This window comes from Amblyraja radiata, chromosome 19, assembly GCF_010909765.2.
Source record: "Amblyraja radiata isolate CabotCenter1 chromosome 19, sAmbRad1.1.pri, whole genome shotgun sequence".
Lineage (NCBI taxonomy): Eukaryota > Metazoa > Chordata > Chondrichthyes > Rajiformes > Rajidae > Amblyraja > Amblyraja radiata.
The window spans coordinates 38712927-38765109 of NC_045974.1; the positions used below are offsets into that span (position 1 = coordinate 38712927).

The 52183-nt window shown below is 41.7% G+C and overlaps 1 protein-coding gene across 7 annotated transcripts; it reads left to right on the forward strand.

Moving 5' to 3' along the window:
* Window positions 1–4245: 4245 nt before the first annotated feature.
* Window positions 4246–50170, forward strand: tspan12 (tetraspanin 12). Of its 7 annotated transcripts, XM_033038295.1 has the most exons (9): window positions 4246–4382; window positions 4802–4977; window positions 5799–5916; window positions 8676–8758; window positions 11315–11450; window positions 12471–12545; window positions 25184–25291; window positions 31333–31476; window positions 49622–50170. In XM_033038295.1, the coding sequence occupies exons 3-9, from the start codon at window positions 5851–5853 to the stop codon at window positions 49934–49936; spliced, it is 927 nt and encodes a 308-aa protein (XP_032894186.1). In that variant the 5' UTR covers window positions 4246–4382; window positions 4802–4977; window positions 5799–5850; the 3' UTR covers window positions 49937–50170. The 7 variants fall into 7 exon arrangements, with proteins under 7 accessions (XP_032894186.1, XP_032894187.1, XP_032894185.1 ...); XM_033038296.1 differs by lacking the exon at window positions 4802–4977 and having other exon boundaries at window positions 4254–4382; XM_033038294.1 differs by lacking the exons at window positions 4246–4382; window positions 4802–4977 and adding an exon at window positions 5100–5220.
* Window positions 50171–52183: the final 2013 nt, after the last annotated feature.

Here is a 52183-nt window from a genome sequence, read left to right on the forward strand (position 1 = left end):
TAAACGCCTATCTCACCAGGGACTAACTCCACTGAACGTTTTTCCTTCCATTATTTATTATGTAAAAGAATATGTGTGTTATGATTGTGTTTATAGTTTGTTTGGTTGTCTTTTGCACAAAAGTCCGCGAGCATTCCCACTTTCATTTCACTGCACATCTCGTATGTGTATGTGACAAATAAACTTGACTTGACTTGACTTGACTGATCTTGAGTTTCTTTTCCCTGCAATTAGTCGGGTAAGAGTCCAAGCAGAAAAATAAAAGCTTACAAAGCCAGCACTGGTAGAGCTACTGCCTCATAGCATTAGAAACCCTGGATTCGATACTGACCTCAGGTGCTTCTGTGTGGAGTTTGCACGTTCTCCCTGTGACCATGTGGGCTTCCTCCAGGTGCTCCAGTTTCCTCCCACATCCCAGAGACATGCGGGTTTGTAGGTTAATTGGATCCTGGTTTGTTGGCAATGGATTAGAAAGTGGAATAATATAGAACTAGTGTGAATGGGTCGGTGTGGACTTGGTGGGCCAAAGGGCTGGTTTCCATGCTGTATCTCTAAACTAAGCAGAAAGCAAAATAATTATTTTGTTGAGAATCATTTTGTAGAAATTATCCAAACCTGCAAGTATAAAATAAATACTTTGTCAATCATTTTTTCTTATTGAAGCTAAACTGATCCCATTATCCAAAACAATGACTAATGCTTCCAAATTAGTTATCAGGTTCTTGTCTGTCTGATTTTATTGGCTTTTACATATTGCATTATCGCAGTAATGTATTTGAATTGCTTTCTGACCTTTATAAAAATTTGTTGAAACATATACAACCATGTATTTTACTTATTTTTATGATTAGTTGTTTATATCAACAGCTAGAGTTCCCTGCTTGTTAGTAAATTGTAAATTTGTCTAATAATTTCTTGTCGGAGTTCTGTTTTTATTTATTTTTACATAAATAAGTCGTGTTTAGAAACTAACTATGTTGTTGTTGAGTTTTCATAGAAATTTGCAGTAAACACATTTAATTGTAAAACATTTATATAACTTTTGGTTTTCTTCTCAAAACTACAGCAGAAATTATATGCTCAAGTGCTCCCTCTACCAGTCTTCTGGCTTACTAGACCGTTGCTCCTTTATTACAACTGCAGTATTAGCATGTAAAACCAAGCAAACTGCTACAGCAATGACCTACATTTATACATAAAATATTTTATATTTCTTGAGTCCCTATGGCTTTTCAGTAAATAACACATAAAATATTCTTGGTGTACATTAACTGAAGATTTTCAGTCATTGAATTCACATTGAAGAATTTACATTAAAATGCAAAGGAGCCATTGCCCTTGCTACTTTAGATATTTGAAATCCTTTGGTGCTGCCAAAAATGGAGTCATAACTGAAAACTATGCAAGTCAGTGTGCTAGGTATGGCTGTTCTGAATATTGTTAAATATTTTTTAAACTACCCACTGGTGCTCATTAAGAAGGCATTTGATGGTTAGTACCCTCTAAAATGATCGACTAGACATAAATGCTGGAGAAACTAAGACGGAAGAAGGGTCTCAACCCGAAATGTCACCTATTCCTTTGCTCCATAGATGCTGCCTCACCCGCTGAGTTTCTCCATTTTTGTCTACCTTTAAAGATTTAAATAATACCCACAGAAAAAGAAATTTGCAAGAGAAATTTAATTTTTTTTACTAAAATAAACATAAATGTTTTTTTGCACTTACATTAGGAAAAAGTGAAGGGAAAGGATCACATGGATCATATGACACAGTTTCGGGAACAGACCACTTGGCCCTTTGAGCCCACACTGCTCTTCAACAAGAACATGGATGAACATCAAATTCCAACTGCTCAATATATCCCATTTTCCACAGGAACAAGCAAGAATATGAATGTTTTTTCACCCCCAAGTATTGCCATGTGCATACTAATTCTTGTAGATTTGAATAGATCAGTTTATTATCATATACTTCGGGGTACAATTAAATTCCTTGCTCATAGGGTAAACAGTATACATAAAGTAATGACAATTACAACAAATATTTAGGTTCAAAACTGCAGAATGGAGCAAGATTCTAGTGCAATACAAAATATGGCAAAATAAATTAAAGTACAATAACCAAATGAGGTAGGGTAAGGGTACGTGGCAGCTCACCCAGGAAGGGTGTGTGAAAGAGTTGATTGGTTCAGGAGCTTGATAGCAGTGGGGAAGAAGTTGTCCTTAAGTCTGGGGATCTGGGCTTTCAAACTCCTGTGTTCTCTCCCAGTGGATAGAGAGAAAAGGGATTGGCCAGGATGGCAGGCATACATGACAATACTTCCAGTCCGCCCTGATGCACAGTACCGTGAAGATGAACGGGATGGAAGGAAGTGACGAGCCTGTGATCACCACTCTCTGCAGGTTCAGGTGATCAAGAGCAGTGCATTTGCCATATCCAGCTGAGCTGTGCATCCTGTCAGAAGGCTTTTATTTGCATATCTCTAGAGGTTTGAGAGAACTTGTGGAATCGTCTCTGATGCTAAAGAGAGCAAATATGCTGATGTTCTTTCTTGATTACCACGTTACTGTGAAGAACCAAGTTGGGTTGTTAATGGTATGGATGTCTTGGAAAACTGAACAACCCATAAGATTGATTTTGTGATGGAAAATAAAGAAATAGCAACAAATATTGAATAATTATTTTGCATCAGTATTTAGAGTAAGAAGTCAGCATGGTGAAGGTCCAAGGGAAGTACATAGAATCACCAGCTTTTGATTGTAAGTCAAACGATGGCAATGAAAGATATGATTGCACTAAAGAGTGACAAATCCCCAGGCCAAGATGGTTTCCATTGCAACATTTTAAAGGAAGAAGGTGAAAATATTACAGATGTTCCAAATACATTTTCCAAAGTTCTTTACATTTAGGAATTGTTCTTCTGAATTTTAAATTTTGTACTGCACTCTGTTTTTAGGAATTGTGAGAGATGGAAACCATAGACTTGTAGGCTAATTATTGCTGTAATTAAAGACAAAAACTGACTTATTTACTGTCTCTTGATACGAAGGAGCGGAAGCGAATTGAAACATTGCTCTTATCACTGTTCCAACTGGACTCATCTAGCACAGACCAGCACCTTTGAGTCTCCACTGCCATTCAGCAAGATTGTTATGGGTTTGGACATGCTAGAGGCAGGAAACATGTTCCCAATGTTGAGGGAGTCCAGAACCAGGGGGCCACAGTTTAAGAATAAGGGGTAAGCCATTTAGAACGGAGACGAGGAAACACTTTCTCTCACAGAGAGTGGTGAGTCTGTGGAATTTTCTGCCTCAGAGGGTGGTGGAGGCAGGTCTCTGGATGCTTTCAAGAGAGAGCTAGATAGGGCATTAAATCACTCATTGCACATCAGGGCATACAATAGGAGTTCAAAACAACAGATATTGATAAATCATCCTTTACTGGCTGAAACAAGCAATGTCTATATTGAATCAAAGTGGTAATTGAGACATTGGAAGAAATATAGAACAGGTGATCAAAAGACTACTTGAGGGGTAGGTTTTTAAAGATATCTTATAGAAGGTAAAGAAAGATTTAGGAAAGGAATGGAGGGTTATGGTCTGAGTGCAGGTTGATGGGACTAGGGGAGAATAAGTGTTCGGCACGGACTAGAAGGGCCGAGTTGGCCTGTTTCCGTGCTGTAATTGTTATATGGTTATATAAAGGTATTTTAAACCACAAAGGCCTGAATGAATGGAGCAAGAGACACCAAAAGTAGCAAATATGGGATGAATAAGAGGCCAGAATTGGAAGAATGCACCATTCTCAGATGGTTAAAATGAAAAATGATAGGTGGTGGGTTTAGAAGCATTTGAAAATGTCAAAATTATGGGCTTTGATATCTTGGAGAAGTATGCAATTCCAACAGGGAAGGTTTGGTTGGAAACACTCCTTATGAGCCATTTATGCGTCCAGTTTTCATAATAGAACAAAAAGAGTACTGATATTCTGACATTTTTAAGGTAACAGGTTTAGTCACGAAGGTCTTTTCCTTGGATTTGCAAGGGGTTTGGTTGGAATGTCTCGCATGGTTGAATCTCTCCATTGGCATCAGCGGCTGGAAATCATGGGACCTCGGCGAGAACTCTCGGGTACTTGGAGAAGTGTTGACGAAGACGCAAGCGCACAGCGTGTGGTCGATTGTGCTGTCAAAGTCCTCCGGAATCACAGAAAGGGCGTGGGCATGGCGCCGTTCCAGCAGCATTTATCCAGGAAGCAAGAAAGGTGCAATCGAAAGGGACAAGTGCTGCTGGAATCTCCAAAGGTAAACCACACTCACCGAAGCAATCTTGTTGCTTGGACGGAGGAGACGCCGCTCAACACGCGTTTCCCACACAACCAGTGAGTTGTAACTTCGCCCAGTTTTATTTAGTTTAGTGTAAGAGTCAATTGGAAGAAAATCGTCTCTGGCATCGATCATGCAGCTTTAAAAAAACGGTTTGCTGTGCTGCGAGTTTCTAGTGGTGGTATTGTGAGTTGAAATGTGAATTTTCTTACCTATTGGTGACTTGGGTATTAATTAAAAGTATTTAAGAAGGAACTGCGGATGCTGGAAAATCGAAGGTACACAAAAAAGCTGGAGAAACTCAGCGGGTGCAGCAGCATCTATGGAGCGAAGGAAATGGGTAACGTTTCGGGCCCGAAACGTTACCCATTTCCTTCGCTCCATAGATGCTGCTGCACCCACTGAGTTTCTCCAGCTTTTTTGTGTACCTATTTATTAAAAGTAACAAGCCAAACGGTTTTGTATTTCCCTATAGAGTAGACGCAAGGAACTACAGATGCTGGAATCTTGCGTGGAAGATAAAACGCTCAACGGGACAAGCAGCATCTCTGGAGGACATGGATGAGCGACGTTTCGGGTCGGGGCCCTTCGTCGGGCATTCCTCTCTTTCTGCATCTCAGTAGCAGTGTTCGTACGCGATGTTTGGCCCAGGTAAATAAGCAATAGAGCTGTCCGAGAGGACAGTGGCAGAGGTTATTTATTACCGTGCTCTCTGGGTTACGGGTTAATCATCCTGGTGAGATTGCCGGGCAATTGGGCGAATCGACCAATGCTAACATTTCATTTTATCAGGAAAGTTAGCAAAGAATGAAAACATTTGGAATTAGGCAAGAGTGACCGAATGATTCCGCAGAGTGAAATGGATTGGTGAAAGATGTGAACACAGAAAGAATGGTCAGTTCTTAAACTTTTACATTTTAATTTTCAATGCATTGATTTCCAATTGACTGATAAACGCTTTTGGTGCATTCTCACAAATTTATATTCTACTAGTAATTTATATCCTTGTGTATATAAAATAGTGTAAAGGCATGTTTTATTTAAAATGAAGGTAATTCCAGACCTGTAACTCAGTTGTGTTCATTTAGAACTTTCTGCACAGTGGAAGTTGTGTTGAATTAAATTGACAGCTCGCTGTTAACTCGGTCTCGACCAATACAACGAGGCCTAATGTTGTTTCATCTTTCAAACAGTTCACATAGCTGTAACCAATTGTAAAACTCCCATCACTTTGAAACAGCATAGCGTTCCTAACTGGCCAGTCATGGTTGTTCTGCAAGCGAACTGGAGCGTGCGAATCCGTTTACATTCATATAAATTATTCTCACTTCCACGCTTCGAAAGTACAAGAACCCGCAAACAACCCAGCGCAATGATAATAGAATTGGATTTACAACCAGAACAATTCTGAAATTAGAATTGAAGCACTATCGACGATTTCACGCAGTCATGGTTTTGCTTTTTATTTTAAGATGACGGGGTGTGAAACAGGATGATGGGGTCAACCTTTGAGGTTCAGTTAGAATGGCAAGGGAAGATTCCGTGAAATGTCTACGCTGCTCGCTTTATGCTTTGAATTTTCTCTTTTGGGTGAGTACGATTAAGTAAACTAGATACGCGTTTGCTTCCGCACACGGTTCATAGACTACAGTTGTCATCGACTCTAATGAATTGGATTCCCTCTGTAAAACTGGATAGGTTTTCGTGCTGAACAAAGTTACGAAAGCCTTTTCCACCAATGTTGAAGTAATCGATTTTTACTTGGACTTTGGATGTGGCTGAAAAAGAAGTTTGTTCCTGGTAATTTTTATCTATTGAACGCTCTATGTGCAGTGTCATCATGCTCCTGTTACTTGCTCTCTGGTTAAAATGTATAAAATCTGGATAGTCATAGTCAATTCTTCATTTGGCCATGGGAGAAGTCAGAAGTATGGAGCTTTATGTAAATTGGAATAAAATAATGTGCAATGTTGTTAATCCTCAAATTATAAGAATTGGTTAGATATGAATTTGCAAGGTGTGAGTTTTTGGGGAAAAAAGAGAATAATAAAATTGAGAAAATGTTACAAAGAAAATATTTCCCCAACTATGTAAAGACTTTCAAGTTTCTGAACAAAAGGCAATATAGATTGTGGAATTGAATTTCTCAATGTATATGAATATATATCTTTTGCTTGTTTAAACAGCCTTATTGATGTGGAGTGCGATATTCCCAATTTAGATTTTTCTTTGTTCTCCTCCTCTGTGTCATTTTCCACTACAATACTCGTCATTCGCTTTGTTCTTCTTCACCCCATTTGAGCCAAATGGCAACGTGTGTAACATAAATTGCACTACACTGTGGAAATGTTTTTCCTGGATTTATCTACTTTTCTTCATTTGGCCATGGGAGAAGTCAGAAGTGTGAAAGTGGAAACTAGATCAAAATGCTGAAGAGAACAACATAGTAGATAGCTAAAAGGTTGGGTCAAAGATGTGTGGGTGGATTCTTGTGCGAATCATTAACTCTGGTAGAAACAGTTTGGGTTGAATTGTCTGCTTCTGTGATGCTCGTTCTGTGCAAATCTATGTAGGCAATTGTATGTATACATAGAAATCCCTAAAAATGATTGGGATTGTAATTGTGCATTTAAAATAAAAGGGTAATAGGCACTAGTAGGATCTTTTTTTCAAATACAACTTCAAATGGGTGTTTGCATGTAGAGTCATTGTTCATAGTTGGCATATAAAATGTGTACGATTTATCAAGGGGCTGGACATGCTGATCTACAATGGAATTTATGGAATTCCCTGCCACAGAGGACAGTGGAGGCCAAGTCACTGGATGGATTTAAGAGAGAGTGAGATAGAGCTCTAGGGGCTAGTGGAGTCAAGGGATATGGGGAGAAGGCAGTCACGGTTATTGATAGGGGATGATCAGCCATGAACACAATGAATGGCGGTGCTGGCTCGAAGGGCCGAATGGCCTCTTCCTGCACCTATTTTCTATGTTTCTATTACAACTATTAAAGACTGGATAGACTCGGTTTGTACTCGCTAGAATTTAGAAGATAGAGGGGGGATCTTATAGAAACTTACAAAATTCTTAAGTGGTTGGACAGGCTAGGTGCAGGAAGATTGTTCCCGATGTTGGGGAAGTCCAGAACAAGGGGTCACAGTTTAAGGTTAAGGGGGAAATCTTTTAGGACCGAGATGAGGAAAACATTTTTCACACAGAGAGTGGTGAATCTCTGGAATTCTCTGCCACAGAAGGCAGTTCATTGGCTATATTTAAGAGGGTTAGATGTGGCCCTTGTGGCTAAAGGGATCAGGGGGTATGGAGAGAAGGCAGGTACAGGATACTGAGTTGGATGATCAGCCATGATCATATTGAATGGGCCTCGAAGGGCCGAATGGCCTACTCCTGCACCTATTTTCTATGTTTCTATGTTAACTGATGGTTCAATAAAGAACCCGTGGCTGACTGCAATTTCTAGGACAGCTTGCCTCTTGAATTCTGTGACTGCTTATTGAAATGTAGGAGTCAAATGCTGGTGCACCTGCTGTACAACTTGACGCAGTCCAGGCACCCAACAAACCACTCATTAGCTTTAAGCCATGGACGGCTAGTGCAAAAATGAATAGGTATACCATTCCTTTATTAAACAGGAATGTGCAGGCAAGACGTTCATTTTTCATTATGTTACTTACTTAATTGTTTTTGTAGTTTGTGTAGATTATTTAAGGTATCTTACATTTATAAACTGGTCAAAGAACATTTAAGCAGTAAGCTTAAGGGCAATTTGAGTTGTGGTGCCTCTGGGTTTGAGTTGCCACTGTCTGCTCAACATTGTGGGATGGCCACAGCAGGCAGGACAGGATTGGTAAAAGTGATACTCTCCAGATAGCAGGCTGATGCATGCATAATCCAGTCCGATGTCTATAATTAGTTTTGTTACAAATATGATGCATGTTTATTTGTGCCTTTTTAAAATTTTGGTAACTAAGTCCATGCAGAGTTGCATCGGTGTCAGAAAAAGATACATTAAAATGGGTCTTATGTGGTCAGCCTTTTTCGGATAATGTTGAGAGAAGCATAAAATATTTTGCAGTTGTAGGCAGATGTTACACAATAATTAAAAAATAAAAAAACAAATGGTCTTGATGAAACGTTGAATTTCACTATTTAGCAAACACATTAATTCACAAATACATGTGCTCACACCTACATTTTAGTAAATTAGAGCCATTTGTTCTGATAAAAATATTAACGGGAAACCTGTTCAGCAAAAGGAAATTTACAAAAGAAAATATGCAGTTTTAAATATTTGCTTACAGGCCAGTAAATAAAAGGTGTGCATATTTTACAGCTGATGTCACTCTGTGTTCTGGGTGTGTCTGCATGGATGAGAGATTACCTGAATAATGTACTTGTGTTAACAACAGAAACCAGGTATGTATGAAGCAGTTACTGGATGAAAACTGTTTTAAAAAAACCCCCCAAAGAGTTAAAGGTGAATGGCTATAATGTGGTAGACACGTTCAGAACCATCTTTTGACAACAGCGGGCTTTGCTTCTTAACTAACTCCTGTCAATATAGGATTAATAAGATTTTACATAAAATCTGGAGTTTAAATAAAATCTGTCTTGAATGAATTTACGAATACATTTTGTATGAGGTTTTCTCTCATAATGGGTCTACAATGGGATCCCTCTGCCAGTTTGTGCATGATAAAATAACTTGAAGCCCACTTCAATTAGCTTATTTAGACTTCAGTTAAACATGACCACTAGCACAAGGTGTTGGTGTGCACGGAGACTCTTCAGAGTTGTTAAGAGTTTAATTGTCATGCACCAGAAACAGAATAATGATTCCCCCCCCCCCCCACAGCTTTTAGAGTTGTACTAATGCAACAAAATATACAATAAACATTGCAACAAATTATCAGTATACTGTAAAACAGAAATGGATGCCCTTGGAGAAATTTCAGAGAAGGGTGGGAGAGAAAATGAGCAAAAGCATGAAAATAAATATGTTGTGGGATTAATAAAACTAAACCCAATTTAATTTATTAAACTAGAATTGTATAACGCATTGTTATTGGCTACACCAAAGTTAGAGGCATTTTATACTGTGGCTTGACTACATCTAAAATCTTAATTACCTGCATTGATTTAAATTGTAGATGGTTCTCTGAAGGTAATCTTCCGTCTTCTCATCTATAAAATCTTGCATTGATTTCAACACATCTCTGAGAAGAATCCAGAATGTGTAAGAAATCATGTCAACATTGAAGTTAGTTTGCATGTAAAAATTGAGGTCACAAAACATTGTGTAGAAGAAATTATTTTCTTAGACACTAAATGCCCGAGTAACTCAGCGGGACAGGCAACATCTCTGGAGAGAAGGAATGGGTGACTTTTCGGATCGAGACCCTTCTTCAGTCAACTCCAGCATTTTGTGTCTACCATTGGTTAACCTATGATGAGTGTTTGTCAGCACTGGGCCTGTACTCGCTCTGGTTTAGAACAATGAGGGGGGGATCTCATTGAAATATATAAAATAGTGAAAGACTTGGATAGAGTGGATGTGGAGAAGATATTTCCACTAGTGGGAGAGTCTAGGACGAGAGGTCATGGCCTCAGAATTAATGGATGTTCTTTTAGGAAGGAGATGAGGAGAAATTTCTTTAGTCAGAAGGAGATGAATCTGTGGAATTCTTTGCCACAGAAGGCTGTGGAGACCAAGTCAGTGGATATTTTTAAGACCGAGATAGATAGATTCTTGATTAGTACAGGTCTCAGAGGTTATGGGGAGAAGGCAGAAGAATGGGGTTAGGAGAGATAGATCAGCCATGATTGAATGGTGGCGTAGACTTGATGGGCCGAATGGCTCATCAAATTTGCGGATGACACTACGGTGTTGGGACTCATCTCCGGGGGGGACGAGTACGCCTACCGAGATGAGGCGGAGCAGCTGACAGTGTGGTGTGGAGAAAATAACCTGCTCCTCAACACCTTAAAGACAAAGGAAATAATAATAGACTTCAGGAAGAATAAAACGGACATGGTACCATTAATTATCAGAGGGGACTGTGTGGAGAGGGTGGCGGATTTCCGCTTCCTGGGAATCCATATTCAAGAGGACCTGACGTGGAGCGTGAACACCTCTGCGCTGCTGAAAAAAGTCCAGCAGAGACTGCACTTCCTGAGGGTGCTCAGGAAGAATAACATCACTCAGAGACTGCTGCTGTCCTTTTATCGGTGCTCCATTGAGAGCATCCTAACATACTGTGTATGCGTATGGTACACCAGCTGCACAGCAGCTCAGAGGAAAGCGCTCCAGAGGGCCATTGACAACGCCCAGAGGATTGTCGGCTGCCCTCTCCTTACCTTGGAGGACTTACACAGTTCCCGCTGCATCAAAAAATCCCAGAGTATTATAAAGGACATTTCCCACCCCGGACACTCCCTGTTTGAACTGTTGCCATCAGGCAGACGGTACAGATCTACAAGGACAAGGACAAACAGACTTAAAAACAGTTTTTACCCCACTGCTATAAAGGCACTAAATGTAGCTGCCAAGGAACGAAGAGGCGATACATACTAAGGGACTGTGGTACACTGTGAAATCCACAGAAGGATGTAGGGTTGGGTGTTTATGCGTGCTATTTTCATGATATTTATTTTAGTTGTTTATCTTTTTTTAATATTTTACCTTGTATGTATCGTTAGCTTTTAGAAATGTTTGAATGGTGCACTGACTGGCTGACATTTTTAAATTTTGTTGTACATGGTTCATGTTACAATGACAATAAAGAAACTATTCTATATACTACTATTCTATTCTTAATTCTACTCCTATCACTTATAATCATTGAGTCTTCGAAATACAAGGTGCAATGCAGTTGTAGGAAGTTATTGGTGCAAAAGGATTTGTTGCTATTATTATTCACAAGTAACTTTTAGTTTGAATGCTGTTAATGTAAATTTGGTATTCTTCTGCAGGCTGGAAGAAGCATTCATCCTGACGTATTTTCCAGTGATCCATCCCTTAATGGTCACTGTGTGCTGTTTTTTAATAATGGTTGGGATCTTGGGCTGCTGTGGGGCGGTAAAGGGAAATCCATTGCTCCTTGCTTGGGTGAGTATGCTTTCAGCAGAAGATAATCCAATTCAGATGAATGAATGTGCAAATGCCTCTTGCCTGAATGTTAGAATTTTCCATACTTATTCCCCAATTTGGGAAGAGTAACTAACATAGACTTTGCAATATATATTGCACCATATCCTATTAATTAAACTTTTGGTGGATGGTTTGAGTTTACAAATCTTTGCCTAAAGTGTTGCTGGAAGGGCAACTTAATAATTGTGCAGTGATTACTTTGGACATCTTGACAACATGACAAACGAACACAGTATTTCTGTAATTAATGTGACTAAAATAATGAGAAGCAAACAGTGGAAAGGCAAGGGAGTGAGTAATGTAGAGGGAGAAACTGCAGATGCTGGTATTGAAGATAGGCCCAAAATGCTGGAATATATCTGCAGGACAGGCAGCATCTCTGGACAAAAGGAATATGTGACATTTCGGGTTGATACCCTTCTTCATACTGAGAGTCGGGAGAGTGACAAAAGAGTTAATGAGAATCCATGAGGGAAAGCAAAATTACATTGGGAGGGGACAAAGGACAATTAAGGACAACATTAAATTGATGTATTGAAACTCTATAACAACTCACCGCCTGAAGAAATTAGATCAACAAAGGGTCAATTATAGTTCTTAATAATTTTAACACAATTAATTATACAATTGAAATTTATGTTGCTACTTTCTGTGGAGAGCTTGCTTTGCACAATTAGGTTGCCATGCTTCCTAGATTACATTAGTGGCTACACTTGAAGTACTTAATTGCCTTTAAAGTGCATTGCAAGATCCGGAGATTGAGAGAGCCTCTGCAAAAATACAAGGATTTTTGTTTTGTATTAGTTGGACCCAAGCAACAAATTGAATGAAGAAATGTTGAAGATTTTAAAGTGAAATAAGTTGTGTGGAATTTTATTGACTAATTCGCAATGAAAGATGGATGGTCTAAGATATTTAATAAATATAAATTCAGCCACATGAATTGCTTCAAAAATGATCAATGTTGTGCTTTTCTAGTATTTTGCTATCCTGCTGATAATTTTCTGTGTGGAACTTGCCTGTGGAGTATGGAACTATGATCAGGACTATTTGGTGAGTTCCAATTTATTATTTCAAAACTTTATATTAATACTTAGATTCCTGTAGTGCCGTTATGTTTTATATTTAAAAAAAAAAGAAAAATGCTTGTGGTGAATGGTTGACATATCCACCTTGGTACTCCCATATCAGAACACTGAAGATGTGTAGGAAGGAACTGCAGATGCTGATTTACACCAAAGATAGACACAAAAAGCTGGAGTAACTCAGCGGGAAAGGCAGCATCCCTGGATGGAAGGAAAGGGTGACATTATGGGCCGAAACCCTTCTATCACTGAAGACGTGACCTTGCTGTGGTTCCAGTGGTGAATCAGTCAGTTTGTGAAGAGTAGTGAAAATGTTTACATTGAAGATAGGCCCAAAATGCTGGAATATTTCTGCAGGACAGGTGGCATCTCTGGAGGAAAAAAAACGGTTTACGGTTTACCCTGGAAAAATCTGCGCACAGGCCATCTGCTAGATATGACCATTTGACCATCAATGAATATTCATTGATATCATGCAGATGATAAAATCTTAGTTTTATTGAAGATGATAAATTCTTCATTTTATTGAAGATGATAAGATCTTCATTTTATTGGTGATTTTCTAGCTTCACAAAAAGGTAAGAATAGGGTAAATCGCATCTTTCCAATTTGTATTTGATATAATTTTCAAGCAGTTTATTAGCCACAATTTTTTTTAAAAAACACAAATTAAAAATTCTTTTGAATATTAGGAGCAACAAAAAGCACCCCAAAACCTTGAAAGGTTTGAAGGAAGTGGAGCAAAGCTGGGCATGGAATCTGACAGTGTTTCAGAACAAGAGTTTTATGGGTCTCATCACCTGATTCCATGCCCAAGGCTGGGGCTCCACGCAGGGTCATCCAAGTTAGGCCCAGGTTGCATGTAGCTATCAACAATTGATTTGTAGATCTAGACCGGGGAAGTGTGGGTCAGCTGGATATCTGCTCTTGGTGGAGCCTCTATCCCCTGGGATTGTCCTGATCATCCACTGGAGGACCGTTTACTAGATTAACGTGACAACCTGGAACCTTTTTTGAACTCTGCTCTTCACAGCCATGAACTTGCAAGGGCAAAGGCTGAATATGCATCCCTGCCATCTAAACATTCACTACAGCTCAATCCTCCAGGAAGCTAAAGTAAACATTGCCCTTTCTCTTTTTCCTGGTTGGGAGCCATTTGTGCCTGTTCACTTGCCCAGTGTGGATTCCACTTCTCACCTGACCCCAACAATGTGCATAAAGCTATTAATGGAGCTGATGGAGACAGTGGATTGTGTGGTGGTGTTTCTTTATCCTCACTGTTCTTTTATCATCTGGTCAGCTATGGGGTATCTGAAAGGAGAAAGATATGAAGGATAGTTTTGAGATGAGAATAGGTGTGGGTGAAAATAAGAGATGCATACTTGTATACTTGTGCCACATAGCCTGTAATTCTGAAGATATAATGGATTAGCAGTAATTTGGTTGAGAGAAATTGGACAGGGAAGGTGGCTTTGGCTCTGCATTTGGTGCCACTGATGGGATGGAATCTCATGGTGATAAGGCCACCTGGTCTTGCTTTTCCCCTCGTGGGCTGTTGTTCTGAGACTATACCTGTCATAGTTGTATAATTGTTGACCTGATTAAACAACGCACAAAACAAAGAACAGTACAGCACCCAAATGGCCTTTTTTTGCTGTACTGATCATGATACCAATCTAATTCATTCCATCCATCAGCACATGGCCTGTATCCCTCTATTCCCTTCCTATTTACATGCTTCTCTAAATGCCTGTTAAACATGGTGGGTGATAGGCTTACAGCAGTATGTAGGCATGATAGAGTACATTTATATTTGATTCGGTTGATGAGGATTGTTGGTTATGTAGATATGATAGTTTAAGTGTTATTGTAGGCTTGAGGTGCAGTTGATGGGGTACGTCAGTGCAAATGTAGAATGTAGAAGATAGAAAGGTACAGCACAGGAACATGCCCTTCGGCCTACAATATATGTGCCAAACTTGATGGCAAGAAACTAAGCTAATCGGCCTAGTATAGTATAGTATATCTTTATTGTCATTTTCCTGAGTACTCACATACCCAGAGGAAACAAAAAAACGTTGCTCAATCAGTGTGCAGTAAAAAATAAATAGAAATAAAAATACATATATCATGAACAAATTAAACACTCTACTCTCTACTAAACATCAACAGGCGTTCCGATCGGCAGCGGCACGACAGTGGCTCTGCTGCAGTGTGTCCAGGTTGGTGCGCGACACTTTGGCAGGGGGTAAAGTCCGTTTATCAGTCTTATAGCCTGCGGGAAGAAGCTGAGGAGCATCCTGCTGGTTTTGCAGCTAATGCTCCTGTACCTCTTCCCAGATGGCAGGATGGAGAATATGTGATGCGATGGGTGGTAGGGGTCTTTGATGATGGAGATGGCTCTGCTGATACATCTCTTCCTGTGTATGTCCAGCAGGAAAGGGAGTGGAGCACCAATAATCCTGCTGGCGGTCTTCACAATCCTGTCTAGTTGGTGCCGTTCGTACGCCTTGCAGCTCCCGAACCAGGAAGTGATGCCGTAGGTTAATGTGCTCTCGATAGTCCCCCTATAAAAAGTTCGTAGGTGTGTAATGGGGAGACCTGCTTTCCGTAGTCTTCGGAGAGGGTGTAGTCGCTGCTGGGCTCTCTTGACCAGTGCTGTGGTGTTGGTCGTGGACGTTCGGTCATCTGACAGGTGGAGTCCTAGGAACTTCACGCTGCTGACCCTTTCCACATCAGCTCCATCGATGTGCAGAGGTGTATGGTGTTGTTTTCCCGCCCTCCTGAAGTCAACCACCATCTCCTTAGTTTTTCCCACGTTGAGAATGAGGTTGTGGGATTTGCACCATCCTGTGAGCAGCTCCACCTCCATCCTGTACGCCGACTCATCATTGTCACTGATGAGACCCACCACTGTTGTGTCATCAGCGAACTTATTGATGAAGTTGTTGTTGAGTCTAGCAGTACAGTCGTGTGTAAGCAGACTAAACAGCAGGGGGCTTAGGACACAGCCTTGGGGCGAGCCAGTGCTCACGGCTATGGTTTTTGATGTCCTACTGCCCACCCTGACTATCTGCTGCTGTTGCGATAGAAAGTTCAGGACCCAGTTACATGTGCCAGCATCAACCCCCAATAGCTCCAACTTCTCCACCAGCTGCTGCGGAATGATTGTGTTAAAAGCAGAGCTGAAGTCTATGAAGAGGATCCTGGCATAAGTATTTTTCCGATCAAGGTGTGACAGTACGAGGTTCAGTGTTGTTGAGACTGCGTCCTCTGTGGATCGGTTGGCTCTGTAGGCGAACTGCAGTGGGTCTAGGTCGGCAGGTAGACTATTTTTGATATGCTGCATAACCAGTCGCTCAAAACACTTCATTACTATGGGTGTTAGAGCCACTGGTCGAAAGTCATTATGGCAGGCTGGGTTTGGTTTCTTCGGGACAGGGATGATGGTGGCACTCTTAAGACAGTTGGGCACTACTGCCTGGCTGAGTGAGATGTTAAAAATGTCTGTGAAGACATCTTTCAGTTGCTCGGCGCAGTCTCTTAAAACGCATCCAGGAATGTTGTCTGGCGCTGCAGCTTTGCGTGGATTGATGCTGGCAAAGGCCTTTTTAACTCCGGCTGCGGACAGCCTGAGCGACTGGTCACTGGGAGATGGCAGTAGTGCACGTATCTGGGTGCTGTTTTTAACCTCAAACCGTGCGTAGAACTCGTAGAACTCGTTCAGTTCATCTGGTAGAGAGGGGTCGCACTGGTCTCTCCATCCCCGGAATATCCATGCACCCATCTAAAAGCTTCTGAAATCCCACTAATCTGCCCTGATCACCAGCATTACAGCACATTCCAGGCTCCTACCACATGCCTCGCACATCTATCTATCTATTATTATATAAAACTCTGTGGCTGCCGCCTGCCGACCGGCTGCCTTTCTGCCTTTCGATTTGTTCCATCGTGTGATGTCACAATGGCCAATACTCGCAGATGTCCTATCGGAATGGCCGATGCTCGCAGATGTCCAATCGGAATGGATCCATTTACATGTACGGCTGCCGGCTGCATTTCTTCCTTTGATTCCTTGCCACGCCGAATCCAGACGCACAATCGCCGAGATCTTTTCCATTTCGGTAGAGATTTCACTTTTCTTTCTAAGTATCCGCTCCTCATTACATTTCGTCGTGTTTAAGTACACCTTTTTAATCAAATCCTTCTCCCCACCCCCCAATATTTCAAAAATAAACTGGCTTCTCACCCATAGAAGCAGCCATTTCGGTAGACATTTCACTTTTCATTCCAACTATCCACTCCTCATTAGATTTCGTTATGTTTATGTCCACATTTTTCATTAAATCCTTCTCCCCCCCCCCCCCCCCCCACTCACTCATTTTGTCGCCTCCTGCTGGCCAGCGACCATAACGGCTGCTGGCGCCCGCATCTCGCCTCAAAGATGCCATTTAAAACCAGCCGCACTGCTCATTCCTGAGCCGCTTGAGTTGGAGGACCACGTCTCCCGTGGGGGCTACGGGTAGGGAACGGCTGCGTTGGGGGAGCAGACCCAACGGGTCTGCCCTTGGTCTAGTCTCCTTTAAACTTTGCCCATCTCACCTTAATAAAATGCTCCCTAGTCTGACATTTCTACTCTGGGCAAAACTATACCAACTGTCTACCTTATCTATGCCTCAGAATTTAGCCCTCCTTCGAGCACTTCAATGGCATCCCAGAAAAATGTGTAATCTAAAATAAATCGGTAATAGTTTATTTTAAGATGAGTTATGATGTTCATAATAACTTGACTGACGAATGTGAAAATTCATGCCAGTGCCTGAGGAGGTTGCCAAGGGTGACATTTGACCAAGTTACCAGATGAAATTGTCACTTTGAAAGAACAGTACTTCAAATAAATAATCTGATGAAATATGGATGCAGAATACTTGGCACAAACACTGTTATATTTGATATCGGAGAGTAGTATACTATTTATTGATTTCCAACATTTTGGTGACAGATCAATCAGAATATCAGTTCCATGTGTCAAATTAGAGTCTTCTATTTCAAAACACTTATTTTTGTTCATAGTATTTTGAAAGTAAAAGAATATCACAGCAACAAGATCAGTGGTTTTGCTGATGTGTGGTCATGTCATGGGTTTAATTCTGACTGGGAAAAATTGGATTACATTTCGTAATGATTCAATAAGCTACATTTCTTAATTATTGGTCATTCAATTGCTGGTTATTTGACAACATTTACTGATTACTTCTTGAATGCCAATCTATATTTTATGTATTCCACAGCTCTAGTCTTTTAAAACGTAAGATTGTGATCGGGTGGGTACTGAGAGCTTGTCCCTCGGGTTAAAGGGTAAGAACAAAGGGCATAGCTTCAGGAAAAGGATCAGTCATATTGGGGGAAGAATGGATTTTTCTGTCTCAAGATTATGGATTCTTTGCCTTGGAACAGTTGTAAGATTAAAATCAATAGTTTTTTTGGAGTGTAATATAATTAGATTGTCAAGGGATCCAATAAGAACATGGAGCAGAGAAGCAGGCTTGAGGGGCCATTGTAACCAATCCTGTTCTCTCAGCTTGTGTTCATATCTCACCATCTTGGGGAATTTGTGTACTGTATAAAAAAAGCCCCCAGACAGATATTAAATATAATCATGTGACATTCCATTCAATAGTAATAGAATTTTTGTGTTATTGAATTTTCCAGGCTATGAAGTCAAATCTATTTCTAATTTTTTTGCTTAGTATTAATAACCTATTAGCCTTGTGCTACTGGTAGTCAGTTCCTTCACTTTTGATTAGGTATTTAATTTAGTCGTACATGATTTGTTTAACGAACAGCATCTACTGATCATTTTCAGCATTTGAGAATTTTTTATCTCCTGGTGGGAAATGTTGGAGCAGTTCTTGTTAGTGGAGAAAAAAAACATAATGGGGACTTCAGGAGGTGCCGATGATGGTGGTTTTCAAAACTGCACAGGGCCAATAAAGAGAAAATGTTCAAATTTGAGGAAATTTCAATATACAGCAAACTCAGATTTAGAATCATACAGACATACAACTCAGAAACAGGCCCTTCGGTCCAACGGGTCGATGTCGACCAAGATCCCCCATCGAAGTAATCCAAGTCCTATTAGCCCACGTGTTTAAGAAGGAACTACAGATGCTGGAAAATCGAAGGTACACAAAAAAGCTGGAGAAACTCAGCGGGTGCAGCAGTATCTATGGAGCGAAGGAAATAGGCAATGTTTTGGGCTGAAGAAGGGTTTCGGCCCGAAACGTTGCCTATTTCCTTCGCTCCATAGATGCTGCTGCACCCGCTGAGTTTCTCCAGCTTTTTGTGTACCTCCTATTAGCCCATGTTTGGCCCAAAGCCCTCCCAGCCTTTCCTATCCATGTATCTGGCCAAGTTATTTTTAAATGCTGTTATAGTACCTGCCTCAACTACCTCCTCTGGCAAATAATTTGAAGTGATTAGCAAAAGACCCGGGGTGATATGAGGAAAAATCCTATCGTGCAGTGTGTGGTCGTGCACCAGATTTCACTATGTGAGAGGGTAAAATCAGCAAATGTAATCATTTTTAAAAGGGGCACTAGTGTGAGGAAAAGCTGCAGGATAACATGGAAAGAGCTGCCCTGACAAGAACATCTGATGGTTCTTGTGGAGATGAGGCACAAGTCCAATGAGCCAAGTGCACTTCCATCACGTGATGGCAGAGCTCAATCTGAATCCAGTGTGCTGGGAGCCAAAGCAGGTTTTCGGGACACCTGTTTAACCTGGTGTTTAGAGGCAGGTCAGTAATGATCACATTTCTATGAAGTTCTCTTCCTCGTTGAAACATGATAATGAGGTTTGAAAACTATAATTTTGAAGAAAGGAGCTTCTTTTAGCTGAGCTTCAGGCCTGGTATTCTCGAGATTGGGTACAATTTCTTTTCACTCAGAGAGCTGTGAATCTGTGGAATTCTTTGCCACAGAAGGCAGTGGAGGCCAATTCACTGGAAGTTTTCAAGAGAGTTAGATTTAGCTCTTAGGGCTAATGGAATCAAAGGATATGGGGGAAAAAGCAGGAACGGGCTACTGATTTTGGGTGATCAGCCATGATCGTATTCAATGGTGGCACTGGCTCGAAGGGCCGAATGGCCTACCCCTGCACCTATTTTCTATGTTTCTATTTTTCTAAAAAGAGGCAGGATTTTGTTTAGGTCAAAAAATTGCTTTTAGCCCATCAAGCAGTCTTCCACAAAGACTTGGCTTTCCCAATATTGAGTTGGTGCACCATTCCCTTGTTCCCCATGATCTTAACTCCTGTTTATATCCAAATATGGCCACCTGCTCCCCAAGCTATTTGTCCCATGATCTCTCAGTTTCCATGATGTATCTCTGCCCTTTTTATGCATGGTGGCGCAGCGGTAGAGTTGCTGCCTTACAATGCTTGCAGCGCTGGAGACCCGGTTTTGATTCCAACTATGGGTCCTGTCTGTACGGAGTTTGTACGATCTCCCCGTGATCCCATGAGTTTTCTCCGCGATTCCTCCTACACTCCAAAAATGTACAGGTATGTAGGTTAATTGGCTTGGTGTATGTATAAATTGCCCCTAGCAGTAGGATAGTGTAAATATGCGGTGATCACTGGTCTGTGCGGACTCGATAGGTGAAGGGCCTGTTTTCACGCTCTCTTTCTCTAAACCAAACTAAACTACCTCTTGATCATTATAGCCCAAGATCTCTCCCTCTCCATAATCCTCTGTACTGTACACCATCTATGCAGTGCTTCCTTAACTTTCAACAAAGTCTGTTGCAGACTGTACGGGTTGTAAACTAGCAAAACTGCAAATTCAAAGGGGAATGCAGTCTATTCAATCAGGAAATAACTGAACATTTCTGTAAACATTGTGAAAACCCTGAGGAGATTCGGTCATATGATGTAATTAAAGATATAGCTATCTTAAATGAATAATTAAATTGAACATTTATTGTTTAACTCGTATCACATGTATTAAATGCATTCCATTTTTCTAAAGAGGAAATATAAACGGACATTAGTTTTAATTCTGGCTTTTGCACACTGTGGCAGTACTGGTATTAGTTATTTTGAAGTTGCAGCTACATAAGATGTTGAGTTTTAATCCATCTCTGGACTCTATGGCATTCTGTCATCTTGAATCTCATCAGAAATCTCTGGTGCTGAACAATCCTGGGATTTGTTTAAGGAACATCCTGAATCTTGTCTTCTGTGGGGATCTCAGAGGCATCATGTGCTAGGAGTGTGCTCTGCTTAGACTGCAGAATTTCTCACCAATCCACATAACAATTACTAGAATAATTTATCTTCACTATTTCTATAATGTCCCATCTGTAACCTACCAGCACTTTGCAGCAGATACATTCTGCCACACAGACAATCTCTTCTGCTTGTGTAGTGATGTTTGCATAACATGCACAACTTCACATTTGATATAAATGTGAACAAAATACGCTCCTTGAATTGCTCGCCTTCCTGTGTGTTTATAGGAACTTGCTTTCTGTGCTTTGTGGTCGTTCCTCTTCTGCCCCAACTTTGGATTAAGCTCAATTTAGCCCTGCAAACTGAGACTTTGTTGTTGCATTTTATGACCTGCTAGTCTGAATTGGGCCGCTTGTACTGAATGATTCCCACTGCAATAAAGGCAGAGCTTCTTGACAGAAAAGCAGTTCATGTCTTTGGTACTTGTGAGGGCTCCTATCCATATGCTGTCTTTGCATTGATATTCCATGGCAGCAGAGATTCATTTTAGCATCTTTAGTGCTTTTTCATAGATGCCGTCAATTTGTATCCCCATTTGAAAATGAAATCCAGTGTGTTTCGTAACCTGGCCTGGATATGCTTGTCATTTCATCCACACAATTTGCACTGCAATTTCCAAGAATGCACCAAAGTTGTGATGTATTTTAGTTTCGAGATGCAGCGCGGAAATATGCCCTTTGGCCCACTGAGTACGCACCGACCAGCGATTCCAGCACATTAACACTATCCCACTCATACTAGGGACAATTTACACTTCTACCAATCCAATTAACCTACAAACCTGTATGTCTTTGGAGTAAACCGAAGATCTCAGCCAAAACACACGCGGAACATACCCCCTGACAGCACCCATCGTCAGGATCGAACCCGGGTCTCTGGCACTGTAAGTGCTGTAAAACAGCAACTCTACCACGCCGCCACCGTGCCGTGCTGTCCATCGTGTCGCATCATGTTTTTAGAACTGATTTCTTTTTGTATCTTCTCATTTCTGATTGTAGGTTCCAGACATGTACTATTCTGCAATCCACAAAGGTGCCGGGTTAAAATGGTTTAGTATATTTTTTGAATTCCTTTAACATATGTGACATTACCTATTTTACCATCATTGGAAATTCCTATAAACACAGGTGCAAACTAAATATAATTATGGACTCATAACTTAAAAGGATGGCAGTCTTAAAGTAAATTTGGTTTGCACCCAAAATTGCATTTGCCACCCCACATGTCCTCATTAAAATTTGTCAGTTCATATTTCATCTCTTTAGGAAAATGGAATACAGTTTAGTACATGTGATATGAGTTAAACAATAAATTCTTATACATAATTTAATCCTTGTATGCTTATACCCCACATGCTAACTCCCAACAATTGCCATAACTCAAACTCTCTGTGTCCTGTGATACCTCTGAACCAGAATCTCGCTCTCTCTCTCCATAATTGTTGACATAACCTCTAGTCCATAGACCCGTGTGCAGGAGTCTTTGATGAAACACTGCTGTGGATCTTGCTGCATCCTTCTAACACAGGCATTCTCTCTTCACAGTGGATCATCTGTTAAACCCAACAGTGTGCAAGGTGGCAAGCAGAGATTAAAATAAATACCAATAAACCCTTGCCATACAATTGATCACATGATCCCAGTAGTTCCAGATTTCATCCAGCAAGTCATGCCCAATCTTTTATGTCTGCCTGTAACTGTTGGGCAGTCAAATCAATAATAGTTGGGTGTCATTTATGCGTTAGTATGATGGCTAGCTTGACCCTGCTAATTCTCACGTTTGTAAATTTGAGGCATATGCCTGTCTAAAAGTATCCTAAATGCCACTATTGTATCTGCCTCCACCCCTTGCCGAGCATTCAAAGCGCCTACAATTCTCTGTGTAAAATAACTTGCCGTACACACCTCCTTTAAACCTGCCTCTGGTCTTAAAGCGCCTTGAGTATTAGAAAGGCGCTATATAAATCCCATCCATTATTATTATTATTAAAGCTTTGCCCCAGGGTATTTCATCCTGGGGTGGGGGAAGGTTCTGACTCTAGCTTCTCATAATTTTTTACACTTCTGTCAGGTTTCCCTTCAGCTGCCAATACTCTGGAGTAGTCGATCCAGGTTTGTGCAACCTCTCCTTATTGCTAAAGGGCCTGTCCCACTTGCCGATTATTTTCGGCGACTGCCGGCATCATATTAGTGTTGCCAAATGGTTTTGAACATTTCAAAATCCAGCGGCGACAAAAAGAATGTTGCGACACTTGAAAAAACACCGCGCGTCAAACATTACGCCGCATCACGCCACGACTTTTTTGCTGACCTGATACGTCAGTCAATGATGCCGGCAGTCGCCAAAAGAATCGGCAAGTGGGACAGACCCTTAATACCCTCTAATCCAGGTAGCATCCTCATAGACCTCTTTGGTACCTTCTATAAAACCTCCATATCTTCCTGGAATGAGCCATTTGTTCTAATTATGTTTAGAAGCAATCAGCTAGTAAATATTCCTTTGTCAATATAAACAATACTAGAATTGTCGTAAATTGCTGGCTTTTTAAAATGATGCCTTGCACCAATATTCTTTTAAGCTTCATACAACTGAACAAAAAAATGCAATTTATATTAGAGCTATTTCTCCTCATAGCATTTTGGTTTCTGAAATGTGCTTCAAAAGACCTGATCATGTGTGGAACCAAATTCAGTTGTATGTCTTGAGTTTATCCAATGATGTTTTTTCATTTCTCCTTTCTTGGGGAATTATTGTCTGATGGGTTCTGGAATAGGACAAACTCTGTCTACTCTATGTAATGACCCAGTATTACACTAGGTTCTCCAATACTGCACCACCTTTGTAGGGGATTTTCCAAAGACTAAAGGACTTGGTGAAAACCAAGCAAGTTTCCTCTGTAGGGCAGTAGGTTTTATAGCTAGTACTGCTATCCAACAATTTGGGGGTGGATTGGGAAGTGGGGAAAAGGAGGTCTGTAATCCAAGATCCTGCTGTTACTGCACGCTGAGCAGTTGAGTCCTCCCAAAACACTTGAGTGCATTGAATCAGAAGCCTGTAACTCCAGGCTACAGAGTGCAACTCAAAAAATACATTTATTTTTATGTTATCTCTTATTTTCTTCCTATTACATGCACCATGGCAATCAACCTCTTCTCAAGACTGTACCAGAACTGCATCTGAATTAGTCCCAATGAAACTTGGTTGTACTGCAGTGGTTGGGCTGATGTCCTGTCAATTAACCTTTCTTTGGCACATCTCACTTAAGTCTGACAGAGATTGAATACTTCGTGGGCAGAGAATTGTGCACAGAAACGTACGTGCTGCCAATTCGACCTTTGTTTTTGCTCTATGACCTGAAGAAGTTTATGGGACTGCTTGAATGCCTCATTTGATCATAATCATTTGGAGTATGTACCTCCAGGAGATTTTAACTTTTTTGTTATTAAAAAAAACCCAACAAAATGTTGGGCATGTTCCCAATTTGTTTAATCTTTTTTGTCAAACAATACATGATTATTTTAAAGCTAATCGGCACCAACAAAAATGGATGAAAGGAGCTACTTCTAAAGCACGCACAGTACCGGAGTCACTCTGCGGGTCAGGCAGCATTTCTGGAGAACGAGGTTAGGCAGTGTTTCGTGTTGGGACGCTTCTTCAGTCTGATTGTGTTGACGTTGAGGGGAGGGGAGGGGGGGAGGGGGGGCGGAGAAGACAGCTGGAGAGAGGAGGGACGAAACATGAAAGTGATCGGTGGATGTAGATGAGCCAGACTTTGCGCAAGCAGATAAAGGCCTGAAATGAAAAGCCAAAATATGTGAGATAAGGATTGAAGAGTAGCAAATTGTGAAGCTAGAGGAAGGAATGTAGGTGGAAGGGGTGGGGAGAAATGGGTGCACGCAGGTGGGGAATAGGGAAAGGGGGAGGGAAAGAAAGGGGGAGGGGTTAGTTATCATTGTAGGAACGAACTGCAGATGCGAGTTGAAACTCTTCTACCCAGAGACGCTGCCTGTCCTGCTGAGTTACTCCAGCATTTTGTGTGTTTTCATTGTTAATACCATTTGTAATGCCATTGCCATTCCACTCTATTGCCAGAGTGAGGCCACACACAAACTGGAAGAACAACACTTGATATTCCGTAATGTATGTATATTCTGGTTCGTATACATCATCATTCATTGAGACTGGCAACAGATTATTATTATTATACAGACATTGGTATTTAATATGTGGTTGATATTTTGCATCTTCCATATTGGTCAAAAATGTCACAGTTTAATTATAATGATGTCACTGAGAAGTTACTCTTTGTTTCAGATCTCCATACAAAGGTCCGATATGCTTGGGTTGAAATCAAGAATGTCCCATTTTGGTATGGGTGCATACCAGCGGTTAACCCATGCCTGGAATTTCTTTCAGAGAGAGGTAAATTCAGTGCCGAATCTACTTTTGCTGTAAGGATGCATTATTCTTACTCATGTTGACACTTAGCTATTTAATTCAATTTAGTTTAGTTTGGAGGTACAGCATGGAAATGGGCCCTTTGAGCCACCGAGTCCATGCCAACCATTCACCTTCCGTTCACACTACTTGTGTTATCCCACTTTTGCATCCACTTCTTACACACCATGGGGCAATTTACAACATCAATTAACCTTCAAGCCCACACCACTTTGGGATGTGGGAGGAAACTGGAGCACCTGGAGGAAACCCATGTGTTCGCAGGGACAACGTGTAAACTCCACACAGACAACTTGAAGTCAGGATGGAACCGAGGTCTCTGGTGCAGTGAGGTAGAAGCTGTGCCAGTGTGTGCCCCCATTTCTTGCCTGGATATTGCTGATTGCTAATTTACCCATTAGTATCAAATAAGAAAATATTCAACAAAAATAGTGGCAAAGCGGTTGAGTTGCTGCCTAACAGCGCCAGATACCTGGGTTCAATCCTAACTATCGGTGTGGAGTTTGTATGTTCTCCCCTTGATCTGCGTGGGTTTTCTCTGGTTGCTCCAGTTTCCACCCACACTCCAAAGACGTGCACATTTCTAGGCTAATTGGCTTGGTAAAATAGTAAATTGTCCCCAGTGTGTGTCGGATGGTGCTTGTGTGGGGATCACTGGTCGGTGTGGACTCCGTGGGCCAAAGGGCCTATTTCCGTGCTGCAACTCTAAACTAAACTAAAAAGAAAGATGCATCTGAATTACTTTTATGAAAGTTATATAATTGAAATGTGATTGAACTGTCAATTGAGGGAATAAATGTTTTAAAATTATCGTTGTGTTTGCAATTTTTTTTAGGGAGGTTAAATCTTTTTGCGTTTTCAAGATTTATTTGTTCTCTCTCACACTTGGTTACGGTGCATTGAATGCTCAGTGATTTCAAATTTAATTAACCCATTAGTTTGTAGCTTGGGTGGCAGAAATCAAATTGAATACATTTGTCAGTGTAATTTTGAACTTCCTGTCATTATTAATAGAATGCATTGTAGAAAAATCTGAACAGAGCTTCTTAAAATTGGAATAAATATGAGAGTTTTGGGATCAATAGTGAGGCAGCTTCAGCAGTAAATGGCCTTTACAGGTAGATTGCAAGAAGAAACACAAATTATTGACTGGAAATATACCTTTTTAGGGATTTCTTAAAGCTTATGAGCAAGTCAAAAAAGCAAGAAGGTATTTTGAGAAGGAGGTCCAAATAACTGGAGAAAACATAGATTTGGAATTAAAAATGGAAATTTTGGAAACCTCATTCAATGAACCATAAACCTTTGAACCATTAATCTTGTCTTCCATTCTCTATAAATTCATACGTGATAGGAGCAGGATTAGGCCATCAAATCTACTCCGCCATGGCTGATCCATCTCCCTCCTAACCCCCATTCTCCTTCCTTCTCCCCATAACCCCTGACACCCAAACTAATCAAAAATCTATCGCTCTCTGCCTTAATAATGTCCATTGTCTTGGCATCCACAGCCTTCTGTAGCAATGAATTCCACAGATTTACCACCCTTTGACTATAGAAGAGACATGGCCAAATAAACATCCATAGTGCTTTCTGATTTTATTCCAAACATTCACAAATAGATTTAAAATGTATATTAAAGGGCAAATGGTCATTAAAGAGAGACACATTTCCCCTTTATGGGTGGAGCTGCAGGTGATGGGCAAGGACCTCAATGAATATTTCTCCCCTCCTTTTGCTCTGGTGGAAGACATAAAGACTAGGGCGGTTAATGAAGAGATCTTGAGGGCAATCCATGTGATGCTGGAGGTGCTGGACATCTCGGGCCTGATTAGAATGTACAATGATACTGTGGGAAGCTTGAGAATAGATTGCAGGTGTCCTGTCTGAGCTGCATGAATCATTAGACACGGGTGAGGTGCCTGAATATTGGATGTTGTGCTTCTATTTAAGCTGCAAAGAAAAATCTGGGAACTATAGACCAGCAAGACAAAAATCAGTGGTATGAAAGTTAGTGAAGAGGATTCTGAGGGATAAGATATACCCAGTTTTGGTTAAACAGTGGGTGGATCAGGAATGGTTAGCATGGTTTTGTAAGTGGGAGACCATGAAGCAACTAAGGCGGTTGAGGAGGCCAGGGCTGTTGAAGTAATCTGTATGGACCTCAGCAAGGCCTTTGATCAGATGTTGCGTGGTACATTGCTCTGGAGGTTAGAGAATTGGCTTCATGATGGGAAGCTTAGGGTGTTGGTGAAAGTTGTTTATTGGACTGGAGGTCTGTGACTAGTGGTGTACCTCAGGGGGGTGGATAGCGGGGCCACTGCTGTTTGTCATCTATATCAACAATTTCAATCAGAAGGTACAAGGCGTGATTAGTAAGTTTGCAGATGACAAAAGTAGGCGGTATCGTAGACAGTGAAGGTGGTCATCAAGAATTGCAGTGGGATCTTGATCAGCTGGGTGAGTGGGTCGAGGAATGGCAAATTAAGTTTAATGCAGTTATTTGCGAGGTGTTGCAGTTTGGCCTCTCCAACCTGTGCAGGACCTTTGCAGTGAACAGTAGGGCCCTGGGTGTGTTGTGGAGCAGAGGGATCCGTGTGTATGTATGTGGTTTCCTGTAACTGACATCACAGGTAGATAGGATGGTGAAGAAGGCTTTCGGCCTTCATCAGTTATAGAGTTGAGCCTAGATGTTGGCACATTATGTTACAGTTATACAAGACATTGCAGTCGCATACCTGGTCACCCTGGAAAGAGTGCAGAGAAGATTTATTAGGCTGTTGCCAGGACTTGGGGGTTTAAGCTAGGGCTTTATTGCTTGGAGCGCAAGAGGCTGAGGGGTGATCTTATAGAGTGCATAAAATCATGAGAAAAATAGATAGGGTGAATGCACAGAATGTTTTTCCTCGGGAATAAAGATTGAGAGGTTATCGATTTAAGGTAAGAGGGGATATTTAATAGAAACTTGAGGGGGCATTCTTTCCACACAGAGGATAGTGGGTATGTAGAACGAACTTCCAAAGGAGGTTATTGAGGCAGGCACGGTAACATTTAAATGACATTTGGATAGGTACACGAATAGGAAAGATTTGGGGGAATATGTGCAAACTCGGGGAAATGGGACTAACTTGGATGTGGCATCTTGGTCGGCATGGACAAGTTTGGCTGAAGGGCCTGTTTCCGTGCTTCATGATTCTTTGATTCTAATTAGATCTTGGTAGCTTGAGTTCTCCCATCAAAGCTTAGAGTAAATAGTAATGCAGCAGAGAATGTGGTCAATTCTCGTGAGCATTGATCAGCCGGGGAAGATTTTCTGGAGGTTGTGTAGGAAGGGGTTAGAGGTAATGATTTGAAGATTTGAATATTTCTAGAGAGAAATAGATTGGGTTATTGGAAATAGCAACAGATACGGGTTAATATAGGACAACAATAGACCATTTTTGGATGATTAACAAAGTTATGTAGTGCGGAGATCGAAAATCTGCAAGGAAGAGTTTGCAAAAGTCTGGGGTAAATTGTTCTCATTTTGCCAGCATTTCAAGCAGAAAATTGCTTCTCAAAAATGGCCTTTTTAAGCACACGCCAAATGACCCAAATTGGTTAGAATAATATTTAGATATTTGGGTCGGTTGTCACTTGCAGAAAGTGGTCAGTGCTGAGAAGACTGTTTGATGGGTCTGCTTTGAGGTTTTCTATTGTTAGTTGCAGCCTAATCAACGGTGGTTAGCATTCTGATGCTAGTTTGGTACTATGAAATCTGAGAGTGATAATAATAATAATAATAATAAGAGGTGGCTATGATTGGATCTCGATGATGATGGGTCTTAGAATCTGAAGCTTAGCTTTAGGTCAAATTACCATTGGGACAGTGAGCCTGGCAAAGTAGTCTTGGATAGGCTTTGGCTCGGTTGTAAAAGTCGCAAGATTTATAGTGAGAGTAAGCAAAAATGTTCTTGTTCTCTTGAAGTTCATAAAAAAACATATTTAGTTTAGAGATACAGAGCGGAAACAGGCCCTTCGGCCCACCGAGTCCGCACGGACCAGCGATCCCCGCACATAAACACTACCCTACACACATGAGGCACAATTTTAGACATTGATACTAAGCCAATCAACCCATATACCTGTACTCCTTTGGAATGTGGAAGGAAACCGAAGATCTTGGCGAAAACCCATACAGGTCGCAAGGAGAACGTACAAACTCCGTACAGACAGCACCCGTAGTCTGAATCGAACCGGGGTCTCTGGCGCTGTCCGACAGCAACTCTACCGCTACCCCAACATGCATCCCATAATGTCGGGTTGCATCGCTGCTTGGTTTGGGAACAGCTCTGTCCAAGACTACAGAAATTGCTGAGAGTTGTAGATGGAGCCCAGTCCAATTCACAGACCACACTTCCCACAGTTGACTCCATCTACACTTCACGCTGCCTCAGAAATGCAATCAATATATTCGAAGTCTTGTCCCGCCCCAGTCATTATTTTTTCTCCCTGCACCCATCTGCAGGAAGTGCAGAAGCTTTGGTATGGTCGTTCCAATAGCTAGGGTACTGTCCGATTCCCCGTGCAAATTGGAAGGTGGAAGCGATGAAGACCTTCGATCAGGATGAACCATAGGAAGGAAAACATTATTGAAGGTGTGCCTGGTCATTTGGGATAAGTAGCAATGCAAGCAAGGAAAGGACAATTCACAAAATAGGCAATTAATAAGGATATGAGGAATCCTTATGACATTTGAAATATTAAAAAAAAAATGCAGATCCTGGAAATCTGAACCAAAAAATACAAAGTGGTGAGACTCAGCAAGGCGGGTAGCATGAGTGGAAAGAGAAACAGTTTTCCATTCCGATTATCTTTCATCTGAAACATGATATGAAACTACAACTATGTTTCTCTCTCCACAGATGCTGATTGACCTGTAGACTATTTCTAGCATTTTGTTTTGTTCATTGTGATATCTGCATTACTAAGGTGAAAGGGTGTAAAATTATGTTCAGTCACTTTTGGGGAATTAGTTTATAGCTGTGTCAGTAATACATACAAGAACCTTGGACTAACAAGGTAAATGGTGATAGTTAGAGATATTGAGTCTACTTGATGACACGAGCGTAGATGCTGCAATCTTGAGAAAAATACAAACTGCTGGAAGAATTCAGCATGAAAGGTAGCATCTGTGGAGGGAAATGGACAAAACGAGTCCTGAAACGTAAATTGTCCCATTTCCTCCACAAGTGCTGCCTGACCCGCTGAGTTCCTCCAGCACTTTGTTGTCAACTCGGTTGGGTAGCCAGTAGGTTTTGATGAAGTGTTTTGGAGGAAGAGGGAAAAGTGCCCAAACACAAACAATTAACATTGCAATGATATTCCTTCTCTCCAGAGATGCTGCCTGTCCCGCTGAATTACTCCAGCATTTTGTGTCTACCAACATGCTGATGATTATACGGTGCTGGGCACAGAGAGAGAAAAGGGACACTAGGCAATATCTTCCAATTTTCTCATGGAAGAGAGCTGGATTAATGCAGTTGACAAATGTAATCTGGGTACCTACTAAATCACATCATCTAGAAAATAACTGTAAGATTGCCTGAAGAAGGGCATTCAAAGTTATAGTCCAGTGAATAATGCAAGCTCAGTTAGGCAAGTGAGAAATGTAGAATCTGTGTGAGATGATGAACATAACTCAATTCCGGCTCTTGCCTCTGCCACATGTTACTGTGCTTGAGGGTGGTAGCTTTGTTCCGTCTTGCACTTTATTGAAAATTGCTTATTCTGGATTGTATCTCCTCCTTTTATGACTTTAAAAGCTGTTTCTAATGTTCGTCATCTGCTGGAAGAAGTGAATGGCTAGTCCAAAATTGTAAACCTTTTCAGCAATTGATGTTTATTGTGGATGTTGTTATATGTATAAACAGAATGTCATTGGCAACGGTGCATACGTTCTCAGGCTAACAATTCATGAAGCTCAAGATGTTTACAGGTTTGTGTGTTTTTTTTCCTCCCCCTAGTTCAAGTGTTGCGGAGTGCTATACTTTACAGATTGGTTAGAAATGGCAGGAATGGAGTGGCCTCCAGAATCTTGCTGCATTAGAGAATTTCCAGGATGCTCGAAGCAAGCCTATTATGGGGACCATGTTGACATCTATCAAGAGGTAGGAAGGCTCTTCCTTCGAATATATTCAGTCAAATGAAAGTTGATGTGGGTCAGAAATGAGTACACATTGTATTTGTAGTGATACGCATTTGTAATAGTCAGCTTATTGTGATTGCACCGAATGCAGCTTTGAACAAGTTATAGGTACAATAAAAGGCAGTAGAGTTGCTGCCTTACAGCGCCGGAGACCAGGGTTTGATCTCGACTATGGGTGCTGTCTGTACGGAGTTTGTACGTTCTCCCCGTTTTCTCTGAGATCATCGGTTTCCTCCCACACTCCAAAGATGTGCAGGTTTGTAAGTAAATTGGCTTGGTAAATGAAAAAAATGTCCTTAGTGTGTGTAGGATAGTGTTAATATGCAGGGATTGCTGGTCTGCATGGACCCGGGGGGCCGGAGGGCCAGTTTCCATGCTGTATCTCTAAACTAAACTAAATTAGATCTGTAGAAATAATAGCAAATAACTAATAAGGGCACAAAATATTTGGTGCATATTTGGTCATTTCAACCAATTGCCAGTTTTAGTGAGATTAAAAGTGGAAAGGAGAAAGTGAAGGAGCTAAATACACAAAGGCTGACACGTGCGTCTGAGCCTTCAGGCAGAGCACACATTACCTGTCCCAGTTGATGGCCACTGAGATGCTAGCACAGCACGAGATGATGGGGGCAATGGCCTGTTTACCACATGGTGACGTCCCAGTAGGCCCTGAGGGTGGAAGAAGCAGAATTCAGGCCACAACTGATTGACATGATCATTAGCTGTGCCAGACATGAGTTTCAATGTATCTCCATGTGCACTAGCACAAGATGATAAGACCCTGTATTTGGATGTTGGCCAGAGAAATCTTTATGAAGTAAGTTACTTTGATTGCTAGATTGTTTACTTTTGTCCTTGAATGTGTTGAAGGCGAGCATTTGCTGCCCATTCCTGATTGCTGTTTGGAGGGCGGTGATGGTGAGCTTCCTTCCGCAGCTCCAGACCACAGTGGTGCAGCTGGAAGAACTGCTGCCTTATAACGCCAGAGACTCTGGTTCAATCCTGACCTCGTGTGGAGTTTGCACGTTCTCCCTGTGACGGCGTGGTTTCCTCCGGGTGCTCCGGTTTCCTCTTAAATCCCAAAGTCGTACAAATTTGTGTTAATTGGCCTCTACATTGCTCCGAATGAGCTACACAATGGGAGCAACAACGTAACTGGCAGGTCTCTGGCTACTGCCACCGACAGAATGTGTTTGGTCACCGTGGGGATCCCTCCCCTCTCACCTACTGCTGCTTCTCATAGTCAGCAGTGACCTTGTCCATTTCCCCCCTCCCCAATCCCCCAACCACTGCCACTGCCTCCTCCCCTGGTGCCGCTGACATTCTCCACATTGGAAGTGACAGCGGGTGAGAGGGGAGAGAGCCCCACAGTGACCGAGCGTGTCCTGTTAGTGATTGCGGCCTGAAGAAAGCACATCCTGCTGGGGGCTACGATGTGAGCTGCAACAGTAGCTGCATGAACCAGTGATGAAGGGCTTGATGCTGCACACCAGTAGCATCGGCACCTAGTCTATATGTGAAATGACACAAAGTGTTGGAGTAATTCAGCCAACTGAATCTGTCTGAGGAAGGGTCCCGATGTCACCTATCCATGCTCTCAAGAGATCCTGACCCACTGAATTACTCCAGCACTTTGTGTCCTCTTGTTTATTAACCACTCCCTCCGCTACAGTCCGTTTACAAAATCCTTGTTGTAATGCACCATAGCAGAGGGACCGCCATACCTTATTGCCCATTGTACGCTACAACCGAATAAGGCACTATCATTGTATGTGTTTGAAACAAAGAACTGCAGATGATGGTCAAACACTTCCAGTTTATGTGTGGCCTCACTCTGGCAATGGAGAGGCCCAGGACCGAAAGGTCAGCGTGGGAATCGGAAGGGGAGCTAAAATAGTTGGCAAATGGGAGATCCACGAGGCCAGACCATGCACTAGTCTACGCTGGGTCTTGTCAATGTAAAGGAGGCCATACAGGGAGCAGTAGATGAGAGGGCGGTCACAGTGGCGCAGCGGAAGAGTTGCTGCCTTACAGCGAATGCAACGCCGGAGACCCGGGTTCGATCCCGACTACGGGTGCTGTCTGTAAGGAGTTTGTACGTTCTCCCAGTGACCTGCGTGGGTTTTCTCTGAGATCTTCGGTTTCCTCCCACACTCTAAAGATGTACAGGTTTGTAGGTTAATTGGCTTGGTAAATGTAAAAATTGGGTGACGGATAGTGTTAATGCGCGGGAATCGCTGGTCGGCGCGGACCCGGTGAGCCAAAGGGCCTGTTTCCGCAATATATCTCTAAACTAAAATTAGAGGAGATGCGTGTGAACCTCTGTCTCACCTGGAAAGACTTCCAGGGTCGCCCGATGGATGTGGGAGAGGAGCATAGGGATAGGTCTTGCATCTCATGCAGCTGCACAGGGAAGTACCCTGCGAGGAGATGGGTTTATAGTATATTTCTGGTTGGAATGGCCAATGATGACCATGTCAACTAACACATAGCAGCATCCCCGCTGACCTTTATCTTCTTTGGAAGATGGCAGCATAAAAGCCAAGGAGTGAGGTTGCTGGTTCATTGTGGAGGTAGTTCGCTGGTAGTGGAGATGGTGAATGGGTGCTAGATGGGGTGCTAGTCAGGCAGCTCCTTTGCTGGGAATAGTATTGAGCTGTTTATGTTGTTATTGAGCGTCTCATGTTGGATTCACACAAAAATGATAGGCCGACCTACTACCCTAAAGAATGTTAATAAACATGTTGTGGTTTCAACAATAATCCTACAATTTCATAGGTGTCGCTACTGAGATTAGCTTTTTAAATTTGGATATTTATTTAATTACACAAATTTAATTTCCCCAAGGAACACAGTGGCATTTTCTGGATCAATACGGGTCAGTTAACTTGCATTGCATTAATGTGCTTGTAGAACTTCAAGTAAGAATTTTATTGTTCCCGTCCCAGTACATATGACAATTAAACACTCGTGACACTCCCTTGACATTTGGTTTAGTGTAGAGATGCAGCGTGGAAACGGGACCACCGTCCACCGTCCACGCTGACCAGCGATCCCCGTACACACGCACGTTCCACCACACTAGAACCAATTTACAATTTTTACAGAAACCAATTAACCTGCAGACGGTTGCATGCCTATTGAGTGTGGGAGGGAACCGGAGCATCCGGAGAAAACCCACGCAGGTCAAGGGAAGAATGTACAAACAGTAAGGATCGAATCTGGGTCTCTGGCTCTGTAAGGCAGCAACCCTATTGCTGCCTTACCATGTCACTGACCTAATTTACCCAACCTAATCTGGCACACAGACTGAATGCAGACTACATCAGTGGTGATTGAAATGACTTCTGATATCAACTGATATATACATGGCACTTCTAAACATCCTGACAGGGCATTGCTGTTTTCATTTAATCTGTTGGATTCCTGGTGGAGTCCATTGGTGGATCAGCAGAGGTAAACAACTTTCTGCAATTCCCCAGCAGTTGTGAGAATAAGTGTCGACATTAAATGTGACTTTATTCATTTCCAATGAAGGAGATGGGCAATTTTCAGGTAATAGTTAATTAATTGTTATGTTAAAAGTATGAAATTAACTTCAATTTATTGTGATTTAATATTTTTTTATCTTTAAGTGTTAAAATCTTATTTTTTGTTACTTTTATATGAGAGAGTAAGCCTTTGGGAATGTGAAAACTGGCTGTGTAATAATTTCAAGATCTGGGATCTAATGTTTATTTAGAGTGAGAGATGCAGGCACATCAGCCCACCGAGTCATCGCCGACCATCAATTACCTGTTCCCACTAGTTCCTTGTTATCCCATTTTCACGCCCACTTTCTACGAACAAGGGGCGATTTACAGAGGCCAATTGACTTACAAATCCGCGCATCTTTGGGATGTGGGAGGAAACGAGCACTCGGATGAAACTCATGTGGTCACAGGAACAGCGTGCAAACTCCACATAGACAACACCTAAGGTCTGGATCGAACCTAGGCTATGAACTCATTCTGTGAGGCAGGAGTTCATAGATTCTAGGAGCAGAATAAGGCCAATTGGCCCATCAGGTCTACTCGGCCATTCCATCATGGGCGATCTATCTTTCCATCTTAACCCCATTCTCCTGCCTTAGCCCCATAACCCCAGACACTCTTACTGATCAAAACTCTGTCAATCTCCACCTTAAAACTATCCCATTGACTTGGCCTCCACAGCCGTCTGCGGCAATGAATTCCACAGATTCACCACCCTCTGACTAAAGAGATCTACCAGCTGTACCACTGTGCCACCCAGATGGTGGGAAGGATCTTGCAAGGCCCCACTGATCAGGAACCGGTTTCAGGCAGGCAATGGACCAGCGAGGATAGATCAGAGTGAAAGTGGCCCAGATGTGGCTCCTGTGCTGCCATTTTTGTGGAAAGGTTAGCTGTAATTTCTGCGAAATTTTCTTTTTGGGTTAGGCCACTTGATGCCCACATATTTGTTTTCCCCAGTATAAAATCTAGATATCTCTCACTGCTTTTCATCCCATTCTGGTGTCTAATTTTCACTGCTGGTGATCAGTGGTCAAATATTGATACCAATGTCACATCATTTATGCCAAAACAAACTTGGTTACTGGTAATTAATTGTTTAAAGTATTTAATTTTACTGTGATTAAGTTATTTCATATTTTCAAATTGTAAAGTCTTATAGTAAGTCTTCCTTAAAGTCTGAAGAGGGATCCTGACTCAACCTCATCTGTCCATTCCCCAAATGCTGCCTAACCGGCTGAGTTCCACCAGCTGAAGAATAGCCCTGACCTGAAACATCACCTATCCATACTCTCCACAGATGTTGCCTGACCTGCTGAGTTATGCCAGCACATTGTGTCTCTATTTGTAAACCAGCTTCTGCTTATTTGTAAACCAGCATCGTGTCTCTTCCAGCACTTTGTTTTGCTTAGTTACTGAATAACATGGGGCAAGAATCACAATTATTTTTCCTTTGCTTATTCTTAGTTGTGACAACTACCTCCTCTGGCAGCTTGTTCCATACACCCACCGCACTTTCTGTGAAAATGTTACCCCTCAGATTTCTATTAAATCTTTTCCCCTTCACCTTAAACCTATGTCCTCTGGTCCTCGATTCACCTACTCTGGACGAGAGACTCTGTGTGTCTATCTGATCTATTCCTCTCATGATTTTATACATCTCAATAAGATCACCCCTTATCCTCCTGTGCTCCAAGAGATAGAGTCCCAGCCTACTTAACCTCTCCCTACAACTCAGACCCTCTAGTCCTGGCAACATCATCGTAAATCTTCTCTGTACCCTTTCCAGCTTGATACCAATAAATGTTTTTGTTATCACTATAATTTTGAACTAGCATGGGACCACGAATGTTTTCGTTGCCCTGCACTTTCACCGTTATCAGTTGCAGCAGCTTACATTGACGGCAAACTTTTTTTCGAGAGTAGAAGGACAACTCTCCTAATATTTTCTTAAAAAATAATCAATTATCTTGTATGCAACCACAGACTAAAGGGCCTGTCCCACTTACGCGACCTTGGCTCGCAAATGATGCGACCTCGTGGTCGCTTGAGGCGTACAGGCACTGTATGGCTGCGCGGGGCGGTCCCACTTAGAAGCGCGGAGGGGTATGGAATTGTACGGGGCTGGTCCCGACATTGCATGGGGCTCCGAAATTCTTGCAGTGACCGAAATCTTTGCGCACCAACGGCATGTCGGCCCGCGTACGCACGCAGGCACTTTGCGGTCATTCGCAGCGTCTTGACGTCGTTCGCAGCGTCTTGACGGCGTATGCAGCGTTTTGACGCCGTACGCCTAGCGCGTGGCGTTGCGTGATGACATCACCGCCCGACGCCGTGCGACGCCCAAATTCAGTCGGCCCGCCTCCTGCCCAGCTGATTTGTAAGCATGACGTAAATAACGTCACGCGTGAACTCTGCTTCCGCTTATTTGCGCCAAACGCACGCAATCGCATGCAAGTGGGACAGGCCCTTAAAGTGTGTGAGCAAATCTTTCCTTTCAGTTTCAGTGTCAGTGTTAATCTTGTGGAATAAATCATGAGTCCATTGTTAAACATACCCATCCGACTGAAATAAATGAAATGCATTGTGTGGGTGTTCACTGCACGTTGCCAGAGGGCCCTTTCAGGCAAACATTTACTCCTTCCTTCCAATAACAAGCTTGTTGAAAATATTTAATGCTCTTCTGCTTTCATTCTTCAGTCTCTGCACTTCAACAATTTCCTCATATTCATTAACAAGCTTAGGAGTTTCTAGTCACCAGTTTCCAATTTGACTTGCAGCTTGGCTGTAGTCCTGCAATATGAAAATATTACCAATCAGTATCAATAGACGAAGCAATGAGTGCTGGAACCTGCCTTAAGTCAGATAGCAGCATTATCATGTACGGGGTATATTTTAATGAAGCTTCTTGTGAACTGGAAAATAGTAAATCATCCAGAACACATCAACAAATAAATGCTGTTTGCCAAAAGAGGTCTCTGAGGCATTTGACAACTGACATAGAAGTGTTTTGTGCCAGGAAATAATAAACTGAACTTTCCATTTCCTTTTTCTTTTTCTCATCTTGGTTAGTGTTCAGATTATACGTGCAAGATGCCCCACTGTAGCCATATAAGTACACAGCGGCAAATCGGAATTCACATATTTGTGGTTTTTCTTTTCAAATGACGCACTAAATCTAATCCGGGACTATATTTGTTTTGGGATGGGGCAGTGAAAGAGATTTTCGAAGACATTTCTACTAAATTATAAAAACAATTCGAATATCTTTTTATGGTACATGTTAATAATGTGTATTTTATTAAGTCATTATAGCTATTCAACTATTGCATTTCTGAAGCAATAACTTAGACATATGAAGTTGAAAGTAAATTCTAAATTTAAAAAATGTAAAGCTTTCATTACAAATATTCATAATTCAATTGACTATCTAAATGTAGAATATGCAGCAGATCTTGACATTTTTATTTGTATTACCATTTGAACATCGAGAATATTACTATCATTCTCCCTGAATGTTATTTCCCCCCAGAGACTAATGTTGAAAAATCCTGATCAATATATGGTCTATTTAGATGCCTACAGTAGTTTATCTGTACATTACTACATTGACTTTAGTAAGTCATAGCTCTAATGATCTTTATTGTCCTACTTATACATAACTTCCTGAGCACTCGTGAAACTCAGCTTCCCAGCACTAGTTTTATGGTTCTAACAGGGGTTTCTTTGCTTCCGATTTGTTGCAAAAATTAGCATCTTAATTTGTGCTTTCATAATATTAGGCCACACTGTAATCGTACATGCCAGTAGCAAGCAGAGTAGGAAGAATGGGACAGAGAGTCATAATGGTGCAGTGTGGAAACAGGCCCTTCAGCCCAACTTGCTCACACCGGCCAACATGCCCCAGCTATACTAGTCCCACCTGCGTGTGTTTGACCCATATCCCTCCAAACCTGTCCTATCCATGTACATGTCTAACTGTTTGGGATAGTCTAAACGTTGGGATAGTCCCTGGTTCAACTACCTCCTCTGGCAGCTTGTTCCATACACCCACCGCCCTTTGTGTGAAAATGTTACCCCTCAGATTCCTATTAAATATTTTCCCCATCACCTTATACCTATGTCCTCTGGTCCTCACCAACTCTTTACAAAAGACTCTGTGCATCTACCTGATCTAGTCCTCTCATGATTTTATATTCCTCTATAAGATCCCCCTCATCCTCCTGCGCTCCAAGTAATAGTGTCCTAGCCTACTCAACCTCTCCCTGTAGCTCAGACGCTCTAGTCTTGGCAACATCCTCATACATCTTCTCTTTACCCTTTCCAGCTTGACGACATCTTTCCTATAACACAATATTCTAAATGCGGCCTCACCTCCGTCTTATACAACTGCAACATGACCTCCGAACTTCTATACTCAATACTCTGATGAAGGCCAATGTGCCAAAAGCCTTTTTGACCACCCTATCTACCAGCGAGTCCACCTTCAAGGAACCATGCACCTGTACTCCTAGTGTTGCTATTTAAAGGGACTGTTAATTCCTGGCAGTTACTTTGGTGCAGCAGTAGAACATGTGTGCTCTCGCTGTGACCTTTATTCTGATGGGGTGAACGCTGCCTTCTGATGCTGGAGTCTTTCAGTGATTCTGTGACAATGAAATTCCTCTGGAATGAATTCCATTACAGCTTCCAAGCATAGAAACATAGAAAATAGGTTCAGGAGGAGGCCATTCGCCCTTCGAGACAGCACAGCCATTCATTGTGATCATGGCTGATCATCCACAATCAGTACCCCGTGCCTGCATTCTCCCATACCTCTTGATTCTGCTAGCCCCAAGAGCTCTATCTAACTCTTTTAAATTCATCCAGTGAATCGGCCTCCACTGCCTTCTGTAGCAGAAAATTCCACAAATTCACAGCTCTCTGGGTGAAAAAGTTTTTCTCATCTCAGTTTTAAATGACCTCCCCTTTATTCTTAGGCTGTGGCCCCTGGTTCTAGACTCCAACATTGGGAAAATTTTTCTTACATTTAGCTTGACCAGTCCTTTTATAATTTTATATGTTTCTATAGATTCCCTTTCATCCTTCTAAATTCCAGTGAATACAAACCCAGTCTTTCCAATCTTTCCTCATATGGCAGTCCCGCAATCCCGGGAATGAACCTTGTGAACCTACGCTGCACTGCCTCAATAGCAAGGATGTCCTTCCTCAAATTAGGAGACAAAAACTGCACACAATACTCCAGATGGGGTCTCACCGGAGCCCTGTACAACTGCAGAAAGACCTCTTTACTCCTATACTCAAATCCTCTCGTTATGAAGGCTTACATGCCATTAGCTTTCTTCATTGCCTGCTGTACCTGCATGTTTATTTCACTGACTGGTGTACAAGGACACCCAGGTCTCGTTGCACTTCTCTTTTTCCTAATCTGACACAATTGAGATAATAATCTGCCTCCTTGTTCTTGCTGCCAAAGTGGATAACCTCACATTTATCTACATTATACTGCATTTGCCATGCATCTGCACACTCACTTAACCTGTCCAAGTCACCCTGCAACCTCCTAGCATCCTCTTCGCAGTTCACACCACCACCCAGCTTTGACATGTACAAATTTGCTTGTAATTCCATCATCAATATAATGTAAATAGTTGTGACCTCAGCACCGAGCCTTGCGGCACTCCACTCGCCGCTGCCCGCCATTCTGACAGGGACCAGTTTATTCCTACTCTTTGTTTCCTGTCTGCCAACCAATTCTCTATCCATGTCAATACGCCACACCCAATGCCATGTGCTCTAATTTTGCCGACTAATCTCCTGTATTACCTTATCAAAGGCTTTCTGAAAGTCCAAATACACTACATCCACTGGCTCTCCTTCATCCATTTTACTTGTCACATCCTCCAAAGATTCCAGAAGATTAGTCAAGCAGGATTTCCCCTTCATAAATCCATGCTGATGTGGACCAATGCTTTTACTGCTATCCAAATGCACTATTATTACTTCTTTAATAATTGTCCTCCCTACGTGATTGTTAACAGTAGAATGTAGATTGACAGTTAGCCAAACTCGATTCAATAATCAGACGCGAGTCAGAAAGTTAGCATCTCTGCTCTTAAGTTTAATAATTTTCCAGTGCTGTCATTCTTAATATTGAAAAACGAGTGAAACTATAAAGGAGAAGAAAGATACACAAATTACTCTCCTTTACAGAAATATACAAATCTTCTAAACAGTAGAACATATAGGGCAAATACATAATGAACAATCAAAGCAAATCCTATTCCTTGTATGTAAGGTGCTACAAAATGGCCGCCTGCTAACAATCTAAACATTCACAAATGCTATGAAGTTAATGAAATGGGTTAAACATCATCTGCCATAAATATTCTCTAATATAGCATTCCAAGCATACAGTGAACTATATAAACTTACAGCCATTGCTTTCTTAAGCGGAGCAAGCTAGGTTTGGGATGGATTGCTTTTGCTGCTGAACATGACAGAAAAAACAAAGACAGGAGACTACTCCCTGCCTCCTACTTCCTGTGTGCAACTGACCTTTCGCAATAAAGGTCCAATAGATGGTGCTATTGCGCATAAGTTCCAGCAGAGGACGGAATAATTGACTGGCATCTTCCCCACCTCCGATGTCAGGCTAACTGGTCTTATTACTCCTTTTCTCTCTCGCTCCTTTCTTGAAAAGTGGGATAACAATAGCTACCCTCCAATCCCCAGGAACTAACCTGAATCTACAGAACATTGGGAAATGATCACCAATGCATCCACAATTTCCAGAGGCACCTCCTTGAGTACCCTGGGATGCAGATCATCAGGCCCTGAGGATTTATCAGCCTTTAGACCCATCAGTCTACCCAATATTATTTCTCGCCAAATGTAAATTTCTTTCAGTTTCTCTGTCTCCTTAGATCCTCTTGTACATCTGGGAGACTGTTTGTGTCTTCCTTAGTGAAGATAGAACCAAAGTACCTGTTCAACTCTTCTGTCATTTCCATGTTCCCCATAATAATTTCACCTGTTTCTGCCTTCAAGGGACCCATATTTGGCTTTACTAATCTTTTACTCTTAACATACCTAAAGAAGCTTTTACTATTTCGTTATATTCTTGGTGAGCTTACCCTCGTACTTCATCTTTTCACCCCGTATTGCCCCTTTTGTTACCTTCTGATGTCCTTTGAAAGTTTCCCATCTTTATTCCATCTAGGCTGTGGGCCGAGCATCAAAAATGTGTCTAGAAATCAGTTTTCGTGACCCAAGTCACCAAACTACATGACATTTTCCACAGATATAGATGAAATATAATTGAGAAGGATGTCATAACTCGTCATTGCCGAAAGTTGCACATTAATTAATTAAACTAATTAGAAAATGAGATCGGGAAAGTAAGTGCCATCTAGTGGCCAATGCCCATATTACACGATGGGCAGCCTATTTCCGTATCGCAGTCCATTTAAACTATATGTCATTATACCTATATATATTCCAGATAGTAATATAGGTATAATAATATTATATTATATATTATTATACCTATATATATTCCAGATATCAATATAGGTATAATAATATAATATATTATATTATATAATATATTATTATAACTATATCTATTCCAGATAGTAATATAGGTATAATAATATAATAATACAATAATATAATATATTATTATACATATATATATTCCAGATAGATATATTCCTCCATTTTCCTGAAAACGGCTGCTACGGACGGCACTATGTACACCCCCACCCCCCCCCCTCCCCCCGCCCGCGGAGAAGATCCGCGGCTCCGCGTTCGCGAATCGGCTGCTTTTTAATTGAGACCGCGGCTTCACTATGTTAAATACATAGGCCCCGCGATCGGAGCACCTTTTCCCGGTAAGTTATCGCAGGCAGCTCCGAGATTAGATGATTAAGACTTATTACTCTACAACAAGATGGCATTAGTGAAAATGTTTAATTTACCTTGTTATTAATACATATAGTTTAGGCCCTCAACTTCATGAATGAATGAGTGAGTGAGTGAGGTGAGTGAGTGAGTGAGTGAATGAATGAGTGAATGAGTGAATGTACAGCCTCCAAATCTCATTTTTTCACATCATAAAGGGCGCAATTAAATTAATTAAAATCCATACAGATTAATTTTCATAAATTCAGACTTTAGATCTTACCTTTCAGTTTGAGGTGATTCACAAAGTTTCACAACTTTGTGTTGCAGGGACTTTGCTTTCAAGACTTTCTTCCACTTCTATCCACTTAGCTGTACATTTTTCAGACTTCTTATTGCTTTTCTCACTAAATTCAATTACTCTGCTGCAAGTTTCCACGACAAAGAACCTTCATCGGAATCTCCAGTAAAACAGGCATCAGTGAAGCCCTCTCAGCTATGATGTGTGCTAGTCTGAAACAAAGCGCGTGATTGGCCAACTGGCAGACAACTCAATGTTAAACGTGCTTTGATTGGACTAAAAATACCTGAAATTGTTCCGTTTTTTCTCTAATTTAATATAAATGTGCAAGTCTTGTTTATGACGAGTTTCAGGGGTGATTTATATAATTTTTTTACACAATATGTGAAAATTTCATGTAGTTCTGTGACCTGGGTCACGAAACACTGGAATAAAGCTCCTCGGCCCACAGCCTAATCCCTAACTTCACTTGTCAGCCACAGTTGCTCTTACTCCCCTTAGAATACTTCTTCCTCTTTGGAATGAAATGATCCTGCATCTTCTGGTTTATGCCCAGAAATTCCTGCCATTGTTGTTCCACCGTCATTCCTGCTAGGATCCTTTTCCAGTCGACCTTGGCCAGCTCCCCTCTCATGCCTTCATAGTCCCCTTTGTTCAACTGCAACACTGACACTTCTGATTTAACCTTCTCCCTCTCAAACTGCAGATTAAAACTTGTCATATTATGGTCACTACCTCCTAGCGGTTCCGTTACCTTGAGTTCCTTTATTAAATCTGGTTAATTAGACAGCACTAAATCTAGAATTGCCTTTTCTCTGGTAGGGTTCAATACAAGCTGCTCTAAGAATCCATCTTGGAAGCACTCTACAAACTCCCTTTCTTGGGGTCCAAAACCAACCTGATTTTCCCAGTCTACCTGCATACTGAAATCTCCCATAACCACAGTAGCATTACCTTAGTTACATGCCAATTTTAACTCCTGCTGCAACTTGCACCCTATATCCAGGCTACTGTTTGGGGGCCCGTAGATAACTCCCATTAGTGTCCTTACCTTTACAATTCCTCAATTCTATCCACAGCGACTCTACATCGTCACTCCCTATGTGACCCCTCACAAGGGATTGAATTTCATCCCTCACCAACAGAGCTACCCCACCTCCTCTGCCCACCTGCCTATAGGACGTATAATCCTGAATATTCAGTTCCCAGCCCCGATCCTACTGCAGCCATGTCTCTGTAATCCCCACAATGTCATATCTACCAATCTCTAACTGAGCCTCAAGCTCACCCACTTTACTTTTTATACTTTGTGCATTCATATATAATACTTTTAATCCATTCCTCACCTCACCTTTCACATTGATTCCTGTTTCACTCGGCCATACTCTCCTATCCCTCCGTTAATTTTCTGCCCCGTTAATTCTGGTGTCTTTCTCAACTTTTCCTATACTCCATTTCCCTTTAACTCCATCCTTGTATTTCCAATTTGTTAATTTGTTACCCTGCCCCCCCCCCCCCCCCCCAACTATTTAGCTTAAACCCACCCATGTAGCAGTGGCAAACCTGCCTGCAGAATGCTGCCCCCCCCCCCCTGTTCAGGTGCAGCCCTTCCCATTTGTACAATTCACCCTTACCCCAAAACAGATCCCAGTGGTCTAAGCGTGAAGCATGGTGCAGGTTACTTTTAATCAACTCTGCTAAACTGGTTGATACTAGCTGCTTATGGAAATGGATCCCTTGGTGATGTGTAGTAAGGGTAGGATGGTCATTGAGGTCACACTGACAGCCATCTGATACTTCCTCTTAGGTTTAACAACAGTGATGGTAATAGAGCAGGCAAATGTTGGTCGGCACTGATGAAGTCACTGCCTGTTTAATAATTGCCATGGCTCACTGGTCTACTCATCCCACTGGAACAATACCTCAATAACCCCCAGCACTCCCCTGCAACCAAAGGCTGTGCAACACTTGTTCTCGCACCACCTCCCACACCATCACTCATGGACTGAAACAACCCTTCCAGGTGGGGTTTAGATTCGCAAGCACCTCCTCCAACCTTGTAATACATGACTGTATTAGTTGCTCCTGATGTGGCCGCCTCGACAGCAATGAGACCAGGTTCGGACAAGACCATGAATTTGCAGAGCATCTGCACTCTGTCCACAGTGGGCATCCCGAGCTCCCAGTTGCACGCCAACTCATCTCCTCTTCACCCACCTACGTTAACCTCCTGTCTTTTCCACTCTCCTTCCCGTCTGGTCCTTACATTTTTGTCCCCTTTCCCATACCCACCTCGAGCTCTCCCTTCATGTATCTTTGACCCCCTTCCCTCCTGGTTCCATCCAACTACTGCCCACACCATTCACCCACCTGATGCCCTCTCCCATCTAGTTCCATCTTCCCTTTGCCTCCTACTAATCACCCTTCAGTTTCTGTCTCTGCCTCCATCATCCTAACTGGCCCCACCTGCCCTTTGTAATGTCCGCTTCCCCTTATTGCCCACCCACCTCTGCCTTACAATCCTGCCCCACCTCCTCCCTGCTCCATCTGTCTGTCATCCTTAACGACCTCCTCAATCCTGCTATCACCCACTGCCCGTCCTCTTTATACCGGCCATCTTCCCTCTCCACTCTCGGCCTAGTCCTGGGATTTGACCAAAATGGCAGCGTTCCTTTCACCCCCGTCCATGGATGCTTGACCTACTGATTTCCTTCTGTAGTTTGTTTTTGTTTTGTGCCAGATTCCAGCATCTGCTGCCTCTTGTGTCTCTTTTAGCCTGCCTGATTTGTGCAGAAAAAATACTGCAATTGGGATTTAAAAAAATATGGCTGTTGGCAAGGGAAGCATGTGCCCATGGATCTCCCTTTATACATATGTATTTGTGAGCAGTGGTCTACGTGTTTACAGTGGCTAGATTTGGGCATGTTGGATATGGCCCTTTGTTGTGGACACTTGTGCATGGAGCTGCAGGTAGAAGTTTGACGTTTGTGCAATGGGTTCCACTAGTCCCCAATCATTTAGCAATAGATTTAATGCATAAAATTAACACCGTACCACTTAAAAATTGTGCCTTTGTATGATTGACTGTCCAGGCCAATGTGGCAGAATCGCGCTCATCAAAAGAAATTCAACTTTAGTTTGTGACGTTCAAAGAATTGTTTGACATGAACATTTCTGAGAGATTGATATGTCCTACAGAGGATTGCTTGTCAAATAGTGGATACATCAACTTTCAAACTGTCAAGCAAATAACTATACTCAGGATATTATGGAAGTGAACCCACTGGGAAATTGATTGAGCTGTCCAAAAGGCCATTTGAGAGACAAGGATGTCAGCACCCTGGAAAGCATTTCATCAAATGTCATTCTAAATGTCCTGCTTTACTTGTGTATTGGACATTTCTATTTTTGAATACATTTGTACAGTGAGGCAAATAGTCACCATAAATCAATGATGTAATTTGTTGGTGGGACTGGCCTTGCGTCTGAGTCCATTGAACATGATTTTGGTGCATATTAATAATCGCCTTGTTCTTGTGATTTAATGCAGATTTATTTCATAAGAAAAGTGCACATGTACTTTGTACGATATATTTCATAAGATAGTCTGTCATATCATATTGAGGTTGTCATGTGGGATGGATGAGAAGATATTCATCTAATCTCGGAGTCATTTCCGATATTATCTTGAGCAAAACCGTTCTGGAGGAACTCAGCGGGTCAGGCAGCATCCATGGAGGGAGTGGACAATGGACATTGATGTTTCGGGTTGGGGCCCTTCTTCGGATTGCTATGAGTGGGGGGATGGGAGAGAGAAAGCTGGAAAAGGGGTGGGGGCAGGGATATAGCCTGGCACGATAGGTGAATATAAGGGGTTTGATTGGCAGATGGGTGAAGTCAGTAACAAAGGCTCGAGGTGAAAAGGAGACAAAAGAGTGTCAAGGGCGAGGGGAAGTGAAATGTAAAGTTGGAGGGAAATATATGGGTAGAAAGAGATGGGGAGGGGAAAGGGGGGGGGGGGGACCAAAAGGGGATATAGGGCTTGGGGTGGGAGATATGTGGTTAAGATAATGTACATTCACTGAATGATAGGTAGATAAAAATGCTGGAGAAACTCAGCGGGTGCGGCAGCATCTATGGAGCGAAGGAAATAGGCAACGTTTCGGGCCGAAACCCTTCTTCAGACTGATTACCGAATTATATTTTAGAATAGAAGAAGCTAGGCTCCAGTAGGGTCTAAGATCTTGGTGGCAATTTGCATCTGCACTAATCTTTTAGTTTTGATCAAATTAAGATCAAAGTTACCATTAGTAAGGTTGTGAATTTCTTCAAATGTAAACATGTCTGTGGAAACTAGGCATAGGAATTTAATTTAAGTGGTCCTTGTGAATGAGGGGAATCTGCAAACTTTGCATTCCCAAGACAAGGCTTATAATTAAGAAGCTTGAATCAATTCATTCACTTCATACATTCACAATAAGGGGCATATCCAATGTGCGTGAATCTAGCCACCAGTTAATGGACATATTCACAACTGCTAATGAATAAAGTCGCAGCCCAGTGGCACAGCGGGTTGAGCTGCTGCCTCAAGCGGCAAGAGAGCAGGATTTGATTCTGATCTCGGGTGCTGTCTGTGTGGAGTTTGCACATTCTCCCTGTGACTACGTGGGCTTCCTCTGGGTTCCCCGGTTTCCTCCCATGTTCCAAAGATGAGCGTGGCTGTAAGTAATTTCCCTCTGTGAATTGCCCCCAATGTATAGGTAGTGAGGGCGAAACTGGGATAACAGAGCGAGTGTGGATGGGTGATTAATGGTCAGTGTGGACTTGGTGATGGTGGCATGTTTCCATGCTGTATGCTTCTATCAACCAATCAATACTTTCACTGTGCTTCAGAGAAAGAACGTTGCCAGTCTAACCAACACAGGTGGTCCCTGGGTTACAAATGTGTGAGTTATGGACACCTGTATATATGAACCAGGTCCCATATTATTAAATTCAAAAGTCCAAAGTACATCTGTTAATTGATATGAATGGCAGAAATATTTTCTTCTTTCTCACTCTACACTTTGTCATAGAATCATAGTGATGCAGCGTGTAAATAGGTCCTTCGGCCCAACTTGCCCACCACAAACCAACATGTCCCAGCTACACTAGTCCCATGTGCCCGCATTTGGTCCATATCCCTCAATACCCGTCCTATCCAGGCACCTGTTTAACTGTTTCTTAAACGTTGGGATAGTTCCTGCCTCAACTACCTCTTCTGGTAGCTTAGTTCCATACACCCACCACCCTTTGTGTGGAAAAAGTTACCCCTCAGATTCCTATTAAATCTTTTCCCCTTCACCTTAAACCTATGTCCTCTGGTCCTTGATTCACCTACTCTGGGCAAGAGACTCTGTGCATCTACCTGATCGATTCCTCTCATGAATACGTTTTGAGTGCTTTTGATGCTGTGCATTACAATAATGTGGTAGTATGGTGACCACAGCGATGGTATCTTTTCCAACTTATGGACAAAATAATCTTATGGACGTCTGTGAAAGGTAACCTGACGCAGTAGCATACGTGACTCCAGACCCATCTCTGTGCGTGACTGAACTGCCTTCGCATTTCACACGCAGTTAGAAATGAACAATGAATGCTAGTGTTACAAAGAATATCTGCACCTGCTCTACAAATAACAAGTAAAACCTTTTCATGAAATATCAGATTGACATCGAAGTTAGCTGACCCAATTACTGACATGTCATCATGAGAAATATTGAATGACATTAATACTTATTCAATTTACTTTTTTAAGAAAAGTTTGGAATATGCTGGATCACACTGACCTGTGTCGCACTCCTTAAAATGCTTCTCACACACAGTCTTTTCACACTAAAATGTTCTGTAAGTGTAAGCTTATAATGGCATTTGAGACAAAAAGAGGAACATAGGGGAAAGTTTATTTTTTCAGAAAAGAAATAAGGCTGTATTTTAAATCTCTATGAAGAATCTTCCGTCTCCGATGTCAAACACTGCTTTCAATTGTTCCCATGTTAGATTGGGGTAGTATTTTGATGATGCTGCCAGGCAATTGTGATCATTTAAAGGGTAGTGATATTAAATAGCAGACCTACCATTTTGTATTAACTTTAGGTAATAGTTTTTAACAGATGCAGCAATTTCTTCAAACAGTGCATTGAGCTGCCAGAAGGCAGAAACAGTCCAGCATCTTTTGCCAATTTGCAAATTATTGGGCATCTCAGAATAAATTGCTATACAATTTACACAATAATGTTTCTTTATATTAATCTTCATTCTTTTCAGCAGATTAATGCAGGGTTTTATTTCATGGCAATTCACCATAACATCTTTTTATTTTGTAGCAGGGCTGCGGACAGAAGATGTATAATTTTCTACGTGGCACAAAACAACTGCAAATGCTGAGGTTTCTTGGGATATCCATTGGAGTTGTGCAACTGCTGGCCATGATAATCACTGTCACATTCCTTTGGACGTTGTATTATGACAAAAAGGAGCCGCAGACTGGTCAAACGATAAGCCAAAAGAAGACGACTTCCCAGCACCTAGCCTGTCATTCAGCAGAATTACTGAAACATGTCCCGAGAGGCAACGAACTGAAGCAGACAGATACGGTGGCAAACAGCTTTTACACACAGTTTGAAATCGAGGAATTGTAGCTGGATTTGGTTCAATCAGTAGAATGCTGGATATATTTAACAACTCTTCCTACCTTTTGCACATAAGTAAAGCAATAAGAGACTGAGATAAATGATCTAGAAGTGAATGGAATGTAATTTCTTTTGATTGAGGCATTTTTATTCTGCTGCTATACGAGACCTGTACTCAAATGCCAGTGTCTTTTGGTGTCATTCACTCAATAAAGGCTTCTGACTTTATAAAGTTCCCAAGTTGATCTCCAAAGGCTTAGCGTTACTTGTTTAACTACACTGTATAAATACATCAAGTATACTATGCATCTGATGCCAAAAACATTCTAACCAATCTATAAGAACCATAATATAACATATTTTGGAGCTTTATAACGTTATAGAATACTCAGAATTAAGTGACTACTGTATTTTTTTGGGGGGGGGGGGGAAGATGCAGATTTTGTCAAAGTTTGTATTTCTGTGTTTACATTCTACATTAACAGATGCCAGTGCGAATGACTTGATAAATGTACAGCTTTGTTTTATGTCCTGCTTTGCACATACTGTAATTGCAGTTCTAATTCTCTTTTTTTTTTAAATTAACTCCTTTCTAATTCCAAGTCACAAAACTTCATCTTTCTCATGAAACCGTAGATGTTGGTGGGGCCTGATAAGACTTCTGTACTCAAAGCAATTACAAATTATTTCTTATAATTAATTAGTATTTAATATTTGTATTAGTTTTGCAAACCACATGTATCAACACTATATTAATTGCGGACTGTATTTCAAGAATACACAGACAAAATTGTTGCAAATAAATGTCTGAGGAGTTTGATCCTGATTTTGAGTGCTGTCCATGTGGAGTTTACATCACCACCCCCCCCCCCCCCCCATCCCCCCCCCCCCCCCCCCCTGCAGTGTGCTCCCACATGCCAAAGCTCTGCCATTTGCAATGTTAATTGACTACTTTAAATAGCTCCAAGGATACTCGAGTGGCAGGAGAATTGAGAAGGGCAATAGTCGCTGGGGATGCAAGTGGGAGCGGGAAACATATTTTAGTTGGATGTGCAGCAGTGGTGGCCGAGGGACATTTTTCCATGGACTATGACTGTGAACATTGCTCTGAGAACCTCTGCTTCAAAGTGAAACCTTCCAGTTTTATCATCTATGCTTCTTTCAGTTTCTGAATGCCTGATATTTTATAGAAAAGTTTAAAAACATTGAATTTAGCAAAAACCATCAATTCTATTTTAAGAAATAAAAGTTGAAAACATTTAACACATTTAATTAAAATCTTACATTTAAATTAGTTCTGTTTTACCTGATTGACTGCTTTGAAGAAGTCCAGGTAGAATGAAAATGCCAGAAGTGAACTTGGAGGGCAGTATTGTGTTTGGTTTGAAATTGTTTCTTGTCTTATGCACAAGTGTAGTGAGATACAGCTACTATGAAAATGTTGCTTGCAGAAGCATCACATTACAGAAGAGATTGAATAGATTGGGACTATTCCTTGCAGCGCAAGAGGATGTGGGGTGATCTTATAGACGTGCATAAAATCATGACCGGAATAGATCGGGTAGATGCACAGTTTCTTGCCCAGAGTAGGCGAATCGAGGACAAGAGGACATAGGTTTAATGTGAAGGAGAAAAGATTTAATAGGAATCTGAGGGGTAACTTTGTCCACACAATGGGTAGTGGGGTTATGGAACAGACTGCCAGGGGAGGTAGTTGAGGCAGGGACTAGCCCAACATTTAAGAAACCAATAGACAGGTAGGAAGACAGGTTTGGAGGGATACAAGCCAAACACAGGCAGGTGGGACTAGTGTAGCTGGGCCATGTGAGCAAGTTGGGCCGATGGGCCTGTTTCCATGCTGTATCACTCTGTGACTCTATGACACTCTGCACATAGACTCAACAACACACAGAAACATAACCTATGTGTAAATTGTACATAATCAAAATGCATGGAAGTGGGTGTAATGGGATACAGCTCTCACCTTTGTGCACTGATCTTTCAGGCTCAGAAGGACGTTGTTAAAGTAAAGCAAATAATTAAATTGGAAGGAGGAATAAAATCAAAGGAAAGTTGTAGAGGAAGAAGAATTGGGACATTGATAATCAAGAGATGTCAAAGCTCGGGCTTTAAAAGGTTTTCATGAAACTGTCAAACGAAGTACAAGGTGAAATGTACTTCTAGATACGAACAATTCTGATGTGCAATGAAATGTTGCTTCTGAAGCTAGTGTGACAGTGCAGGACCACGTGGTGA

Coding starts and splice junctions, on each gene's coding strand:
- tspan12 (XM_033038295.1), top strand. CDS start 5,851: ATGGCAAGGGAAGATTCCGTGAAATGTCTACGCTGCTCGCTTTATGCT. Junction 8,759..11,314: donor GTGTTAACAACAGAAACCAG/GTATGTATGAAG, acceptor ATTCTTCTGCAG/GCTGGAAGAAGCATTCATCC. Junction 11,451..12,470: donor ATCCATTGCTCCTTGCTTGG/GTGAGTATGCTT, acceptor GTGCTTTTCTAG/TATTTTGCTATCCTGCTGAT.